We start from the raw sequence: 72,089 nt of genomic DNA, 5'->3' as shown, positions 1-72,089 counted from the left end.
ATAATAAAGTATAATTATTATGCCAAGTTTCATCGAAATCGAACTGTTAGTTTTCACGTGATGTCAGCATACAGATTACAGACAGACAGACAGACGGACAGACAAAAATTTTTTTTAATCACATATTTGGGTTTGGTATCGATCCAGTAACACCCCCTGCTATTTACTTTTTCGATATTTTCAATGTACAGAATTTACCCTTCTACAGATTTTTTTATTATATATGTATAGAGTATAGATTATATTTGCGAAAAAAATGTAGGTAGGTACCCTGATTTTTACAGCTACATTTTTTTTCTACAAAGCCTAGATGTTGAGATATTATTGAAGACTAGATTTTCGCCCGCGGCTTCGCCCGCGTTTGCAAAGGAAAACCCGCATAGTTCCCGTTCCCGTGGGATTTTCGGGATAAAAATCCTATGTGTTAATCTAAGTTACCCTCTATATGTGTGCTAAATTTCATTGTAATCGGTTCAGTAGTTTTTACGTGAAAGAGTAACAAACATCCATACATCCATACAAACTTTCGCATTTATAATATTACTAGTAGGATATAAGTGTTGTAGAGAAATTTCCTTAAAACGCATTGCTATTCTGCACATACACTTATGATTGCCCAAAGTTTGCTGCAAAAATAAAGTAAATAAGAAACATTATATTCCTAAATAAAAAAAAAGCGTTTGTCAATATGAATGAATGGTACACTCACACAACTACACACTATTCACACAAATTCACGCGCGGCTTCGGCGGGAATTGTGCAACAGAGACAACAATATTCGAGCGTATTTTGCCTTCACTTCGAATTGCAGTTGGCAGCGGCCTCCGCCGGACTCTTAAGAAATGCGTCAAAACTTTATGATCCACATCAATTATCCTTCCTTACATTACGTTTGTCATGTCTAGTAAAACAAACGCCCATTTTATTAATTACAATGACGTAGGTGGCTTTCTATGCTATAAAGCTCGATATGTATGTTTAATTTATTTTGACAGAATACGCGAAAGGGACCGATGTGGAATTTCATAAACTGAATAAAACGGTTTAATAATGTAATCTATCTTGCAAGTGATCAATCATAAGAATTATAGTTATATACGCAAGAAAAATTCATATAAAACTGTTCTTAATACTTCAGCATTTTATGAGAACATTAAAATTCAATACTCGGAATCCCAAAGGAAGCAAAATAAAAGAGAATTAAATTCGCAAAAATACTGTCCTCTCTGCACTTATATTTTTCATTCATAATAATGTTTCTGTACGAGGCTGAATGATCTCGCTCCAGGCTCGAATACTTTATATCTGTTATTGTCCTTAAAAGCATTAAGAAACCCCGGGTGAGCTGAGATTCTCATAAAGTCCTGCTACTTCAGTGCTTTGTTTCACAGTGGGTAATATTATTAAGTAGATACTTTATATTTCATGAAAATTGTTATTCATATTTTTGTATGAGATGTTTATATACTCCTTCTCTAAGAATACTCTCACTGGAAATATATTTTACCAAGTTACATTTTAGGATTACGTAGAAAAAGGGGTTAAAATAATAATGCATAATATGCTGAATGTCAGCGTCATCATCACAGAAGGCATGGACGTTTGATAATTTTCACCTAAGGCGTAAAACAAAATTATACGATCATTAAATATTTACTTTGTAATAATATTAATTAAATGTAGTTACTATTTAAAAACAAGTCTTTTGTGATGATTTACATTCTCTAAGAATATAAAGATTTTGAAAAAAAAAAAGTTAAATGCATTATTAGTTACCTAGTTCGATATAATTTAAACGTCTTGTATTTTAAAAAGTTCGGGCCTCCACTGGTGCCTTCACGAATCATTAATCATTTTTACTAATAACTACAACTAACGGGTTTTATATGCAAACTAATAAATAATATTTTTTTACAATTTCAAGGTGAAATATTGTGACGTATAGGCAATATAAAAAAAAATGAGTAGAATTATAGCTGTTACTTCTGATGTCGTCACGTTTGTTTTTAAACAAAATCCCTATGAAGGCATTTTTAAAGTTAAACTTTTATTACATCGTCTCAAACTTTTTGGTCTGTATAGCGCATGTCGCGTGACGCACGATACGTACTATAATTATCGTACAAATACGATAATTTTTAGTTAAATGTCTATAATGTGAAAAAAAGATCACTTTTACCGTGGTTTCATAAAACCACACAACATTTTTTTACAACTAGGTAGTTATGTAATTCTAACTAGGGAAAACGCGTTAAAAACTATAAAAGACCTTGTATTCTTTAAATGTTGTAGAAAATACCTACCATATTTTTTTACTCAAAACCGTGCTTACACTATAATATTGTCATATTATAATGTTATATTCCGATTAGTTTTAATCATAATAATGAGGATATAGTAATAATATAAAGTCTTTAGTATAAAATAGATTAGCGAGGATGGAAGCAGCTGGCGAAGCAACGCGTTCTACCAGAAAAAGGAGAGCAGAGATCGTAGATTATAAAGTATAGGCATATTCACTTATTTTTTATATTATATCAAAGTTTAAATATATTACTAGTAGACCCAGCGAACTAGGTATATTTTAACCACCTGAGAAAAATTCTGCATAATAAATTTAAAAAATTCCGATCATTTAGTTGCTGAAAAGCCTTCACGAGTACGTTGCGTAATTTAATTTATCCGTCGTCCAATAAAATAACCCGACGGATATTTTTAATTAACCACCTACAAGTACACTGCTTTTAGTTTGTTTAAACATCAGGAGTTGATAAAAGGGAAACGTAGTTGGTTTCACCCTGTAAAGCTTTGCATGATATTGTAAATTTTGTTGTACCTAATCATTCTTAGGAACCCTTCTCACTAAAGCGCCTTCAGGCAGTTTAATATTTTTCTTTTTGTTATAGATAACCTTATCTTAATTGTTGAACAGAAATGTTATTTAGTTACTAGTAAATTTTATTTAATTTTTTCACGTATAATTTTTAAATATTTTCCACGAAGAATGAAACACACGCTGACACATCCCGAGTCACGACAGGTCCCAGGAGCGAGGCATGTGTCACCATAATATTATTTCTCTACACAGCCGCGGCTCTGAAAAACGTTCGAACGACACCGCGACATGTGCATGCATTTTAATTAATTAATTTTGTTAAACCAATAGGTTGTAAATACTTTTGTACTACAACAATATATAATGAGCGCAAATTTTAAAAACTATATGTTATACATATATGTATATATTTTATTCAATTCATAGAATGTTATCATAGAAAGCTTCAATATATCAGATCACAGTCGCTGAAGTTCTCTCAAGGAAGTGGCGCTATAAATGCTCTGTATCAAAGACAGTTTATTCGTCAAGTGTTATTAAATATCTCCTTCAATAGACAACAACGGATATTACTGACCAAAACTGAAAAGGGATTGCAGGATGGGTCGGAAAGGGACGAATATCCGGCTCAAGTGAGAACTGAGAACAGACATTTTACGTAACATACCTACAAAGAATACTCATTTTACGAAAGGGTGAGACGATTTTTAGATCAACGTTATTTTATTATAGTAAAAAACATATTGTATATAGGTATATATATACAATAGAAAGATATAGAAAAGTTTAATAACAGAGAGTAAATTAAAAAGGGACAATGTACTTCGTTAAAGTGAACACTTCAATATTATTACGATGGTGAATATTTTGCCCGATTGTACGTTTCTATTCTCAGAAAGAATGATATATTATTTTCAGAAACCTTTTATAATAAAAGAGACTTTTATAATTCTATTCGCGTATGTAGGCTGTTATTCCGGCACCGTGGCTAATGACGTGTATGGGACATCAATCTTTACGAATGAGCGAGTAACAGGTGTGTAAAATATTTTCTTGAATTATAATAAAATAAAGAATTCGCAACACATTTTTCGCATTTGCTATTTTTGCGCGTATTTTACGTTTTGTTTATGAGACATCAAGGATGTTTTAAGGAAAATGTTAAAAATACATTTTACGTTAACAAAAAAGTCTCTAAATTTATTATATCTCTCGTAGTATAATGACTTAAATATCACATTTTAAGTATAGGTTAGGTTCCATAAAGCAATAATAATATACAATATAGGTACTTTTTTAATACATAATATTTGCTTCTGGAATTTCTTGCAACCCGCACAATTGTTTAAAAGAAAACCAGACATGTTATTGATTTTACGATGATAACTTGTAAATGTTATCGCAATATCGACACGAAGCTTAAGCTATATGTACTTACTACTTTATTATTCAAGTTACATTAAAGTTTAAGGTTATTATAACTTATCAATGCGTAGCTCAAAAATAGCAACATGTTTTTGGTATGAATTATGCAATAACGAGGACAACGAGGTATTAAACTTTTACATATTTTTAAGGTACCAATTTATGATTGCGACATACATTTTACATCTTAAATATTTACTGATTTCAATTATTAGTCTTATTACATTTTATATTATTCAATGAAACAAAGGGAATTAAAGACAAAAGCTGCTTAATTGAGATTAAGGTGCGAAAAAAATATTTGATCCTATTGTCTTTTATAGTTAGATAAGAGAAAAACTGAGCCGCAGACCTCGCTTCTACAGTCTATTATAATATAGGTTCCTGTCGATATTCAAATCAGCTGACGGAGAAATTATTTTGAAGATAAAAAGGGGCGACGCAATGTAATTACTTTTCTTTTCTCATGTCTTATTCCATTATGTTAAAATTTAAAGGCAAGAAATAACAAATATTTTTGGAGGAAAGTATAAACCATGTCAATGATAGTGAAATACGAAAGCTAAGCTAAAACTTTTTCAATAAACATATTTTGTTTTGATATTATTATTTCCTATTTATTTATATAAGTTCTGAATAAAATTTTCAACTTATTATACAACTATTAGGTAGGTTTACCTGTGGGTTTACCATCAATGCAGTATGCATTGAGTTATTGAATATTGGTTAATATAATTAATATTGATTATGTTCATCAATATTCTGCTTTGAACAAATTGAGATCAAATGTTTGATGAGCCTGCTTAGAGGCTCCTAATTACGCAACAATGCCAGTATAATTACAACAGAGATACAACTTTTTACTAACTGCTATTACTAAATACGTTTATGAGAGTACTAGCTGCTGTGCCCCGCGGTTTCACTCGCATTGCTGCGCCTCTATTGGTCTTAGGGTGGTGATATAACCTATTAAACCTTCCTCGATAAATGGACTATCTAACACCGAAAGAATATTTCAAATCGGATTAGTAGTTCCTGAGATTAGTACGTTCAAACAAACAAACTCTTCAGTTTTATAATATTAATATTGATATATAGGTATATAGTATAGATAGGTACGTAGCAACTATTTTCTAATCTGTGGTAAGTCCACACTGATCAAATGCGGGTTGTTACATGTCACGTGACGTCAAACATTCGATTGCCGACATGTCAATGTTTTTCTTCGTCGGAGCGGAGTTCATGTGGATAATGTGCAGATAGAAAACTCAATTTAATTTATGCATGCTCGATTAGTATTGATCCATCGGCTTTTTGATTGAAATAGGCCTAACAATGAGATCACTAATGCTTACGATCCAGGATATTTTTTTTTATTTATCACCTCGCCTTTATTACAGTGAAAACTCCTTTCATATAATATTATGTTGTTTATTATGGTCATAAAATAATAAACGTATTATAACAAGTTTTTCTTATTAATCATTTTACAAATAATAAGTTTTCCTATGAAGAAAATAATGATCTGCCAGGGCTCCTCCATTCCGAGGGGGTTGCGGAAGAATTCTAACAAATACCCGCGGCCTCCTCATTAAAGCCGGTAAGAATCCGACATAACCCACCGCACCTTCCCCGGGGGCCGTGGGTATCTGGAAGATTTCCCCACTATAAAAAAAAAAAAAAAAAAAAAGGGCTCCTCCATTACTTGATATGTTTTATTTGATATATTACAAGAGCCGGAGCGAAAAATGGGGTGATGAAGAAATTAGTAACAATTAACTAGCTGTGACGTTATTCGGTATTTGATTATATTTTATGGATCTCGCCTTTTCTATTATTAACTACTAGCTTCCGCCCGCGACTCCGTCCGCGCGGATGTCGGTCTTCGCGTGGATGGTTTATTTCTCCATTTTGAGTAACTCTGACAATGACATCTTATAAATATCTATTGGACCCAAATACGGCTAGGCCAAGGCTAGGCCTATAATAATACGCAACGTGACGTGTTCGCGGTTCTACAGAACAACGTCTATGGATAAAACTGAAAAATTAAGATTAATTTTTTTCTCCGTATTTTTCCAGGATAAAAAGTATCCTATTTTACGCCCAGGATAATAAGGTATAATTATACCAAGTTTCATCGAATTCGAACCGTTAGTTTTCACGTGATGCCTTCACATACAGACAGACAGACAGACAGACAGACAAAAATTTTTTTAATCACATATTTGGGTTTGGTATCGATCCAGTAACACCCCCTGCTATTTATTTTTTCAATATTTTCAATGTACAGAATTGACCCTTCTACAGATTTATTATATGTATAGATAGATGAGCATTCATAATAATTCATATGTATTGCATATTTATTGTTTATATTCATTTTAATAATAAAAAAACGGTTTTAAAACATTGAAATACAACTTTAATTTTAACAAATACATTCAGTATTCATGTATAAAAAAGTAATTACTTACAGTAATAAAATATTTTTGAGAACAGTGCCTGTGAAGGAAAATTCCAAGTCGACTTGGTCCTTTCAGGCAAAAAATTCTCTTTACATTTTTCTATAGTTAAGGAAAGTAATAAGGCAGCTGTACATTAACTCGTCTACAAAAAATACCTTCTAAACGTTAAGTCAAAATGTGCAAACGTATCAGAGTAACTTTATTTAATATTTTAGCTGTCTTACGCCAAAGTTTGGTTCTTGGTTATAAATTTTGTTTAGCGAAAATTTTACGCAAACTTCCTTTCTTGTAAATCCAAGTTATAAAGGTATTAATAATGTAATTGTTAAGTGGAACCCACTGATAATTTAATATGCCATAAATGAATGCCGTATGATAATAAGCATTCTTAAACTTCTATTTCAATTTTGCTTATTTTATTTTTTTGCGAAAAGAAAACTTAACTTTGTTATAGTTCTAGACTGATTCACCGGTATTTGATAAATTATGTTTATGTTTATGGTGCAGGTGTTTAAATTGTTTAAGATCTAAATTACTGAGGAATGTGAGATTAGGTTATTTTATAAAATTTGTTGTTGTAATAATTCAATTTTAATTTGTAAATATAGACTTCTATTTTCCATTTAAAATTATTCACATAATCTTCGGATGATTCATAATGACTATTTGAAGACTATTTGCCGCTTTTCCGTTGTTTATATAGTGGCTAATCGATCACTGCCATGTATTTATAATACAAATGGAATTTCGTTTGTTATTAAAAAACTTCAACTAGGTATAAGTAATCGAAAGTTCCTCTAAATAAAGCACCTCGGCTCGCAGGGAGTTTAATCTAACACGTATCCTCATTTACAACTTATCGAATATGTATGGGAATGGATGAGCAAAGTTGTTATCGAACATAACTCTTATTTTCACACACAGCAGAGGCTGAAATTGAAATTTAAAGTTTTGAAATTCACCTCACACCCGCATTCAATTTGAATACTTCTATTCTGCTTCTGCACATGTTTAAGGAACAACGGTGAGACAGTTATAAATTATACTGCAAAAATACCACTTTACTACCTATTCTGTTCCAATATTTTGTTGCCCTGACGAAATTATTGATTACTCTTGAATAGTTGCCAAACCATGAAACAAACCACTTCGAATAATTTTTCCTTGAACATGTTTTATAGCACCAGCGACGTTGTTGATGAGATATTTGATTTTTATAAATTTCGATGGACTATTCTGGAACTTAACCTATTTTCTTCTCACTCTAGTACTATGTGTCTTTATTTATTTTCTAATTCAGTATCCACCTGATATTTACCCAATTCGTGTTAATGATCTGCCGTCTGTCGCCTTATTAAAATATAATTAGCGCTGTTAAAGACGAAAACATAAAATAAATCAGAAAAGTTCTCAGAACAAATGGTTTTGATCTTCTCATATCGAATTCATAAATATTTGGATGCTAAATTTTCAACTCTCTTAATTATTTTATCGATAATCACAAAATAAAACGAGAAAATGTGCTTAATGAGTCTTGAGCTAGTTTTCATTTACTTGATGAAGTGAATTGTAGTATTTGTAAACATATTTATTTTAATTATTTCAGTGACAATCGCCGCTCATTAAGCTTTTGAATTAGTAGAATAAATAAATTCAATATTTCAGTTTATTTATTTTATTTACTACGTAAAACATTTATTATTTACTAATATTTAATAATGTGATAAAACAAGTAGATTTTAATATCGTAGTGTCAAAAATATTAAAAACATAGGCACTATAACCATTTCACATGTCTCATATGATAATACATGGGTAATACTCATCGAGCCACCGCCCATAAACAACACGTAAACAAAAAAGGAGGCTAATTAGAATTTACTTAGTTAAATTAATTATAACCATAGTGAAATTTTACACTTCTTTATAATAATTATTACAGTATGGTTATTTAGATACGTTTTTTTAAACTTTAATTGAATATACTTACATAGTTATATACTTGCATACGAGTACCTATGGTATGGTCCTAGTGTACGTCAGGCAAAGGAATATTTCATGGATAGGTGTTTTTGTCAAGGCAACCGCAATTCAAATTACATAAGGATCATTACCAAGAAGTAGTTGTACCGACTACTTCCGACATATAAAGGATATTCGGTCTTTATTATTATACTTGTTACATTTAGACAACAACAACACAAGCAAAAATAACTGTGAGCGGAATTTTTTGTGACGAACTGTGCGAATTCAAACTCTACAACTCTACATCTACAAGTTACCGTTCACGAAATCTACATTGTAAATATTAGTATTCTTATTTATCACGACTGCCATTCATGACGTATTTTTATTACGAATATAAACAAAATAGATAAGTTTAATACGTAATATTAGTTCGGTAATTTATGTTTATGTGAGTTAAAATATGTCATAGTACCAATAAATTATTATTTATATTTAATGTTTATTTATAAACAATAATTTCAAAGACTTTTTAAAAAACAATCTTTAAGTTAAAGAGATAAACAAGACTTACCCATTTGTTTATAGCATTATAAACCGCGAAGATAATTCCGCCATTTACGAATCACTCGGCTTTAAAATCAAGCATATTTTTTGAATTTTCAACTTTATGGAGATCATAAAAAGAGTGAACATAGCTTTATTGCTGTTTATCGCGGCTAAAGAAATTAGATTGTAACGTGCGATGTCGGCGACGATCAAGCCCGCACTGCTACGTCTGACAATCGCAAAGAACCAGGATTTTCCGACAGCAATTTTCATGTAAACGGTACTACTTTGAATTATTCATTGTCATTTTCATATTTTTTCATTTTTCATATTTCACAATTTTTTCTTCACAATTTTCACAATTTTTCAAAATTTTTCACAATTTTCATACCTATTTGTTGTTCATTCATCTTTTACAACCGACGTATCTGCGAAGTTATTGAGTTTACTTAAACACAACAATGGGTGCACCCTTCTCCTAATCTAACTAATTCCATAACTAGAGCCGAAGTCAACTTGATTCAAACATTTATCATAATAAAAGAATGGGAATGAAGTTAACATGTCTACTGAAAACCCCAAACGCGTTTCGCTTACATGATTAGAATCATAAAACATACTGGGGAGCAAGGCCCATAATACTTTATGATGTAATGACATTTCTACTTTATATCAGTTGGTTTAGTTTGTAAAGTATGGGATTGAATGATTTAGCCTAAATTAAGTTTTCATATGTCTGTGTAAAACATTTTTTCAGATAATATTATTAACAAAATATTAATTACATAATGTATTGAAATACACTTTTAATCAAAAGCAATCAAATTGTTTGCCGAAGGCAATCATTATTTAGATTTAAAATTCTATCGCTCATAGGTACAAGTAAATTACGATACCTTTCAAATGCCTGGGAGCTATCAAATAACAAGGGAATCTAATACCTTACAAAATAATGATACGTTCACAAATAAAATATAAATGGAAGACGACAATAGGTATAATTTTTTTTAAATTGCTAGTTAATATGATTCATATATTCTTGACTCTAGACCATACCATTATGAGAAGAAGATTAGGTATCTATAGATTACGGAATATAAAGTTATTAATTACAGATAATCATTTGTGCTTACCTCGACAATGATGAGAAACAACATAAATAAGAATAAAGAAAAAATGCCGTCTTATTACTTTGTAGGTACGTACATATCATATCACAAAAAATTTACATATTGTCTTTAAATAAAACAGACTGATTAATTAAACTGGAAACTAAGCGCTTCCTAAGCTCCACCGCAGGCTCTGAAATATTTTAAATTTCTTTATTTGAAGGCAAGTGATATCGCATTCTTTGAATTAATGGTTTAAAAAGGATACATTTCAGCCGATGCACGCAAAGGTTCAACGATCCTGCAAATGTCTATAAAACTGTCTACACCTACATGCAGAAAATTCTAATACCTTTCCACATTTCGATTTTTTTCCAAACGGACAAACGTACTTGTGTATCATCTGATGGACGATGGTAAGCGACCATCACTGGCTTTGTACATTAGTCATTAGCAGAGCTAGAGCAAATGTATGCCTATGTGTTGTGCTATCTGCTTTTAAGGGTAAGGTTATATGAATGTACTGGGAAGTCCATTGAAATTGACTATTCTAAGGAGAAGAATACGTGTCTCCACACACTGTAAGAAAAACAGTAACATTTACGGATGTGTTGTGTGTTAAATAAAATTCATTCCTAAAAGCTGTGGTGTTAAAAGCTTTTTTACGAGATTTTTTTTTTATTGGAATTTAATATTTATGTGTTATAAGTTATAACTAACCTACTATCGAACCCACAAAAGGTTTATCTAGGTACTAAATAATAAATAATTTCAATCTTCAATCACGTTCCATGGAGTTAGAGGGCGATTTATAAATTAGGGAAACATGCTAAAAATCTTAATATTAAATTTACCTTTACAAAAATTTAACTTCTGAGGTATAGGTATTTTAATTTTAAACGGTGCCATCATCTCTATGCATTTTGTACATAAGTAGTAAATGTAAATGTTTCATGTAAAACTGATGATGATGATAATATCTAAAATTATAATATTCGTCTTAAGTATTTGTCTTTAATTCAGACATAAATAAGGTTCATTTTTATTTAGCAGTTAGGTATTAATAATAATTATTCAAATGTTTCAATGTCAGGGAAAAAGTGATTAGATATCGCAATTTAGATAGTATAATGACGAAACAGCAAAAAAGTAATATATAGAAATTTGTCAAAATAAGGTGGGCTTTGTTGTTTTATTGCCCAATTAAAGATGGAAAATAAAGATATCAGTTAATATATTAAATTCTTGAAATAGTATCAGAAAAATGCGGTACGAGTTTATACGACTGATAACATTGCTTACCTAAATATCTTCATGACGTTTAACACTATTATTATGTTTAATCCATACTTTGGCAAAATATTTTATATTTAATCTTATTTTCAAAGAAATAACTGACAAGAAGAAAAAACGTGGGAAAATGTTAAATGATTATAGATATGACCTAAAATAACAAGATTTTGTTAATTCAGAGTAGAGTATTGAGTCGTTAATAATTTGGTCCTTATCACACAATGCACAGTGACCTTATCAGAGGTTTGATACCTACTCATAGGAATAATCAGTATATTATTTTCATCTTGACCGAGCCTTGATAAGTCGTTCATCACATTACAAACAGTAAAAATAATACGTTGATCTCATATTAATTATAAAATATAATTTAAATTATAAATTTCTTCGTTATTATATTTCATATAATAAATTTAATATTATTATGGTTTGAAATTTAAATGATGCTTAAAATATAAGCTAACACACATCAACTTGATGAAATTCGCAAAATCGCAAATTCTATTGATCAAATTGCCTCTTAGGGCGTACTTTACAAGTAACAAGTACAAACTATTATTACAGTGTTGATAATTAATATTAAAAAAAAAAAATAAGGTGTTCAATTGTTATTTTAAACTATAAATAAATATTAAAAAACATTATAATATTACATCTAGATGTTACATGGCGATTTCTCGGCGAAATTTTTGGACACTACTTCTGAATTATATGAATAATAAAATCGTAAACACCATTTTTGTTTGTACAAACAATCCCAAACCTTCAATGGACAAAATAACGATGTATTTTTATATTGCCATGGCCCATGTATTAAAATGTAGCATCAAAAAAGTAATTGTGAATAAGAATGATTCAACTCAATTTACCGAATAGATATATCTATCAATAGCGACATTTTAAAATAAGATCAATACCTATAGGTATTTCGTATTGATAAAAAATATAATAAATTCAATTTATTATTTCCCACATCACCCTCAAGTATACGCATATTGCTAATTTATAATCAATTATTAAAATTATTTTTGTAATATTTGTATGCTTCGCTTAGCCCTTGACGGTTGCCAGTAAATAAATCGGACTGAGATAAATCTTTTTAAACGTTGTAGGCGAGATTTTCCGTAAACTAAATCGAAATAGATAGTAATAAATTACCTATGATTTGTGTATTGCGATGTCAATGTTATGTTATAATATGTCGGGGACTGATAGTGACGAAAGAAAAGAAGAATAATTAAAATTTATTTATTTATTAAGTTTTAAATAGTTTTATGATAAAAAAATAACACACTCAAAGTACTTATTCTTATTCACTGTACTACTGAACTTAAACTATAATTTGATAGTATATTGTCGAATACATTACGATATATGTATTTCTTGAAACTTCTGGAACAGCTAGGTAGCAAGTATCATTTATAGGCCCATTTAGTATAATGGCTTCAATTCGCACCGTCGAAATCACGGCCATTTATTCCCCCAATAAACTTGATTGATCCTTTTGTAGAGTGATAAAATTGATAACGATAATCTGCTTCATGTGTTATTAAAGGGTATGACGTCTGACACTAATCCGCTAAATCTGTCGAACAATCCACCCTTTAATAAATTTTCCAGATGAACAACTATTATTTCCATATTTTACGCATAAAAAAGCGTTATTTATACAAAAACGCAGTCGGTAAACATAAAATATATAATAAGTCTATAAAAAGCATACCAACACCGACGCTTTTAAAAATATTCGGCAAGCATGATACATCAAGCAATTTGTTTGATCAATATTTTTAGTTTGTATGTTATCTTTGAGTGCTTTATGATATATTCTATATTATCGTAGAGCACTTGAAGATAATTGGCTATATTATATTCAATCGCTAGTACCATAAACTTTGTAAGCATTAAACTTTAATAATAGTAAATTACGATTATTTACAGTCCAATAGTGTTATATGTAGAACTGCAAATAGTAACAATTTATTCCTTTAAAATTACTTACAGTTTATTACTGTCGTCTGACAATCAATGGGCTTTATGCGTGTGAGTAATAGAGCTAACTACGCAATATTAATTTGTTTATACAATACGATTTCATTAACTATTTTTAAACTAATAGTTAGTTACTCAGACTATTGTTCAAATAAGTTTAGCTAACATAGTTACGTGCATAATTAAAAAAATCTATCTTTAATATATATAAATCTCGTGTCACAATGTTTGTCCTCAATGGACTCCTAAACCACTTAACCGATTATAATAAAATTCGCACACCATGTGCAGTTCGATCCAACTTGAGAGATAGGATAGGTTTTATCCCGGAAATCCCTCGGGATTACTATAATATCAAATATGAAGCAGTAAATTTAAATGAAACTGAAGGCATGTTACATCATACGTGTATATATAACGTTAAAGTTAGACCAACTCTTTCACACGGCGCGCACCTGTGTCCATTATATTCTCAAATGTTATAGTAAAAGTACTTTTATTGTAAACTTTTGGGAACTCTGTCACGGTCACGTAATAGGACACTTATTCGCGTATAAAATTCCTGCCTCCTTTTCTGAGAAACTGGGTGTAAAACATGGAACAAAACTTTCTCGGCATAGCTGCTTTGAATGGCATTGTTACTCCATACAGGACATTCTTATGGGAATATATGAAATATTCTTTATAGAAAATAAATAAATAAATATTTCAGGACAATTTTCACACACGGCACGATCTAATTCCATACTAAGCTTTCGCTTGTTATGGAAACCAGATGGCTGATAAACATACATTTATAATTTTAAATAAATACTTATATAGATAATTAACACCCAGACACAGAGCAAACATAATATGTTCATATTATGTTCATCACACAAATATTTGCCCCTATTTTTTATTTTTTTATAAAATAACTGCTATATTTATGAATGTTATGGGTTTCTTTGAACATACAAATACTAACTAGCCAATCTGGCTTCCATGAACTTTAAACTATAAGCCACTATCCCTTCTACTACATGTTTACATTATTCTGTATAAAATTATACATTGAATATGTTACAATTCAATGTATAATTCCATTTTATGGGATCTAAATTTTAAAATGAGCTAATATAAATTTCTTGGAATATAACATAAGGAGCATGTGATTATGAAAACACAATTAAAATAATGTTTAGATTAACTCAAATAGTACCCGAAGATTAAATATAAACATTGTTATAAGAAGCAAACAATACAACATGTGGTTTCATTCCCATATCTACTTGTATTGGCTATTGATTAATTAGGATCTCTTGTACTGTCTGTATCAAACGGTTTAACTGATACTTACCTAATAAATAAGTAACAGTAGATTTTCTATCAGCCATTTATTAAGGGTCTGGATTAAATAATTTCGTTGGAAGGCAACTTTAATGAGAAATTAGTACGAAGTAATCAATTTTATTAGGTAAAATAATATAGACTAATTTAATAATCACATTACGTCGTAATTTAGAATGCTTCATATTTTAATAGGTTTAGATTTTACACTATATAAACATTTGTGCCAAAATAATATTTTATTCATTTTAATGACTCCGGTTTATTGATATAATTATTCAGTTTTGACACAATTTTTTGAACTGCATCATATTACCACATAGTTCCTCTAGAAGCTTTTGAGCAAAATGTATTATGATTCACATTATATCGACAACTATTGAGATAAATATCCATAGTTTTATGAAACCTTCAAATAATTATTTTAAAACTAGTCAATGCCTGCGATGTCGAGATATATATATATATATATATAAATAATATCGATTATAACTTCAATATTATTTCTCTAATAAGCGTCTAATAAGCTTGGTAAATAAAAAAATTAATACGCTATGAATACAAAAACTCCGTTGTTTTTGTGAACGTCAGTTATAATATGATATAGCGCTAAACAGAATAATAGCAAATCTTAAAGGTCATAGTAAATAAACTACTCTACCAAAGTAGGAGCTCGTATAATGTTATCGAATAGAATAATGAAAGGACAAGGGTGACTACGGGGTCATCTCATCTTCAACACTAACTCAATTTGGCCTATATATTGGGAATATTCCAATGCTATGCAGGGTAATATCATAACGTAACAGTATAAACAGTTTTTCATAGAGAGATATTTATTAAGCTATTCCATAGCTTCTATCGCGGGCTTTGAACGCGGGGACCGAATCGAGAAATTCCGTAACGAAAAAACCTCACCCATAGCATGCAATAGCTTTACCGCGGCAGTCCCCGAGTGCCACACGTCGTTTTTTTTATATATCTGTGGTTACCAATAGAGTTGTATGTACATAAGAAATAGAGCCGAAAAAATATGTATTTTTTGGAGAAATAAAATCTCAGTTTAAATTAATAGGATTATTTTTTTATTTTTTTTTATTTTTATTTTTTTAGTTATTATGAATAATAACTAAAAAAATGCAGCCATGGCATCATTATTCTATTTAATCTGTAATGGCTTATCTCAGTAACAACACCTGTCTCATGTTGACATAATTCATGTTCTGGAATACCTCTTGAATTTTGTCGAGACGAAATTAGTTAAAATTACAAGCAAATAATACTTTTACATATTATTCACCATTCTTACGGAGATAAAGTCGTGGTATATACTGTCAAACATACTTTGGCAAATGGCAGCAAAGTATTCATAGGTACTACACGCAGCGAATGTACCCAAAAGTTTGAATTGTTTTTGATGCTATAAAAGAAACTGAAATTGAGTTCGAAAAAATCACGCCTTTACCCCGAAACCGTTCAGTAAAATAAAGGCTATAAGTTTTCTCAATATGTATTGCAATAAAATAAACATAAATAAATAAAAATAAATAAAAAACACTTTATTGCACACACAATACAAAACAAAATCAAACAAAAATAGTACACAAACGAAGCGGTACAAATAGGCGGCCTTATCGCTAAGAAGCGATATCTTCCAGGCAACCTTAGGATATAGGAAAAGTATGAAGAAAAATGAATAATTGGATAGTAGAAGGAGCATAGCGAGGCATTATAGAAGGTGCAAATAAAAGTAGGAAATAGATAAATAAATACAAATATTAATACATATTATATACATAGCAAATAAAGAAAAATAAAGAATAACAGGATGAAAGTAAGTAGTTAAGATAAATAAGAACGGATGAAACATTTAAACGTTAGTTGTGAAGATAATGCTGTTTGACCAAATACTTGAAAGAGCTGATAGATTGAGCTTTCCTGATGTTTAATGGGAGCGAGTTCCACAACCTTACAGCTTGCACGGTGAAGGAAGCATCGTAAAAACGGGTTTTGTGAGCGGGCATGCGAAGCGTAAGGTTGTCCAAGGAGCGTAGATCGAGTTCATGGGAGGAACCCAAGAACACGAATCTATTTTTAAGATAGGATGGGGATCTAGGGTCAAAAAGGATGTTGTAAAAATATTACAGGTTTAATGAAAACAAAAGAAGTATTATTATAATACTTATTTATTTTAAAATAATGGAATTTGAACTAAATCAGTCTTTGGCTGTACACCAGTGCACAAACAAAACACAAATGACAACATACTTTTTAAGCACTTCATTTTATTCGAATAAAAGTTCTACACGAAGATAACGAAGAGTTATTTTACTAAAAAGTATTTTTATATGTATAGTTTTATAAGTTCTTTTTATCAATGCAATAAACTTATATTATTTAAGAATGATTTAAATAAAAATTAGGTTTTTGATTGAAATAAATATTAAAATAATTAAATTAGAAGGGGAAATAAATACTGTTTGAAAACAATCAGTATTAGTACGTTTGCGAAAATCTTTTTATTAGGAATTTGTTTCCCTAATTTAATTTAATTTGATGGATCGTTCAGTCACATCATCAGAAACGTATTGGATATCTTCAAATGAACATTGTTTGAAAAATAAATTAGAACGAAACCTCTTTGAGGCATGTGAGATTCATGAGATATATTTTGATGCATGAATTTCGGAGTAAACCTTTGAAATATAATCGGTCTTTTGTAATTTAAAAGATTTTAATTTAAAAAGGCTTCTTATAGCCTTAAAATACATTTGAGATAAATTACATATGCAAATATTAAGTACGGAAATTTTATAATTTACTTATGTAAGAAAGTATCCAGAGCGTAAGAAAATTAATTTTAACACTTGAATCAGGGTTTTGTAAATGTTAAGAAATGTAGATAAATATAAGGGACATTTGTATTTTATTGCTTTATTTAAAGCCCGTTCAGCAATTTGATTGGCAGTGACTTTGAAAATGTTCAGCTTGTTTCTTTTGTGAAAAATTATTTTTCTTTTGACAGCGGTTCACGCTTTTTCCTTTTAAATGAATAATTATTTTTTTCCAGTGGAATTACATTTTTCTCACAGATTGATTGATACCTACTTCTAATTGGTATTTGTTAGATTTTTTTTAATTACAATATAAAAAGGAACAGATATCTTTATATGTTTAGAAATCTGGAATGTGGGATACCATATTATTTTATATTATGATGAATTTATGCTATGTTACCAATATTGCTAAATTGCCAACATCGGTACACGGACTCACAAAAAATATAATCTGTTAAAACGCATCACTGATATCCCTGGATTTTTTTCTCTGCTTTTATTACAAATCATTATATTAAATGAATTTTAAGTTATGATTTTCCCTCGTACTCCACTTAACGTACATGACCTGGCTTCTACCATGAGTTGACATAGTTAAATCGTCGACGTAACTACAATAGTAAACGTATATACTTAGTTCCTATTTACCGTGAATGACGTATCTATGACATATGTCAAAATTAGAACTCATGATGCAAAAATTGTATGGTTAATACAGCTAGTGTAGTATAGTTTACTAATACGTTATCTACTGTAGTATACTATTGCACCTCATGGTAGGCTTTTTAGTTCCGCTACGGCACACTAGGAGCGCTGTACGAAATTTCATACAAACCGCTTACTACAATCGCTAGCGAGTATCGTATGCGTAAACTCATGGTAGACCTACTGATGGAAGATTTCATAGAATTTCTAGACTATCTTATACATAAAAGTTTCACAATACAATTAGGGAAGGGAGAAGAAATAAGATGGCCTTAAATAACTGTGATTACAATAACCATAAATCATATGATAAACGGTATGAGTCAGTATTAGCCAACAGATTATAGAATACATATACATTTTTTGTTTCTTCAATCTTAATAAATATACACAATCAATTAGTTTACAGATATTTACAAAAACATGCCACTACAGTCTAGCTTAATGGGTCCGCTTTCAAAATAATAGATTCTAAATTAAAACTGACGGAAAACATTGAACATTGTAAATGTAAATATTTATTTTGTTTGCATCAAAAATAGCGCTGTCCGTAGTCCGTACATTCCATCGCGCCTAAAGGCAATTAACGCCTACATTGTCAGAGTAATATTGTAAGTTTATTGTTTTATGTGAAACTAACTACATTCTAAGTGTCATCGCTCTTCGCGACAATAATTTATCATACTTCTATCTACCATTATCATAAATATAACATTAATCCTCCAACTTTTAGCACATATTTTCATTATTTTCTACACAGATGTTTGTATGTAACCGAATTCTATATAGTTGATTTTGACCCCCTTTAAACGGACAGATTATTCAAACTTTGTATATAATTTCATGAGTCCTTAATTTTTTTCCTTTATAAACTAGTTATTTGTTTTATTTTAATAATTACTTATGTTGGCTAGCCTAGTATCATGATAAAGAGTCACCAAAATCCATCAGTTTGGGCTGCGGGTAAAACTAGGAAACACCGCAAATCTTAATTATATGTTACCACTTACCAGTTACCACAGATAACTAATATAATACTATATCATAATTATTACTCTCATTATCCATAATCTTCTTTGAGGAAGTTAGTAGGTAACTCTATTGAATGTTGTGAACGTTATCAAATTTCGACTTGCATAAAATTCTCGTAATTTCTGTTAAGTAATAAGATTAACGTTCACAAATTGATTTTATTATCCAAACAATGTGAAAATGAAAATTTGATTTGATAATAACAGATAAGTATAGTATAACGATGGAATTGACACATATTTAGAGTAACAATAAGGTAAAATCAACATTGTATCAGCGATCAAAAGTGTTTTATCTATACTAATATTATAAAGCTGAAGAGTTTGTTTGTTTGTTTGAACGCGCTAATCTCGGGAACTACTGGTCCGATTTGAAAAATTCTTTCGGTGTTAGATAGCCCATTTATCGAGGAAGGTTATATTATATCATCAGGTTACGACCAACAGGGGTGGAGCCACGGGGGTGAAACCACGCGGAGAAGCTAGTATTAATATAAAAACTAAGCCACATCTTAGATGTTATCATAGCTTTATTTTTTAGATGGAGAAAAATATCTCGACACGTTCATCTAAAGTGATTATTCATTCAGAAATATATGAAATTGTGCAAAGCATTTGATGTAAATTTATGAAATGGGCACTCGTAACCCAAATTGTCTGTAATAATCTGAAGATAGCTATCTCCCCTATTTTTACTGTTCATTTACGAACCGATGTGAAATGTCTTATACTGAAATTATTGTCTGAATGGAATTTACAAGTTAAATAGTAAATACAATATTAGGTATTTGGTTAATCAAAAAATAGATCTTGTTAAAAAGTTTGGAATATAGAATAGAATATTATGGTCTTGACCAAATCTTAGGAAGTAAATTGATACAATTACTTTAAACTTTTGATACTTTTTATTATTTCAATGCACCACATATTAGTCAGAGTGTTTAAATTGTAGAGCAAAATTAAAATGTAATTTTTACAAATAAAAAGGAATGCTCTTGCACAATTGCACATTCCCTATACATCTTATTCAAGATTTGGAAGTTGTACAACTGCAAATAAAAAAAATATTTCAATTGTGAGAGCCACTATTTACGTCGCGGTCGCTAAAAATTAATTTTCATATCAATAGCATGAATCAAAATATGTATATGAATCAAGACAATGTCAACACTGTTGTAAAATTCATTTGTACTTATTCAATTGAAAACAAAAAAATAATGAAAATAAATCTACAAACGTTATGATTTCTCGTTCCAGCCCACTGCAGGACATAGGCCTCCCCCAAAGATTTCCAAAACGACCGATCACCAGCGGCCTGACTCCAGCGGCTCCCCGCCACTTTGATCAGGTCGTCTGTCCACCTCGTTGAAGGCCGTCCCACACTGCGACGTCCTGTACGTTATGATTTGATTATGTTACCACCACGTTATGATTTAAAAACTACATATTGACGTTGCGAACCTTTTGCGAACACCATTTTACATCTTTAAAGCTGAAGAGTTTGTTTGTTTGTTTGAACGCGCTAATTTCAGGAACTACCGATTGAAAAATTCTTTTTATTCCCATTTATTTAGGAAGGCTATAGGCTATTTATATACACGCTATGACCAACAGGAGCGGAGAACCACTGAAGAATTTTTCTATGCGTGATCTCCTATTACTACGCGGGAAAAGCTGCGGGCGGAAAGCTAGTACTAATATATAAGGTAACTAGCTTACCGACCGCGGCTTCGCCCGCTTTCTCTAAAACGATTTGAGATTTAAACTATCCTATCTCTCAAGTTGGATCGAATTGCACATGGTGTGCGAATTTTATTATAATCGGTTAAGTGGTTTAGGAGTCCATTGAGGACAAACATTGTGACACGAGATTTATATATATTAAAGATTAAGAATATAATAGTTTCCCAATTAAAAAAGGTGTAATGATTCCGATTTTTGACAAGTATTTTATTGAATTTATATTTTTTTTTGTTTTGTATGGCATTCAAATGCTTTATAAATTTATAAGTATTTTATTGTTAATTCAATAGGATCTTCTTTGAAAGATAATCAACAAATAAAACTTCAAGTTAAATAACATTGTGTTTAACACAAGGTTTAACAATCAAAATAACAATTTTATTCTTCGTCAACGACGACCATTATGTTAACTCTTCTGTCAACTCATTATCCCAGAAAGGCCTGAGTCATTATTATTTATGCCTTAGACTTGAAGTACCCTGAATCTACTTACTTTTGGATAGACATGACAATACACTTTTTTTATTTGTCCTAATTTTTTCATAGACTATCCCAGTATATATTGTGCTATTACTTACTATTCATTAATTAACTTATGGTATATAGATAGCTAAAAAAAAGATTCATATATAATAAACTAGCTTTCTACCCGCAGCTTCGCCCGCGCAGTCAAAGAAAAACCCGCATAGTTCCCGTTCCCGTGGGATTGCCGGGATAAAACCTATCCTATTTCCCGGGGTAAAAAGTAGCCTATGTCCTTTCTAGGATATCAAAATATCTCTATACCAAATTTCATGCAAATTGCTTCAGTAGTTAAGGCGTGATTGAGTAACAAACAGACAGACAGAGTTACTTTCGCATTTATAATATTAAGTATGGATAATAACAAACGTCTGGGAAAATTGATAGTTCCATTTCGGCTATGAAATTGTCAAATAACACACTGAAAGCATTCGGATAATATGACATTGGGTAATGAATATAGTAATAATAGTGGGCTAGCTAAATTTATTGTATTACAATGGCGACCGACTGCCGACGTGTATAGGGTTAAACGTAATTAACTTAGGTGTCATAAATCATTTCTAAATGGGTTGAAAATTAGTCACTTCCACTTAACAACTATTCGAATTTCGTACCCAGTCTTGTGAGACAAATTAACTATTAAAGTATCATATAGACATTACACTAAGATTATTTTAGTATTTGTTTTAGTTTGTTTTACGAATTTTTATGTAAACCAATCTTCATAATGAGATTTATAATTTTAATTCAATATTAAAAATATTAGGTTCTACCACGTTCTACCCTTAATATGAACTTGAGATCGTCTACTTGCCTAGTTCTTACAAAATTTAATTACGCTGAAGTCATGTTTGGCCCCAGGTTGAAACGTGGAGCTAAAAAGTTGATACAAAGTGTGCAACACGCTCGTGCCCGTATTCTCTGGAATGTTCCCCACGGGCATATGTGTAACGTAATATATATAATATAGCTAAAGAGTTTAAAGCGGAAAGTAGGTGAGGTCTGCCCTCTTCAATCACTTCTTTTCAGGGTATTTTTCAAACATGGAAATGAATTCGAAAAAATTATACGGAGCTCGTTCATCGCTCTGGAAAATTGTATTTCCTGGAAGATAAGAGTACAGGAACTAGTTCCATCTAAAAAATGAAACTATCAATATTTAAAAGTTATATTTAAATCTCCTGCTAAACTCCCATTTATGTTTGATTCAACTCGTTAGTGTATTCAGTATTGCATTCATGTTAATTTAAACTTACTACTTCCTAACAAGCCTTTTAATTAAATTACTGCATCCAAAAGACTAAAGCTGCCGTGAAATATTACGCTACAACGAGCTGTCCCTGAAAGCATTGCAGCTACGCGGTGCTTATACCATTTTATTTCAGAGTTATTTTAAATTAATATTTTTAATTAATTAACACATTATTTTTAAAATCGAAACGTGAAAAATGACAAATTTGTAAGCCAAAAATATAACTTAACTCTTCTAAATGTCAGAAAGCCGTTAGAGGACCATTCTAGGATATGAGATAAAAAGATAATTTTATTTGCCGGCTATGGTATAATTATTGTACAAATTGATCAGATGTTTTCCTCGGACAAGTTGTACAAACATATACGACGTGAGATAAGAAAACAGCTAGTTATTTCGTTCCCCGTCGCGATGATTGACAAAATTATTTGGTTTTTCTCCTTCTTATTTGAATTGTTTGCTAGAAAATATAAAAACGATATAAACGATTGTCTTTTATTTAAGTGCCTATTAAGTTAAGAAAATAGTATGGGAAAATTTTAAAACCTTTTATCATAGAATATATTTAATTTTTTATGTATGTTTTTAATTCAGTATTAATTTTATATTATAATTGTTTTATTCAATTAGTTATTAGCTGTATAGTTATATAGGTAGTCGTTAGAATACCTGAAATACCTACTCAGTAAGAAATAAGACAAATGGAAATGCAATACGATCCGACTTACTGATTAAAAGTCATCTCTAAAGCCTCTTACAGTTCCTTCGTAATGAAGTCGAAGAGGATTGCAATCTGTTAAAGATTCTATATTTTGTTACCAACGAAATTAAGCCGTTTTTTTTCTAAATAACAATGTATATGAACGATCTTAATGTATCGGTACCTAGTAGTATAAGAAAGGTTATTAAAGGTAACACATATTATGATTTATCACAAATGATGAAAATAATGAGTATTTGAAGATAATCCGAAGGTACACTACAAAATTTTCAAAATTATTTTCAATCATCTAATATTATTATCTCTAGGGATTATTTCGGGATCCATCCAGATTTCCATTGTGAAAAAAACTCACGTTTGAAAAAAAAGCAGTGTTATTTTATGAGACAATTAAGGCTTGAACCCCTTCAATGTCCTTTTTCTAAGTTAGGATTGCCTACCAAGTAATTATACTTTGCTTATTATAAACATACATATAAACAACTCTATTGATAAATCATACACACAAAATCTTACCCATACGTACATTTTAACGTATTGAAATATGAAACAATGCCATCTATGACAGGGTGATAAAACTACAATATAGGTACATTTAGAACTGAACCCTTCATATAATTCTGAAATATTGCCATCATTCCAGCTGTAATAAATCAAAAGTCACTTGGTATTGAATTGTATTTCCAAGATTCAGAAGACCTTTTATTGAAACTAAAGTAAAAAGTCAAACTCGATAAAAGACATTTCATTATATGGAATCATTAACAAAGCTCTAAGAAGATTTGACATTCATTTTGCGATAAGAAATATGGTTTTCATCTCTACAATAATATTTCATCGTCTCTGTTAAAAGCTCTATATTAATGTTTATCATAGAAGCGTGAAGTGAGTTAGATAAATATAAATTCCGTTTGATGAATTTAATCAAATATATGTTGAGATTCTATATTAGGACGAATCTAATATGATCCTATATATGTATTTACATATTGTGATTGCTTTGATGCATAAGAGAACTAACCATCTCTCAGATTATAAAATCAGTTTAATAATTATGATAATATTATTCAGCAAAAATAGTTTTGTTTGTTTGGTTAAACGCGGTAATGTCAGGAAACTGGTTTGAATTATTTTGTAGTTTGAAGCCGCGGGCGGAAAGCTTCATTTTATGCTAATTTAAATTAATATCACTAATTAATTTTAGTGTAATGTAGTCGACATGATCCACACAGCATCGTCGAGTAGTTTGAGCTTTTAAAAATCATACTATGACGGATAGGTAAGTACATGTCGTCTAACACAGTTTTTTTAATAATGTGAAAGCATATTCCTTTTGAGGGTGAAGTTGTGTGGGTCAGCCAGCTAATGTATTTGTTTAAGTAGCGCCTTTTATAATCATGCTATATAAAACTGGACTTTATTGAATACGCCCGCGCTACAAATAAAGTAAGATAGATATATATTTGCTTCCGACGTATAAGAATCCTGAATATAGCGATTCTGAAACATTTTGTGTAAGAATAAAGTATGAACTAAGGTTTGTACTGTCATCTTTTTGTTATTTAATAGTTATTCGAAAAATAAATATAGCTAATGTATGACTTTAATCACAATTAAGCGATATACTTCACACAATATGCAGGTTAACATAATATGCAATACCTACTAGCTTTCCGCTCGCGGCCTCGCCCGCGTTTTCAAAGAAACGGGATTTTCAGGATAAAACCTATCCTATGTGTTATCCATGTTACTTTCTATATGTTTGCTAAATTTCATTGTAATTGGTTCAGTAGTATTTGCGTCAAAGAGTAACAAACACACACATACACATCCATCCTCACAAACTTTCGCATTTATAATATTATTAAGTCGGATAGGGTATTAGTAGGATAGGATAGCATTAAGTAGGTAATTGTCTTTTATTAATCATAAAAAGGACCATTGCATTGTATGAAACGATATATAGTATAAATACAACCATAGTATGCATTGCTATCTCCGTTTTGGAATATCTTCCACATGTACATTCATAATACAACTTTTATGGCTTTCCGTATCACAGCGATCGTTTTATTTGTTCATGAACTCTAAAGCACAAAGATAACGTGTTTATTACTTTTCTATCTAGACTATAACGATTCTTTATTTACAGAACAGAACCAAAAACTTGAATGCCAAAAGATGTTTACAGCCTTGACGTTTGAATATTATGTGTCTCTTGTGTGTCCTTATGTGCCACTGGTGTGTACATATTTCTAGGAAAATAGGAGTCTTATAAATAATTAACTAACTCTGATATCGTTTAAAAATTATTATTCCTATTATTTCAGAAAAAAATGTCGTCGTCGTTTCAGCCGTGGGACGTCTACGGCTCCTCTGCTGGACAAAGGCTTCCCTCAAGGATTTCCAGTACGAGCGGTCACCGGCAGCCTGCATGCAGCGGCTCCCTGCTACTCAAACCAGATCGTCTGTCCATCTTGTGGGAGGTCGTCCCACGCTTCGTCGCCTAGTACGTGGCCTCCATTCCAGAACCTTAAAAAAAATGTGGTACACAATTAATTATAATAAAAAAAACATCATTCAACTGAATATGTAATTCTAATAAATTCAAAAATATCCGTATTCAACGTTAACCCACTTAGTATCATTATGATAACCATAAAATGTAAAAGCAAATGACACGACTCTTCCGCTCAGGGTCGCTGAATAACTGAACAGATCTGTAATCCAGAATACGTTAGTACATCAAAGGGGTTTAAACGGACTCCTTTGTAAAACCGAACCATTTCAAGTAAAGCCTCTTGCAAATACATTTAATACATGGATCTGAAACTTGAGACGGACAACATCCGTATAAATTCCTACCTATTTGCGTTATGAAAGGTCCATTTGTCTAGGGCCTAGGCCTTCATCACAGGCCTTCATTCATAATATCTGAATATTCGTCATGGAATATAATGGAATAATATATTTTTTCACTAACTTGGTTCTTGGCTTCAATTTTGTGGCAGTTTGACTTTGCCAATTTAATTTTCCTTTGCTGCTATACCTACCTCTTGAGAGGACTAATTATGTACATAAAAGTTATTTTACTTCACAAAGTTCCGAAACATTATTTCTTACCAAAATGTTTTTAATTGCAGAGTTTAAAACGCTATTAGATTCCATAAAGATTTATAAAGGGTCCTAAATTATTCAGTAGCTCTATTTAAGAAATTTGCTTACATTATTATGTTACTATCTGTTTTGAAATTTATATGATAGCCTAATCGATGATTAGTACCTACTGTCTTTATTAAAAAAATATTTACCCAAGAACTAATGACCCTATTTATAGGTCACTAGGAATGGGGTTCCTAGCGACCTATAAATTGAACAAAAAATATGCCAATTATATTTTATAACGTCAAGATACTTTACGATAAGAGCTGAATTTCAAACATCAATTATGTTAGAAATTATTATTAGTATATATAGAAAAGTCAAAAGAATATTCCTTTGCAAGTAAAAAATATTTCAGAAAGCGATAAAATTTTAAGTCATTTAGGTTGAATTGTGTCAACGCCACTTAACATAAAACGGGAACAAGCATCGATTAAAAAAAAAATCCAAATGCGAGTTTGACTGGCGCTCCAAGGGTTTCATACAAATTGAATAGAGGAGCAAATTCAATTTTGCCCTCATTAACTTTTCTCACTATAAAATGGCATATACACAGTGTTCACACACTACAAATAACACTTAAAAATAAGTGACCTTTTTTAACTTTACTGCAAATTTCGGGACTTCGGATTAGGAATTTAGGGCTTGTTGTCCCTCCCCACCCAAAATCTATAATCAATTTATTTCCCACCTTGCAATAAATTGTCATACAGCCAATCCACGATCACAAAGAGATAATATTTTATGCATACGATATATCATATAGGATTGTTCTCCCTATTAATGATTAGCCAGCTCTGTTAAACATCCCGCCCATGTCCCTATTCTACCCCTCTACATTACCCAAAAATTCCACTTAACAGTAAATAAACCGTATTTTTCATCCAATCCTTACTAACATCACTATATCTCATCTATCTATGTAGATAACGAACTAGCACGATTATGTGTCAAGCCTAATTTCCTTTCACCACAAAGCTTTTCGGCCAATTTCAGCGCACACCTCAAAACCACCGGCCCCAATTTGTAATTTTACTGATTACTTCGCATGAGTGTATTGTGTATGCATGACATTGTCTATACAGTGATGATTCGCGAATTTTGGCTATCAAAGCGATCGATAACTTTTGAATTAGGGAACTTGTTTGCGGACCGTTGCCGAACTTGTTATCTATGTTCTAGTGGTCAGTTTGTGGTAGGTACCTATAATACAGCTACGTATAATGCAATTTTGTTGTACTTACGGAATCTATGCATTAAATTTTGTTGTATCATAATATGATTTTTTTATTATATGTTAACCATATTAAGGGGGGTTAGGCGGTCAGCGAAAATTCAGCTATTCGGGCCTGAGGTAAGCGGTGAGGGAGTCCGCGTTTAGTATGGAATCAACGTGCTCGAAACTAAAAATCGTAAGCGCCATTCACATTTTTATCAAATAGTGAATGAGAATATTTAGTATTTTCTAAATCTAAAACAGACATCGAGAAGGTACATACCTATGTATTTGTGATTTTATACGAATTATTATCGTAAAATACGTTTGTAATGAGCATTTATATGATATTTTAGAGGTAACTTCAGGATTTTTTTTATCGATCAAAATTTTTCCAATCGTGTTTTGGAAACAGTCATCCCATCACACATACGTTCTGTAATACATATTAGAAATTTCAGTGTGAAAAAACTTCAATATTTTCAATTATAGCTCATAGAAAACAGTCCATTTTGCCGTTTTCACCTACTAAGGGCCCTTAATAATAAATTGCAATATGTAGGTATTATACAAATTATCGTCTTTAAAATATGAATGGCAAATTAATTGCTTTCATAATCAAGAACAGAAATTGAAATCTGAAATAAGGGCGTGAGTATACGGAAAACGTAATTAAGATCGATTCTTCCAATTAATTACTTACAGGGACGGGCTTACTACAAATGATATATTAAAGAAGATTTGTGAGCCGAATACCGATACGCACACGGTTAATCTCCTTTTTACATTTAATCACGATCGCTAATAAGGTAAATCTTTCGGTACCTATATTAATCATTTTTTAATTTTCGTTAAACCTCAAAACGTTAAATAAAACGAAAAAACAAATAAAACTTTTGCGGAACTGTCTCAGACACTTTTAATGAACGTTTCTCTTACGTTTCTAATAAAAATTAATGATTTTATTGACAAACATTTTCTGAACTAACCTTGACCTAGATGAAAGTATATCTGGATAAAAAATCATTCCTCTTCACTTTCCTTCTGATCAGTAGAGAGTAATTTTAAAACTACTTCGCTTAAAACTAAACTGGTGAAAATGATTATATTAATTTTAAATTTGAATATGCATTAACGATACGAATAAACAAACATACACATTATTTAACTGCACCTTTCTAGTTTGCATAGTGGAATATAATGTAGGTAATAATATGCAAGCATTTAAATAACAAATAATGTAGGTAATCATAAGAAAATACTACAGTACTACATAAAAACATTAAAACAACAAACACATAATTCATTTATTCCTTGAAACGAACGTAGCCTCGTAAGTCTCGTAACCAATACATTATAATATTATTATAAGTTATCACGTCTCATCTCATCTGTGCAATGTAGCCAATGGACGTAACAAATTATACAATTTGATTCTAGTTAAGATTTTTGAAATAGCTATTCGTGTTTCTCATGTAACATCGAATGTATGTAAACATTTAACTATTAAAAAAATGAATTAATATATTTATAATCTTTATTGCATCCAAAACATAAAATACAAAATTCACACACACAGACAGGACATTTGATGCAAAGGGCTTTATTGCTTCAAGCAATTTCTTCCAACCCGAATATTTTTTATGTTTATTTGTATTGCAAAATCAGACTTTTTAATTAATATTTAAAAGGCTTTTTACACTTCATTAAATCAGAACGAACGAAAAGTTTAACAAATATATCGAAATGCCGTTTTGTATATAATTCTGATCATACTAGAACAAATTTCAAAGTTAGAGATAAAATAAATTATATCAACTTTTACAATAACACAGATTACAGAGTTTTAATTGCTTCGCCTACTAATGTTTTATATCGAAAGCGATCAGAAATAACTTTGTTAAATATTTGGATGTTGTTAATTGTATTGAATGAAACAATTAATCAATATACTAAATAGAGATCAAAATAATTTAGATTGTAAATATTTACTTTCGCTTTATTTCGCTATCCCATTGCTTCTTCTTCCAACAGCTTTGAATGTTGTTAAACTGTTGAATAAAATAATTATTATTAAATACTAGCTGCTAGCGGTTTCACCCCCGTGGCTCCACCCCTGTTGGTCGTAGCGTGATGATAGTCGTAGTGCCTATAACCTTCCTCGATAAATGGGCTAGCTAACACCGAAAGAATTTTTCAAATCGGACCAGTAGTTCCCGAGATTAGCGCGTTCAAACAAACAAACAAACAAACAAACTTTTCAGCTTTATAATATTAGTATAGACGTATAGATACTAAGTAGACTTCATCACAAATATCACTTTACGTTGCAAATATGACTTTCTTTCGCTAAGCAATCTATTCATTATCCTATAAGTTCAACTGCACTCACAAATACCTACTACACAATAAAGAACCTGAGCGAGGATTTGGCCATAATTCATGACGTGTCAAGTGCGGGCGGGTGCGGGAACTTTTTCTACTTCAAGCTCTAATACTTGACAAATCCATGGCCGTATCTTATTATGTTTTAAATTGCAATTTGGGAATCTGTTTTTATTGTTACATTGACAGATTTTCAACATGTATATTATAAAAAGGTGTCTATTTGTTGTTCCTAATATTATCTACTAATTTAATATGTCTGTTTCGAATCTACAGCTTTCCATCGTTATGCAAACAATTAAATACGATGCCTCTTAGTGTCATTACATCTTTGTTTATCTTAGTATGAAACAATATTGCAATATTCAAAGGCTACACTAGAGGTCCCTTCGTCAGCGTTTCGGACTTCGGTCCTTCGTTGTAATGTCCATTATATTTCCATAACACTGCCTTCTGGGAAACTCAGTACATAAATCGATTATGGTCAGCGCATGTTTAATTAATTGGGATTCACATTAAGCTCTGAGAACTAGGTTAAATAAAGCCTCGTCATGAATTCCATTCAATCGCAAGTAACCTCTTAACATATTATTCAGATTCATTCATACATACAAACATTCCCAGCCCATTTAACTCTGTTAATATAATTATATTGAAAAATAATAATACCCAGTTATAAATAGGTCCACAACATCAATAATTAAAAACAAGCACTAACGAAAAGATTAAAGAAAATCCATCAATTAATGTAGGGACCTAATGAATAATGAACAAACATAAGGTTGAAGGTATACTCTAATTAAGTAATTGTCATCAACCATCACTCAAATCATAGCATCACAATAATATCGTCACTTAAACATCCATACTAATTTTATAAATGCGAAAGTAACTCTGTCTGTCTGTCTGTCTATTACTCAATCACGCCTAAACTACTGAACCAATTTGCATGAAATTTGGTATGGAGATATTTTGATACCCGAGAAAGGACATAGGCTATCTTTTATTGCGAAATATGTACCACGGGCGAAGCCGGGGCGGACCACTAGTATTCTATAAATATTTTAAACCCTTTTTCACACTTGACATTGGTAAATAAATTATTGTTAGGAACTACAACAAGATAAAGGTAACGGTAATAAAAATAGATAACTTTATCTGTGAAGCTATATCCTCCTGAAAGATAGGAAGTAAATAAAATTCTGTTCGGTTCGTGAACTTATCAACCTTGTGTTTATAATATATTTTGTGTTTCAATAGTTTTTTCAATTATTATTAATTAAAAATTTACAACGATAGTAAGTACATAATTAAATATTGTTTTAAAATTTTCAACTTTAATATTTAATTGGTCGTAAGTATAATATTATATTTAAACAAAAATTTTACAATTTATATTAATAATAATTTAACACACAATTTTGTTTTGGATACTTCCAATCAATTCCGATGATAAAAGAATGTTTATCCTATATTATTAATTTTATTAGAGAAACATGTTTTCTTTGTTACAATAAAGAGATCTCTTTCATTTATGTATGTACAAAAGAAAATCGGGTTAATTACATAACTTATAACTCAAGAATGGCTAGACAGATTTTAATGTCTTTTGATATGTTGGATTTTCCTCCCATGGATTAGAATTTTGCGACTAGGTATTCGATTTTTCCTCTTATAATAATAATCTTATAATAATCGCTTAATTTGTTGTGAGTAGTAGTTGATAGGCGAGTCGTGTTTCAGCGCGAACACGCTTATATTGGACAAAAGAAATTAAACGTGATATGATTAAAAGCAAACACAAACCATCGATTTTGTGTGGGCGAGGCTTTCATGACCTAATTTTATCAAGTAAGTGGTAACTCCCTACAGGTAAATTTAAAATAACTACATTTCATTCACATCGAGATAAGGAAACTTTCCTCAGAAAAGTAAACAACGGTCCACCAAGTTGTGGCTTCGATTACTACTTGAATAAGTGGAGTTTACAACTAACTTTACTAGGTATAAAAAAAATCGGTCAATTGCGAGTCGAACTGGTGACACTAACGTTTCCGTACAAATAAGCGTTAATAGAAAACAAATAACAAGCAACTTCAAAGGGAAAATAATTTACTCAGTACTCACCCGTCCATTTTAGCTTATATTTACTCCAAAATATCTTTAAAAATCTATACATATAATAAAATCGTAGGAAAGTCAAAACTGTACATTGAATATTTTTTTAAAAGAATACCTGGGCCGTGATCTATAATCGATATAGAAGCCAAAAACATAGTTTTTAGAATTTTTGTCTGTTTGTCTGTTTGTCTGTTTGTCTGTTTGTCTGTTTGTCTGTATGTTTGTCCGAGCTAATCTCGAAAAGTACTGCATAGATTTACTTCAAATTTTGTATGAATATTACTAACAGGACGGGTGAGGCTATAGGCTACATATTATTAAGCTATCACCTACGGGGGAGGAGCTGTGAACCTTTATTTTTCTTACGTATTCCGTGTATTACGACAGCGTACAATCTAAAGACTCATGTTTAAATGTTGGTTTCGAGTAAGCCATGCTATTATCTAGCTTTACAAAATAAAAACTATGTCATTTACGTAATTTGGGCAGAGAAACAGTTTAATGAATTTAGTAGTATAAAGACAAATTAGAAACAGCGCCATCTATTAAATGTTATAAAAATCAAATCAATTTACACGTTAACTATTGGAAATTAATAATCAAATGACGCATATATAAATGTTGTTTGACAATATCTAGATTGACACTATAAAAAATTATGCCATTTAAGTAACTTGGGAAGAGAAACATAGCTTAAAGAATGTAAGTTGTATAATGTTAATTTTGTAACAGCGCCATCTATGAGATTTCGTAAAAATCAAATCAATTTACATGTTAACACTACTGAACACTATGTTAAAAATTAATAATTTAAATATAATTATGTTATTTATTTATTTAACTCTTTAACCCATATCTTCCGTTCCCTATAAGATATATTTCGTGTAAATAATAAACTACATTTTTTTTAAAGTGAGGGTAGATGTTTATTATTTTATGTAAAAATAGACACCATTATCTACAGTTAATCTAATGATTGTGTTCCAAAGAGTATAATAATATATTGTTGTGTTCATTAGTTACAATTTTAAAAATCTTCGTGTTTTATAAATTTACTAGCTTACCGCCCGCGGCTTCGTCCGCTTTGTCTAAAACCCAATAAATTATGTACTAAAACCTTCCTCTTGAATTAGTCTATCTATTAAAAAAACCGCATCAAAATCTGTTGCGAAGTTTTAAAGATTTAAGCATACAAAGGGACATAGGGACACAGAAAGCGACTTTTTTTATACTATGTAGTGATATTTATAAAGCAATTGAATGCCATAAAACAAAAAATAACAAATGCAATCTTCGTGTTTTGTGAATTTTCACCATCATGCGTTCCCACAAAAGGTAAGTTGTTGTTGTTTGTTGGTAAGTTGTTAAATGAAATGAAATGAATGCTTCTTTTATTATTTTGAGGTGCATTGGGAACAGAAGTTTTTGATAAAATTTTATTTGTAAGTAGCTTTTTTATAGATTTACAGTTAACTTTTGATTTTTTTATTTACAGATTCAATGCTAATAAAATTATATCGCCTTTGGAAGACGATTTCTGCTGATATTTTTACTACACCACTTGAAAATTGATGATTTGATGATAAAGACAGTAGCAGCGAGGATTAAGTGGAAATTAGTAATCATCCGCTTCGTCAATTTTTGACTGAAGTTAATGTCCAACGTCCAATGGTTCAATCATTGGAAGTATCTCGGGAAATTTTGGAGGATATTTTTCAGGAAGGAGAGGAGGGGCAGCCAACCACATATCAAACTACTACGTTTTAGTACCGAAAAAAATGTTATTGCCAAATGAAACGTAAATTTTGTACTCACAACTTTACAAGTAATGTTTTAAGTTATCAGATAACCGCAAAGTCAAAATTTTATTTTTATTTTGACTTTGCGGTTATCTGATTATAATATTTATCGTTATGGCTATCGACGTACCGACCGTACTGGGATCAGAGTAGGTACATGATATACAGTTCATCATCCAGGATTGCTTAGAGCATTTTCACACTGAAAAAGAAGTTTTCTTTGAATCGTAGTTGCTTCATTTATTTATTTTTAATCATTTTACATAATATGTTTTATATTTTATAAATATATCATTTTCATTATTTAAGTAGATAAAATTAATTATGTAACGGTTTTATAAGAAAACACATTATATTTGTTAGGCGACGGTGATTTCTTCCAGGCAAAAGATATTCATCAGCTCAATAAAATTGAACAGTATGTTGTTAGTTATTCTTTAGATTCACAATTGTAATGAGCATTTCCGCATGCAAGTTGTATCGTAGTTTGGATATATCATAGTTTTTACATATTAAAGTTCCAACAAAACCCTCAAATTTTTTAGTAGAGTTGAGCAAGATAATTTGAAAAATGTGCCGTGTTAAGTATTATAGAATTATAGAAAAGGTTAGTACGTTGGTAATTATTATTTCTTCTTCATTTACATGTTGTTAGTAAAAATAAACTTTAACTTACAGTCAAAGTAGTCAAAGTATATTTTAACTAATACTACTTAATATCTATTATACTTATGTTCAGTATTTATCTGTATTATTATTGCTTGACAATTAATATATTTTCATGTCGTATACCAAATTATAAACATAAGTTTAATGTGTAATTAGCTGGATTTATTTTTACACACTCACAGACTTAGGTATATTTTATGTTAAATGATAAAAGAGTGTTAATATGTAGTGTAAACCATAATACATTTTTTCACAATTAAAAACTTTACTTACTCAATATGAAGACCGTTTGACAAATGATAGGGTGCATCATAATAAGATGAACATGAGCATAAGCAATGACTAGAGTAGGGACGCGAATATTATAATTATATTTTAAGATACAAGGTCAAGTTTACCATTTGATAGGATCCCTTTTGCCTGAAGGCCAACCTAAGTTTGTTTAAATATATTTTGTATTCGACTACAACGAATAGTGGAATACAAGAAATCAATATTTCTCAAATTTAAAACTGAACTCATTTCACAATTTTAGAACAGGTTAATTCGTATGTATGCAGTTTTAAATCGACATTAGAAGCTTTTCCTCAAGATGGTGATATCGGCACTCAGGAACTCCCTGGACGTGTTATAACGCGCAGGCCACAGTATTACAATTTTTCCTACAGTAGGGCGACGAATGTATTTTCACATAGCAACGGAGGGGAACTCGCGGGGGGTCAAGTGACGCGGGCCACGTACCACAAACATGCTTAGTTTGTGGTATCGAGCGCGAAAGATAGTCATCGTGTTTTTAGTAAAGTTACTATGTAAACTAACGTAATTTAATACTTAGGTACATATTCTATAATGGTGTGCTCAAACTGTTATTCTACATTTAATTTAGATTATTATTTGATACTAAGTAATGTAGAATTTAAACCACATTCATGTTTTCTTCAGATTTTAAGATTTTCTTATCAGAGTGTTCAATTTTAATGTAGTTAAATTTTATAAGAGACAATAGGTAATTAAGAAAATTTTAAAATAAAGTGTCACGTATTTTTTTTAAACGACGAATGACGAAAAACGACCTAATCGCGGACGAAGTCGCGGGCAACAGCTAGTAATTTAATAAAACAATCAAACAGACACTTTAAAAATTATGATTGTCGAGTATTTTAACAGTTAATTGAATACCTATTTGTTAAGTATTCCCGATACATTATATTTTACGTAATTTTAGATTTTAAATACAATCCCTCATGCTATAATTTGTGCGTCATTTTAACAAAATTTCCACGGAAAAAAAGGAAGGAATGTTTTTCTAAAGAAATGGATAAACAAAAGCTATGCTTTTATAAGAATACCCGTGAGTATGCAGGTAGGTATAATAATAATACACGGCGAGCCTTGGATGCTTGAATATTTTTTTCATAATAAATTGTATTAATATACAAATGGAAACTTTTGTAAGTGCTTTCAATAATAAGGAAAATGAAGCTTTCAATAACTTGAACAAACTACCGTTAACGAGTTCAGATTCTCTACACTTCATTTTATTTTCCATTATAAAGAGATTGTATGATGAAATTCTGCTAATTAATATTATCTACTGTTCCAAAATGAAATCCCAAGGGTTGTTTCGGTTTTAATTGTTTTTTCAGCAATTAAACTTTCTGGTAAATTTTCCGTTCTATTTCAATGTTTATAAAACAATGTAAAAATAATGCGAGTATATATTAAATAAATTTTCCAAATCCAGGATAATCATAATCTTTCCTAGGAATAAACATTTTCCTACAAAAAATGATTTCATGTCTTCAATTCCTATTTTTCTGAATAGCTCCCATACATTAAGCGATGGTTTACGACTTCCTTCTATCCAATATGTCACTAATAAAACGAATGGTGGCTATTTTATTAGCGATCGTTATTTCGTCTTCATTGTTGATGCCGACACCTACGAAACCTGTTTAGGGCGCGTCGGAGAAACTCAATTACGTTTTTGACACATGATTAACGGTGAAATAGGCTTATTTTTATATTACGTACGAAAATAAATTAGCATTAATTATTCTTTACACAAAAACGTTAATCTGAATTTTATATAGAGTAATACAGAATCAGGGTAGAATGAATAATAAATATAGGTTTCAGTGAAATAATTTTTAACAGGTTTGCCATAAATCTTGAAATAAGCTTTACTTTTTATTTAGAAGTTGCAAGAACAACAAATGTCTCTTGTTTATCCTTTTTACCAGAACATGAAATGCCACATTCGTATCTCGGATAATACTTAAAAATACATATGTATTTTAATTTAGTCAAGTAAATATTATCAGCTTTGATTCATTTAAAAAGAACGGACCGTAGACAAAGCAACAATTACAAAACGATAACGAAGTTAGAAATCGCAAAAATGTATGGGATTGACATACGCCGCGTTAGATCACGTGGTCTATCTAATGTCAATCCCATACATTTTTGCGATTTCTAACTTCGTTATCGTTTTGTAATTGTTACTTTGTCTAAGGCCCCAGTATTATTTTAAAATGTATGTCTGGAACAGATTGATTTTTATGTAAGTAAACATATATTTTTTTTATTATTTAATTATTTATTGCACCCACAAATGAAACAGAGACACATAGAGAATAGATAACTAAGAGGAAAGTATGTACAAATATACATCTACTCTAGGAAAATTGTTATTTAATAATATACAGGTAAATTTCTTCGACGCTCTTCATTGAATGAAATTTCGATCATATCCTATACATAAAATTTTGTATCTTCTGTAATAATGTTTTCCTGTTTCATAAACGTTTTTGTATTATCGCAGGTAGGTAATGAAATACCGTCAATTCTTGGAAAACATAAATATGTCTCTGCATAATACACTCAGACTTAATTTGAGGAATTCGTGTCTTTAATGTTCATGTAAACATACAACCTTTGTAACTTACCAGCATAGAACATGAATTTTTCATTTAACATAAAAAGACATTTACGCAAAATCAACAAAAAACTTACTTCGAGTAGCCATTACGCTTACGAAGCCAAACTTCTTCATTAGGAATCGTATATAAAAGTTACTGAATTATTCTGTAAACATTTACTTTGAAAATGTTGAAATAAGAATACGGTTAAATGTTATTTTTTTGTTCTGTATGTCCAATTAACGCATTAATTTTTTACTATACCTACCGCAATCGTATTTTTTATGACAATTTACCACACTTTATGAGTGAAGTCCGTAGCATTGTTTTATGGAGATTAAACTGTTAACTTCTTTATAACAAGATTAATCTCCATAAAACAATCCAAGCGTCCAATGATAATTTCACAGGAGCCTATAGAAGTATCTAATGGTTATCATTTGCATAAGCTCTAGAAAAAGCCTGTACAGGGCGGAAAAATAAGCTTGTGGCACACCCCGGACACTCCATACAAAATTATCGTTTTGACAGTCACACTGTAGAGACTGCAAATGTGTGTGTGCAACGCTTTATGGTTGGCACATTTTTGACTAGCGTAAAAAAAATTCGCGTCTTTCTGATGAAATACATCCGTAAACAGCACAATATCTAACCATTTTCTACGAAAAACGATAATCACAAATCCAAAATAATAAAATTACTTTAAGTCAATTTGATTAATGTTGTCAATCTTCGTTGCGTATCGTCCCTGTAGAAAAATATGGACCATTTTATGTCTGATCGTGCGGGGTGAGGTAAGTGTTTAATTTTGGCGGGAGGCGGAGAGTGTCCGTTCTGTAGCGTTTAGCTACTATTATGTATTCTGTGCTTGTGGTATATTGTTGCTTTTTGTGTATGTGCTTGTGCTATTTGTTTTTCAGTTGATTTTAAAAAAGGTTTCATACTACGTGACATAAATTCTGAGTTAATCTATATACCTATATAAAAATGAAACCCTTTTTCTAACCCGTTTTCCTTGGTCACGGCATCACGCGTGAACGGGTGGACCGATTTCGATAATTCTTTTTTTATAATATTCCTTGAAGTACGAGGATGGTTCTTATGGAAAGAAAACATAAACATGTGCCACGGGCAAAGCCGGGGCGGACCGCTTGTATATAAAAAAAGATGTTTGAATTTCTGATTTAATATCAGATTTTTTTTATCCCAAAATGTAGAGCATTGAATTTGGTAACACCCAACATTATACTTTCTGATAAGACTTTGAATTCCACTCACGTTCATTTAATTCCAGATAGCCAATGATACTTCATTGGCTATCTGTCTAATATATAAAATAAAATATTTGTGAAGAAAAAGGGTATTTGTAGCATAATGCTCCCAAATGTATAAAACACAAAAGTATAAAATCAATCACACAATCTAGTATAGAGGTAGATCATGCTTTACAGTCAATGTTTATGGTCCTATATTAACTTATTACGATACTTCATATACTACAAGCTACGTCATATATTATAATTCACAATATGTCATTCGTTTATTATTATTTGTAAATAAACCATGTCTCGGTATCTTTGGGGTATAATCCAAATTCTAAATGAACCATCGAGCGATTTATTGGATATATTTAAATGTCGTTCAAACACACAAAAAGCAGAAAAATGCGTGTCTAATAATCAAATATCAGGAGACGTTATTTTGAAGGAGGATAAAAGCGTTCAAGTTATCTATTTTGATCCTGATGAATTTCACCTCGATCACGACCGGCGAAAGAGAATTGAAGTGCAATCGAAACTCGTACAAGTTAATAGATCACGTTCGAAACATCGGCAAGTTTGTAGCCGATTTGATAACCCTCTAAATGATATAGCGAATAAAAACACCAGCGCAATCAATATATCGATACCTGAGTGCGATATTGGGACTAACACCTCATTCATTCGTTCTAAAATGAACGCAGAAACAGAACCAATGCACTTTAACGTTTGTCCTAGACACCGAGAGGTTTTTAAGGTTCTAGAAAAGTGGCCACATGTGAAGATGAATATTAAAAAATCTGCTCATCCTCTCGAAAATATTTGGACGAAAATAAAAGAAAATCTTAGTAGACTTCAAATTCAGAAAATTAACAGTATTCCTGATTATTATCAGTCTGATAAACATATTCTTATATTATATAAACGTGTTATAGTAAAATCATAATATTTACTCCTCAAAAGTGATTTTATTTTATTTGCTCAATCTATTCAAATCAGCAACATCTCTACTATTTAGTATAATATTATCCTACATAAGTAAATAAGAAGGTTTTTGTACACCTTAAGGTTACTTACGCCGTACGATATTCGTAAAAGGCCCAAAGTGAACTTTGTTATTCCTTAATTCAATAAAAGAGAAACAAAACACTCCATTCATTTTGTCCAGCAATTTTCCGCGGCTTATTTATACCTAATGAATGAAGAAAGGTAGGTTAATTTAACGTTAAATAAATAAAAGGTAACAGAAGACTTTTGTGGAACTCTGAAGATGAAAGAAAATATTATATAGGTTTCTTTTGGTTCACCGTAACATGATTATTCTTTGTGAAAATTATTTCAAGTCTAACAAACATGTTATGAAAATTTGTTACTTATTACCTGTATTAAAGTTGAAAAGATACTTGAATAATGTATACTTAACATATTATGGAAAAATATAATGAATTCCATGACATGTATTTATTAATATCGCTCCAATTATAAAAATATCGATTATTGCCAGCAAATTGTAAACCACAAATTTATGTGCCAATTTTACGACAGTCTGCATGATATTTATTATTCCAGGTGTGAAATGTAAAAAATATAGGGCTTATAGGTCAGAATAAATGGATTAACATGAATCCACAAATCATCATAACACCCTACGGCGTAGGCTACACCACACAAGCTTTTTGAATGAATTTATGATATCATCTATCACCAAACAAATTCACAAAACCAACACTCCTTATTTATTATTTACGTTGACAGGAGCTCTAAAATTAATGCTCAGTGCAAAATGAGAACAATTGGCTCTCATTAACGAGTTTATGCCGCTCGATGTCTCCGTTACATTCTACATTAATAAGTTAAGCCTCTAAACTTTTCATTGTCTCTAAGAGTCAAGTTGTGACTGCTCCTATTTGTTTTTCCTCAATACTTATAATGTGGGAACATTCTTTACAAATTGTTTGGATAAAGTTACATTGCAAAGTTACCTGTAGATGTTCTTTAAATAAATAAATATAAATAACTTTTATGTTTTAAGGTTCCTCAATTCAGAAATACATCCTTCTATTACTTGCCTATACAGGTAAATTTTTTAACACGATGTTTAATATACACAGTGGTAAAAATCGGCATGAAAATTTAATGATCACTCAAAAGAGTCGAGAGATTTTTCAACGAAGGTCATCGGAGCGTAGTCCACTCACTTAAATATTCAACGGCCAAACCTAGCATTACCGTTTTTCTGCAAATAAGCAAAAACGTCGTTTCGTAATACTATAGTACTAACTTTCTTTAGATGTTCGTCGACATAAATAATAGTACTTCTACAAGAGTTTACTACAGCTACTAAATATTCTACAGTAGAACTTTCGTTGTAATGTAGATCGTGTCCATATTTTATTGAAGTGAAATTAAATGTTATTATTATTTTAATTATTATGAATGTACATGTATTTAATTTTAATTTAACATGATTATAAGAACTGAATATGATCGATCGATTTTTATAAAAAATAAAGTTTTTACCCTTATTTGAAACGAAAGAATGCCTTTAGGAAAGAGAATACCAAGTCCATAAATATTAAATACAATATGAAACGTAAAACTACGACTCAAGTCAAATTGTCTGTGAGAAAGTCGTGCATGTCGTTGGAAAACTCGGGAGACAACAAGTACCAATAAACTTTCTACGTGGGCTTTATGAACATATTATGGCGATATTACAACTTCTCTAAATTGTCAGTTGAAAACTGAAAAGACAAAATAATAAAGGAGTAAACTCTACTAAAAAGAGCCTCAAACTTCACATGAAAAAATTTGAACTATCATTGATACGTTTTTTCCCCGAAACAGCTTGCATACCCGACCTGTTTTTAAAGCTTGATTATCTCCACTGAAACACAAATTAAATGGCAAGTGCCAATTATGATCAATAATATATTTATGACATTTGAAGTAAAATATATTTAAGGAAATGTAACTTAAATGTTGAAAATTGATTTTCAATTTAGGTTAAATCTCAATATGGACTCCATGATGAACAGGCATTTAGTTTCTCAAAAAACTCTTATTCCGCTGTATATTTTCTTTAACTTACGGTATTTATAAAAAACACTCAACCCGCTAACCAAATAAACAAACCACGAAGCTGCTTCGATCTTAAATTAGATATTTTTTTTATTTATAGAACATGATAGTAAAGTAAATGTTATTCGACGTCCACTCAAATAGAAAAAGTCAATTTATTTGGCATTCATGTACACATAAACCTGGGACTGTTTAATGAAATGGAATGAAACGAGATCAGTCATTTTTATAAACAAAATCTCACATGTCGGAGTAGCTTTAGAGTCCCAGAATAAAAGCAAATACATTGAAAATGCTTTCACGAGTTCTTTCAAATCTATGTGAATACAAATACTTAAATACTATAGGATTCAAGTACTTGTATTCATGGAATGCCGAATGAGTCATGTGGATATAAAACCTGATACAATATTGTATCATATATAACGTTATTCGCTATTTATCTAGAGCTGCCATAGCTAATATTGCAGATAACGTCTACACGAGATGCTTGGGTTTTGTTTACATACTTTGTCACTTTTATTACAATTCGATACAAAGGGGAACTCCGCGACTTTATTATTTGAAGTGAGGAAAGACATGTTATATTTTCAAGGGAGACACAATAAGGATGGAATATGAAGATGGAAAGGAAACAAAAAACTTCAAGACAATATGAATTAATAATAGCCGGAATGATGTTATTTACAACGTTTCATATAATTTATTCCCAATAATACAATATTACGTTATAGCTATACAAAACAATATATATTTATTATTTATTTCATTTCGTATTAAGTCAAAAATAATGCAAAAGTAAATCTTTAAACTTTTACTTACAAATATTTTATTGGTCTAAGTCTAAATCCCTAGTTACTGCTAAGTAGGTACGTACACATATTCATATCGTTACATTGTGTGAATGAGTTTTATTAAGGTTTAATTGTTTAATTTATTATAATTCAATATATTATTTCAATGAAAAAATACAAAACATATATATATTACAAACTAGCAACTGTATTGGGATGGAAGATATCTTTCTCTTGCCGTAGACCCTCGTAGCGAATGCTCAGCTCAATGCCGAGATGACCATTAATTCATCATCTATAATTAATTATTATCTACCACTATTAAGGATTGTTATGTACAATGATATCATTAAAATATGTTTCAAATATTGAGAATACGGACTAATAAAAAAAAATATTTTTTTTACATTTCGTACCAGAAGCAATTTTATAAATATTCTAGTAACAAATAACTTTACGAATAACATTAATAACAGACCTTTGATGACTGGGTCTGTAAACGTTTTGCAAATAATCTGAAATTATAAAGCGGCTCCGTGGTAAACGCCAAACGGTGGTCCCTTCAAATTTTCATTGTGAAAATTGTTCTCTCCTTTGGTGAAAATATAAAGAATGGGTAATCACTGAAGTTTTATACAATACGTACAATACATATCAAATGTGTACAAAATAATTTATTCGTATTTATTAATTGATAAATGATTTTTCTTTTTTTTTACCATCATAAATATCATGAAATTTAAAATGTATGTACAATCTACTCATTTCACTACAATGTCTCATGTTTGCAATGTAATAACGTTACTTACAAGTTAGAGTTACGTTACATCTATTCTAACACAATTTTACACTTTTACATTAAAATTATTTCCTCACGCTGTAATGGAGTTATTAAAATTATACAAGGGTCTTGTATACGCAAAGGAAACTCTTAAAAGCAGGTTTAATGAAAAATTTACGTCAACATTCTCGCGTGTTTCCAATTAGACTTGTTAAGATTTCAACATACGTCTAAATTAGAATAAAAGGTCAGAATTTAATGTGATAAAGATGTGATTTTGATATGGTATTATGTTTTTGTGGGATCACGCGTCGGCGCGAATTGGGAAAGCTCGCAATTAGAAAAACACATTTGCAGAGACATTATACCCCTGAAAATGTTCAAGGTCGCATACCACGAGGTAACCCACTGGCTCTGTTATCCACTATTATATAAAGAAAAATCCTAAGAATTTATGTAATTTACTTATTTTTGAGTACTTATCAAATTGAATATAACATAATATTTTAGATATTTATCCAATAGATATTTTGTAAAACTAGTTAGTGTAGATTAGATGTCTTACCATTACATATAATTGAGAATTCACAAAGCCGAAGTGGTAATTGTAAATATATTATATTAACTACCTATCTGTGAATATAAATATTCGTTCTACAAATAATTATTTTCACGGGTCGGATCAGTTTCATTCTTGTGACGCATTTGAGCCATTTATTTTTATCGAAAAATATTATAAAGGTGAACGAAAACGTCTTTACGAATTCAAAGTAGCGGAAATTAAATCCTTAACAAAGCAAATTGAATGACAATAAATTATATTCCTATATTCTTGTTTTCATTTTCATTTGTTTTTATATTCTGGATATGTTATATCAAAGAGATCCCTTTTTCTTTACATAAAAAATCATGTATCTTTTCTCATACGACGTAAGTACCTAAGGATTTTTTTAAAGCGTTTATCTATATGTTACTATACGAAGTAACACACTAATAATGAGTTCGTTAAGATTGCAAAGTTTTCGTCTGGGTCGTTCTTACGCAATGTCGAACTTAAGAAAACTTAGGTTTTTAAACACAAAAGAATATAAATAGTAAAGCCAATCGCATCTACACTTATAGACAACTTACTTTTACAAAGGTTTAGTCAACATATTTACATTTTATTTTACGTAAAAAGCGAAACAATAGCAAATGTAATATTCTTATTATGTACGACTAAGAGCAATTTTTTAAATTCTTATTATATTACATGACATGATTGCTTCAAAAACAGACATCGTGTCTTTCATATTTCAATTAGATTTTATTGATCATTTTTTTAATTATGTTTGTTATAGGATATTGACCAACAAATTTCCATTCCCAGACTCCCATCGGGTGCATTTACACACTCGTGCAACGAGCAAGTTGATGAGCGAAACAAATAAAAACACGCATATTAAAACAGTGCACTCGCTATTCACTTTGACATTCGCGTATTCGTTTCCAGGTGTGATCAAAGGGAAGACGAATGTGGGAATAGTGGTTTGTGACAACACTCGTATACGAATGTTTCGTCGAATGAGAAATGTGTAAATGCACTATTAGGTATTACGTTTGTGAAGCGTTGGCCCTTGCTTTTATTGAGGGTAGAGCCAACAGTCTAGTGGCGCCCTTTGGTCCATTGAGTCATACAATTTTTTTACTCACCAAATTTTTCAATAATACTGATTTCTGCTTTAACATTCATGTTTAATCAACGACTAGATGCTATATTTTACGTTATTCGTTTGTACTTTGTACGCTCCAAATGACCACTCCACTCGCACTTGGCACTCCAATTTCCAAAGGCTGTTTTACTCGAGATAACAAGAGAATCTCGAGTAACACATACCTACATAGAGCTCCTAAAAGTATATAGAAGTAATAAAATATTGCAGTGTTATGAAAACAGACAGAGTCCAATAAATTCGATTGCTGTGGCGGGCTCGTGGCTACAGAAAGACGTGCTCCCATTCTAATATTACTATTTCTTCGGTTTAAGTTAAATATTGTACTAATGAAGAGATCCACTTACATTGTATACGAACCCCCAAAACAGATACATAATTACTTCTAAAATTAATGATTTGGGTCAACATAACCATCAACTGTCATTGAATACGTAAATTACATACCTCGATCTTAAGCGACTTTCATAATTGAAACACTTAACCTCGACGGCCCACCCCTGATGAATACCAAGTAAAACTTTTAATTGTCAGTTGATCGTTATTCTGTTTAACATAAAGGATTTTTACTAATACTTATTTTTACATAAACCTGAAGAATTAGTAGATAACACGTCTTCAATATATTTTTTCGTACAAAAATGTCACTTTCAACAATCACGCCGACCTCCGTATACAAATTGCAACTAGGTATGCAGACCAACAAACATGAACATAAATAATAATTATCAATAAATTATAAATATACATCCATTGACTTCTTACGAAATATATTTTATAATAGATTTTTTACTGAATTTAGAAACATTACTTACAAAGGAATTAAATGACGTCAATTATTAGATATAAATACATACTTTACTTCTCATTTCTTACCTGGTAATAATCAAAGTAAAATTTTTTTTAAAAATAACAAAATTTTCTTAGCCCCCAATAGAATACGGATCAATTCGTTTTCTTTTTATATTTCCCATATACACACACAGCCCTATTAATTTGTTTTAATAGATGAAAAATACACAAATATTAAACTTAACATTGTACATCCGTACCCTGGCAAACAATTGGCCCAATTTACCGATTGCCTATAACTAATTTTATTTTGTGTATAAATAATTGCTCGTTAAGTATGACGGCGACTCATAAAGATAATATTATTAAATAACTAACTTTTACATGTTATGAGTAAGCACCATTCATTAAACCTTGTTAATTAAAATGTTCGTCGCGTTATTCGTAGCTAATTAAATTATTCAAGAACATTTTATTACAATACGTACATACTACACATCAATAATATTATGCGGCACATTTAAGATGAAGAGAACGAACCTCATTTTCATAGAAATGGATATATGAGCTGGATTCGTGTTTATGTAGTCAATCGAGAACTTTATGCAAATGGAATTCAATGAGAGATGTGTTTCATACGAAAGTGGCTTACTTAAACTGAGATGACTAGAATAATCGTTCAATTTGGAACCCTTTAGGGAAATGGTGTATAATTATATTATACGCTCGCAGCTAAAGTGGCTGCGTTGCGCTGACGCTACGCTTTCACGGTGGACGTCGTAGTGAGCGGTTCCCTCTCCGTCCGCGCCGGGATGGACAGGACCTTCCTCGCGAGGCGCGTGAATGTGGATCGGAACTGGCGACTCATGCTACAGTACAGCACGAAGTTCACTGCTGACCCCACGAGAGCCATTAGGTCCATCACTTCGCCTGTTAACAATAACAATGTGTTATTAAATTTATAAGCTTACTATCGCCGATCGATGCACTTTATTTAAAATAAGTATGAAAAAAATATTTAATTCCGCATTACTAGATATTATAAAAAAAACACAAAATAAATTTTCCTAATAGAAAAAAAGTACCATATGGCACATAAATTCTATTAAATTTACGTAAACATAATTTACGACTGTTATCCATCAAATATTCGGCAAACTTGTGACAATCCTTAAATTTCCAAGAACGCAAAATGCTTAGTACATATTATATAACCTAGGTAGGTAGGTATACAGAATAGTTTAATGAAAGATCAACAACTTTGTTGACTGATATTATTGTCTGTTTTATTAGGTAGCAGCTTTGTAGATTACATGATTAGTCGATTATTGACATTTCAAATCAAGCTTATAATTCCTTTATTGTTGCAAGGATCCTATCGTCCTTGCATATCTATTGTATATCTATGAGCAGAAAACATTCAATATTTAATATGTACATTATTATCAGCTGTATTGGTCCAATACTTTTAATCCGTAATTAGACTATCGCCAAAAGATACACATTGCATAAATATTCTTTAGTTATTTTTATATATTTAGATGGGTAATATAGTATTTTCAATTAGAACAACGAAACTTACTACGTAAGGAAATTGCCAATCAAGTTGCGCTTTACTAATTTTAATCGAATCAAGTTGCGCATTACTAAGTACTGTAACTCTATAAATTAAAACTACAGGGGCCGTAGACAAAGTAACAATTAAAAAACGATAACGAAGTTAGAAAAGGCAAAAATGTATGGGATTGACCTTGGGATTGACATACGCCGCGTTAGATCACGTGGTCTATCTAATGTCAATCCCATACATTTTTGCGATTTCTAACTTCGTTATCGTTTTGTAATTGTCTTTGTCTAAAGCCCCAGGATCATATTACTAGAATTGAAGAAATTAAATCCACTTCAGATCTCTACGCTCTAGCCTCTACTACGCTAATTTTTATTAATTCTTTATTGTTTTTTAATTTGTAATAGAAGCAATACTTATCCATAATTCAATATTTATGCATTTATTTCTTTAAATTATATTAATTGGCTTTATGTATTTATCATTAACTGCTACATATCTCTTGTTTGTATAAGCTGTTGGTGCTCCAAGTAAAATAAATAATAATAATATGTATTTATATAGAGAATATATTATATCCGTAGTATAATTAAATAATATAAATTTTTATCTCTTCAGTACTTAATATTTTTCAAAATAAAAATAAAGGTACATACTATTTTACAATCAGCAATATTGCGATCCTGTTTCATATTGAATTTGATATTATAAATGGATATATGACTCGGACACAACGATTTATTATGCAAATCCCAAAATTGGCATCGCGTCTGTACAATGTACAGGTCAAATAAAATATTTTTTGCAGTATATTACTGTTTTTACAACATTCCTATAACATAGTGTAATTTTCAAACATAAAGTATCCATAAATTATATAAATCTTACGATTATTAAATTTATATTCAAGATTTTTCTAGAAGATTTTTATATCTTAATAAATGCCAATACATATTATTATTCTTGGAGAAAAAGTTAAAAGAATTTGTATTTTTTGCAGAATTTATGAATGAGAAAGAACCCATGTTCACTGAAAGTGACGACGCGAAAAAATTTCGGAAGTTTTATAGATTGATAGCGTAGCTAATTTGATTCTTATAAAGAAAAATACACCCACACATTCCTTAAAAGCTATCTTTGCTAGACTTATTTAGTACATAAACCTTGGAATTGTACCTACCAAGTGTTCCTTGGTAGGTACAATTCCATTTAATAACCTCTATTTATTTTATTGAAACTTTATTTTACTACCTCGGCTTGATTTTTGTGTTAAAACCAAGATAAAACTGTGACATAGTTAACTATCGGCTAACTATGCCCAAAAAAAAGGATTGCAACAGTATTTTCCCGAGTCATATATGGATGTATCAATTAATTTTGCTTATTTAACTAGAACAATATTTTCTAATAAAATCACGAATCGAATTTATTTCATTAAATATCCATTACTAATTCTTACTTTTAAAACCTTAGGTATAAAAACAAAAATAAAAATAAATATTTATTTACTGACTGCTCCCACCTCCCTCTAAGGCATTGAAATATTCATAAAACTTAACAAAACACACATATTATAACCGTTTCGAACCATTACGTGGATCGCTATATTTTTGTACTAATGTACATTTATAACTCTTAGATTATAAGTGTTATCTGACGACGTGTCTACGACCAAATACTCGTAAACTTTATCGAATTCAATCAAGACTTTGGGGGATTTCGGTGACTTTTATGACATCATTGGCTTATGATAGGCATTAAATTGACTTTACTTCTTAAATAAACGTTAATGGTCTTTATTAATTTTGATATTTTGATGGGATCGTATCTATTCAAAGACGACAATAGGCTTTATAATCGTTATAAACTGAATATAAAAGGTCACGGACATTTCCACTACCTAAAAGTAATAAATGAATAATAATGTATTTAGCAATTTTATTTAGCTAAATCAAAACAGTTAAAACCAATTTCAAAAACACATCTATAATTCCTTCGTCCTTTTTATAGGAACGTCCGCGTCGGTTAGAAATGAGGATGATTAAATTCTTTTTTTTTACATTTTGAGCTAATCATAGCTTTTAATTTAAGCCATCGGGCTTTGAGTTTGAATTGTAATTTGTTCCAGTATTTAAATTTAACAAACATAATATAATTGAACAATAAAACGTGTAAAAGTTTTATAAGCTATACATAAATGATAAAATAATCAGATATATCTACAAGAACCGCTAAGCTACTGTAAAATGCTGGCGTATTTTCTGGAAACTTGTTTTTACGATGTAAAAACCTAATTTGAGCCAAATTTTTATGTTCAACCAACACGATATTTCACATGTCAACGACATAATAGACATTTCTCCTTTCAAGTTATTCCATCAGAAGTCGTGAAGAAGCTCTTTAATGCTTTATTATTTGTTGATAATATATTGAGAGATATTTTATTTATTTATTTCTATGTTAATGTATCTTTTGATAGATCTTTTTTCAGTTTTTTAGTTGAACGCTTTTATCGTGAAATTGAATTTTTGATAGTGACACAAATTATCTTTCTTCATTTATTTAGATAAATGTGGTTTGAGGATTATCTAAATCCTTCTAATCATGCCAAGGAATTACAGGATACTTCACGAATGTAGTAGCCTCTTTTTGACTCGTTAAATTCTCAATATCTCGTCAAAAGTGATATAAAATTAAAAATGTACAACTAACTAACCTTGTGTAGTCAGTTGAAATCTCAAAGCAGTCGACAATCAAGGGACGTTGAATTCGTCTTTCTAGGAATTTATACGAGTGTATAATTGAGCTCAGAGATATTTCAAATACGAAAATTTTACAGCAGTCTTTGACGTGGCAAATTTATTTAAAATTGTTATAGCATAAATTCCAATTTGGATTTGTTTCAAATATGATATAAAAATAAATAGACATTTAGTAGAGAAAATTTTTAAATGGATATTTGTTATTATCTTCACATTCGAGTATATCACCACTCTGCCAGTTTTTACACTTCATAGCTCGATTCAAATAATCATTAAACCCACTGACACGTGCCAGTATTTTCTAAACTGCGAGATAGGTACAGTTCCTCGCAAACATTTGAAACCGCGAACAAACAACGCATACACGGCACGCTACTCTGTTCACTGTTGGGATTTATCTTCCAGTTACCAAGTATAACAGATGACCAAATCATTATTTATCGTATATCGGCAGCTAGCTCTTTGGCTCCAATGAGCAATTAAGTACAAACATCAAAAATCGATCGATGCACAAAAATATCTATCCCTAATCCTAAACTCTCTAACTTCGTACCGTAATATCTAGACACGCGGCAGCGTGTCAAGCCGAGTTCAAGCGAAGAGAACTGGCGAGCAGCTGACGTGTGTATATTTACACGAACCATTTCGAGCCACTTTTCACCCCCTTATAACTCGAAAACTATTTAAGTTAAATAAACCAAATTTGGTACATATCAAGAGGACCTCAAGATAAACAAGAACCTTAAATTTCATAAATACAGATTAAACAGTTGCGTAGATATTAATATCCAAAAATCGCAATTTTTAAGACTGACTGACTTATAGACATATACAAAACCTAACCCACTTCCAGATGACCTAGAAAGTTCAAATTTTGTAATCAGCTAGGTAATAGTGAGTGTACAAAGGAAAAAATCAGAAAATACTGAATTTATCTGTATTTAATTTTTTTTTCAATGACATTAATTTTGTTTGTATGGAAAAATGGAAAAGTTTAAAAAAATAGAAAATAGTATATTCACCTTACTAGTCTTAAAAAATAGATCAAAACTAATCAGTGGCCGAAAAAAATTTTGAAATCCATCAATAAATGACTGAGATATAGATTATTGAAGTTTCCATATTTTACGACGAAACATCTGTAGATTCGAAGCGCCTCTGACATCACACTCACTCGCGCTAGTATCGCTAGGGCGGATTACTTCGATTGCATGATTTCTTTATTCAAAACTGTTATTAAACGTAAAATAAAATAAAATTGTAATAAAAATATTGCTCATACATTTAAAAATAATATATAATTTTACATATTCACATTTATTTATTCTTTATTTATGAGTGTTTACTGTTTAGTTTAGTTTTAATTTCAGTGTAAATAAATAAATAAAATCTTAATTTTACTTTAAACATGGTATTCAATGGTGAATGGTGATACAATTATATTAATAAAGCACAAACATGTTCAGCCAATACAAGCATGCAAAAATAATTACCATAAATGGTGTAATGGAAGAAGGCTTCGTCGAAGGTCGAAATGATTTAATTTGCGTAATATTAATATGAGTGAAACATCTTTAGGCGCGTTTAGAGTAAAATTTTAAGATCGCGTCATGGCAATACCGTAACGTCATGGAGTAAGGCGACGATTCTTCTACAACGATCTTTGCATCTTGGTAATAGTGTGTGTACAAATTCACGCTGGATATTTAGAAAATCATGTAAGTAATCTTTTAAACAGAAAACGAGTTTAAAAAATTGCAGATAATGACGGGGCAATGTGCACTGATATTCATAAAATATAAGAAAATATATAAAATAATACTAAACAAACCATACAGAGAAACCGCAAGAAAAAATAAAAAAATGGTATATAAAAATTATTATATTCATAAAGTAAATCAAATTTGCAGAGTAATTTTCTGTACAAAAAGTAATGATATCCCACCAAAAACATAAATGTAAAATTTGGAGCCGAGTTCAATCGTTGACTTAATTTGCCAAAAAAAGAAATGAGATCTAAATGTGTGCCAAGTTCTGCAGACAGTCCAGAAATTTATTTACAAAGATGTATTAAGTTCTTAGGTTGACTGAAAACTCAATTGTTTTATTTTCCCTTAGAGAACAATGTTTATTCCAAAATATAACTTTTTAAATTTGAATAATATAATTATTTTCACAAAGCAAACAACTAATGACCTATTGAACCCCATAATTTAATGAGGCTAGTTTTTAGAACCTCACAAAATATAAACAGTATGTAAAACTAGCCTCATCAAATTATGGGGTTCAATAGGTCATTAGTTGTTTGCTTTGTGAAAATAATTATATTATTCAAATTTAAAAAGTTATATTTTGGAATAAACATTGTTCTCTAAGGGAAAATAAAACAATTGAGTTTTCAGTCAACCTAAGAACTTAATACATCTTTGTAAATAAATTTCTGGACTGTCTGCAGAACTTGGCACACATTTAGATCTCATTTCTTTTTTGGCAAATTAAGTCAACGATTGAACTCGGCTCCAAATTTTACATTTATGTTTTTGGTGGGATTGTTATACTTACCAAATGCATAATAGCATATTTCAAAGAATTGTGGCGCGATCGCTGTGAGGAGACCAAAAAGGGCCTGCGGGAGCTCTGTAGCCAGGAACAGGCCGAGCAGCGCTACCAGCATGCGAGTCGTGCGGTCTGTCCGACCACCTCCTCCCTTCTTGTTGTCTTCATTCAAACGAGTTTTCTCACCCTAAAAAATGACATTATTATTATGTAAAATATCTAACTACAAATAATACTTCAATAAAGCCCTTGTAACTTTAAAGCAACATGTGGTATTATAATTATCTATACTAATATTATAAAGCTGAAGAGTTTGTTTGTTTGTTTGACCGCGCTAATCTCGGGAACTACTGGTCCGATTTGAAAAATTATTTCGGTATTATTCATCATTCATTCATCGAGAAAGGCTATAGAGTATATATCATCATGCTACGACCAACAGGAGTCGAGCTACGGGGGTGAAACCGCGCGGAGCAGCTAGTTATTCAATATAATTGATTGAAAACTATCATTAGTCTAGGCTAATGATTATAGTTTAATTATAATAACCCGAATTACTTTTTCACTGAGGGCCAACAAAATAAGTTGTGTGATATTTCTTCATCGTCTTCTTCAAAGATTGTATTGAGATCACGCTGGAGATTAACATCATATACGTCTCAAGGACCCATGTAAACACATGCTAAGCCATTAAAGCCGTCTAACATTTCCTGTAAAAGCCTTTATTGTTTTATGTTACACATTGTTATATTATTAAGTACCCATTAATCCCAAACGGTTATAGACCGATTTCAAAGTAATGGAGAGGCGACTATACAATCCATACAATATATTTGAAAGCGTGAAACGTTTGCTACCTACGGGCTATATTCCGTGTTGAAAGGAATAAATATCATTTGATACGTACGGTACATTAAACGTATTCTTATTTAGCATGTAAATGCTTTATGCTGACACACGTACAATAGTCAGCAAGCAATTTGCATCGATGTGTGTTGCTTAATGCCTATTTATACTTGAGAGCTTTTTGAATGGTCGATAAATACCTATACATAGTAGGAATCCAATGCAGAAGAAATGTAAAATGTGAAAGTTTATAAGGAGCCAGATAAAAATTATAACCTTCTCTTTTTTTACCGTTCGTTTTTACTACCTACGCATACGTTAAGAACCTACGTTTCCCTTTACCCCATATCTTAAATCAACATTATAAACATTATAACCTATGTATAATACAGGTATTACAAAATATTTATGTAAGAACATAAATATTAAATACCTCTACATAATAACGTAAGGCTGAACAACGTTTGCCGGGTCAGTGAGTAAAACATTTTTTATGGTGAGTCTTAATTATTACAATCTAGCATAATATATATACCAACTTTGAATGAACATTTTATATTGCATCTACGTTATTTGCTCTCGTGAATACATTGACTCTCAAGGATTACATATTCACAGGAACAGATAGTGTTTTACAGGGATATTATCTATATTAAAAATGTCACAAAGAAACCCCCAAAAAATAACCGTCCATAAATCTTTTCACGCAAGCACTTTTCTTATCAATATTACATCCATATCTATAATCTCAAATTAAATGTTGGTCGTAAATTACAAGTGACTTTTATTCACTACATAAAATGTTTTTATCTGTCCAAAACGAATAACAAAATGTATTATTGTGCCGAAAACAATTAAAAATAAATATATGTATTACCTCACTTGAAGGAATCGCCGATTTCTTTAATAACTTCTGTCTTCTTCTATCACTTGACTTCATTTTTAATATCAAACAAACACTTAAAATTGATAACACTATACACGGTATGAGTTTTATAAATACACTGTAAATCCAAAATATCGCTGTTAGTAATTCTTTGCTATTTGTCATTGTTAGAGCATACATTGGCTCTTTTACTTCCGATGCATTAGACGACATGGTTTCGTTGATGGTAACATTAGTCTTTGCACTCGTCCGGGGCACCTCTTGTATGTTCATTGCAAAATAAATTGGAAGACATGCTATTGGGCACACTGCATATGCCACAGCTATAGCGATACTGGTATTTCGTTTATTACATAGAGTTCTGTTCTTTTGAGGAAACTTTATCGCTATAAACCTCCAAACTGCGAGCGTTATAGTCAACCATATAGATATCGTGTGGAACGTTTGGCTGAATATTGAGTGAAAATATACAAATACCGCCCAAGCGTATGAGTTTCTATTCAATTCTGTGCCAATTTTAATGTAGATATGCAGGGCAAAGGGTATATAATCCAGCATAACTAAGAGATCAGCGACGGCGAGAGCTGTCAGTATGGAATTTGTTGAAGAAGCCATCTCTTTTCTGCTCAATACAGCGATGTTCACAGAGTTTGCAATGGAGCCGAGGATGCAAATAACTAACGCTATGTAGCCATGGATCTTCACGTAAACGCGCTGAAAATCAAGCCCTCCTGGCAAGCAATAAGCTACGCTATCGCTCTCTAAACCAGACATATCTACTCCTTTTGTCTTGGTAAACAATATTTAATTTGGTATTCTTCCATAATCTGTCATTTTCTGAAAATAAAACGAAAATTTAATGTCTGTTAAATAATTGAATCAACATTCAAAAAATACATTTTAAGAATTCTTGGATCGTAAGTTATTATACTCGTCTAACTAGGGATCACGATCGATTTATTAACATTATGTTACATCATTTCAGTATATTTTGGAACAGAGCTAAAACTTATTTTAACTTTGTCCTAGTTTTCCCCTTATTCGAAATTATTCCTTATTTATCGTATCATAAATCTTACTACTGGGTAAAGTTTGTATCGTAACCATCCGTATTGCATAATTTTCCAGCATATTTAAGGCGATGTAAATATTTTAATAGATAAAAAATGTAAAACAGACTTTTATTATAAAGTTCAATGTCGTAAATAATCGCAGTGGAGTCAATTATGTAGTTTCAGATTAAAGTACCTGTCTCAAAGCCCTCGAGAGACTATGCAGTTCAAAACTACAAACTATGTTCCTCTAAAGCAGTCTACAGAAGTCGGTTATAGGAAGCTATTATACCTTTAAGTGTTCTTTAAGTTTACCAATATTGAGATATTCTCACGAAAATGCGCAATTTATTTTTACAAATATGTAAAGAAAATTTACTTATATATTTTTATTAGTTCATATACAATAAAAGCTTTAATTTATAAAAATAATAAGAAAAGGGGTTAAAAAATCAGCTTTTAATATTTTATTATTGAGTGAGACTGTTCTGGATAAATCTCCATAATGGCTAGACTGTTGTTTTACAGAAGTGTTGATAATATCTTCCGATGCTAGAGATTGAGTAATCAGATTTGTTTGAAAATTCTCATAAAATACGGAAGAAATCGCGTGCATTACCAAGATGAAAAATAAAAATAGAGCTCGCTCTGAATTCATATTATACTCGGTTTCTTCTTTAAATTAAATCGCTTTTGCTGTGCATAAAAGTATCAGCGAATGTAACTCGTCACAAATAGAATATAAGAAAAGTCGTGGTGCGATATTTTCTACCCGTCAGCAATATTTTCTCGTAGCAAATAATTTTAGCGTGTGCTTTTGACGGTTGTGCTATCTACCGTTTCCTGGAAATATATTGAATAAACGACCACGTATACTAATTTGTTTTGTCAAAATTTAGGTATATTTGTTCAAAAAATATTTTTGATCATAAAATTCGGACGCTTATTTCAGTGAAAACTACTCAATCACTGTTTGTAGAGAATTCTTAATATTTCTTGAAGGTTACTTTACTATTTTAAACAAAGGGATACAAAAGAATGGCTCAACTTCTGATCGCGAAATCATGAATTAATTATTACTTGCTTCTTGTAAGTTCGCTTATTCAAAATTTATTTTTTTGCCGCTTCTGGATATTGATTAATAAGAGTAATAAGTAAAGTAAAAACTGACTGACCTTGAATCTTAATTTATTCTTAAGATTTTGCTAATGTCGACAACTTTGGTTGGGTCACTTTAAGCGATAAATGTATATATATATTGTATAATTTAATAACCATTTAGTATTTCACACTAAACAGAAAACCGTTTTGCACTGTACATTAAAATAATGCGGATTAAATGAAGTGTAACAACCAGCTACAAAGTTATTTCAAGTTTGTCTGTCTGCAAATCCAATATTTAGATTTTTTGACTGAAGACAGTCTCAGACGCATAGATCAGAGGCTAAAAATTTCATGTGTAATGTTTATAAGACAAGAATAAACTGAATAAATCTCACAGTGCATTGAATTATCGATTCGGAAAATATACAGTCAGTAGGTAGTAGATAGATTAGTTCTAGCTTTCTTTTTATTTCCTTTACTTTTGTTTATATTAATCTCTGATTAAACTAAACGTTTTAACAAATATTTAATTAAGATGTTTGACTTCAATTTATGACTATAAACATTCCCTCGAAATGTCACTATGCATTATGTAAAACCTACCTACCTATTTTTCATGGTACCTACCTATTGTTTTCTATTTTGAATAATAATTTTAATGTACCATTTTTCCCTAAGAGACTAATTTAGAAATACTGTATAGAAATTTCGTCGATTGAATCGCAATAAAATATAAAATTACATAGGCATGCGGATAGTGTTTGATAATCTCGTATCAAAAACAAACTCAATATTTGTCCGTGCTCTATATTGTATCTGGAATTCCGCAACACAATTGATGATGAGCATCCTCTCGGGGTTCACTATTTCTCGACACGAAGTGTATTCCACTGAAAAATATTCATAAAGAACATTTTTTACGTGCACTTCAAAGAAATGAGTACGTAACATAATGAATGCTGATATTCCGCAGTGATTCAGCCTATAGCCTACATTTGCTTTAATTAATTAGATTTTTGACTGAAAACAATTTGTTAATGAGTTAGTTGAATTGAAGAAACAACTGATCCGTACTCTACTTAGAAAATGATGTGTATGAATTACAAGATCACAAAACAAATAAATTTATAGCAACGTGTCGCCGCGGTCGGACCCACACTGGACGTGCGAGACGCAAGAATATAAACATGTATCTTAAATATTTTACCACTTATATTCAGTTAAGGTGCAATAATGAATCGTGTAATTTTAACCTAATTCTTGTAAGATCGTATAACTTCCACAGCTAAAACAATAACGTGCAACAAACATCAACAACTACATAACTTCTCTTGCGGTATCAAGTTAAGAGTTCACGTATATAGGCATCACATTTTCACTATCTAATGACTTCAAGTTAATTTCCCTTTCACAATGATATGTTTAATCCTCATAAAAGAACCCTGATTTAGAGTTTAAAGTGTATCACATATACAAAATGGCAATAGTTTAAAACTTCCCATTTCATAATATTGCGAAGCGTTCTCACAACCGAGTAAATACAAATTCAAAGGAGTTTTGTCGAAATTAGTTCACCAAAAACTATTTTAATTTGATCGGATTAACTTTATAAATTATACTTAACATATTATGTTCATTATAGGTAATAATAATGCTACAACAATGTGAATCTCAGAAAAAAATTACAGCCCGATTTTGTTATTTATCTATTATTATAAACAATGATTCTGTATCAGAGGTAGATTTCCAATAATAGGGGAATACGGGCAGATAAAATCTGAGTAAAATAGTTCTTCGTTAGACCTTTAATATATTCCAATCACGTGTCACGGAGTCCGTAAATACGTAGTCAACCGGCGGAACTATCCTCGAACACTATCGAGATTGGATTGGGATCGAGTATAGCGGTGCTTCACATTCATAACTATTTTCGATAGTCCTAATACTATAACTGTTCTGAATCTAATTAAACCGTTCCCTGGATATTAGGAAGTGAGATTAGGATTGGATATAATAGATGGATAAATATGTCGATTTCGCGAATCGACATATTTAATAATAGATTATATAAAAATAGATGTACTTCTGATGTTTGAATGAAAAAGGCGTATTTAAATGATGTCACAACAAGTATACAATACGTAAGTTCAAAGTTAAAACCTACGTGTTTTATAAATAAATGTACATTATATTTATTATTCCATTTATTATTGATTCCGATTGTATCGCGCGAAGAGGTGGGCACAAATAATTAATTGGTTTGTAGGAAATTTTCAATTACTTGTAATTCCTCTATTGAGACACTGCTGAAATAACAAATTTATCTCTCTCTTTCTTAAATATCCGGTATCAAATGTGTACATAAAATATGTAACATTATAAGAATAAACAAATGTAAACATAATTTAATTTGTAAAATATATTGACATGACATTAAATTTTATTATGTTTTTAAAAGATTAAACAAGTTAAATCATTTTTCAAATACCATTATGCTAATTGATGTAATAAAAAAAATAAATTAACGTTTAAGCGTTAGGGTACACTTCGTAGAGTGGGCTACGAAGGTCTACGAAGTAATTAATTATATTACAAAAATTAAGTGGACACAAATCACTTTATCTGTCATAATCAGAGATCTGAGACATTTAAATGTACTTTCTTTTGTTTTTGACGAAACGAATTTATAAAATATTTCAATTACTATTTAAACGAAAAATTGAATTTGCTATGTTTACGTCTTTTTCTTCTATTTTAATTATATTTTTATAACACGTAGAAAATAATATCCATGTTTATAAAAGAAAGTCCAGTTAGTTACACCACTTATAGAACGGAATGAACGGATTTTAATGTTTACACCTAGATTAGTCACAAAAAGTATCCATTCGGGCTGAGCCAGTACGATCAGATCAGATACTACTTAATTAAATAGATTTAGTTTATGAAATGTCACAAGTAGGTACAACAACAAATAACTAGGTACTGTAGGTAGATATTATTCCGTTTTCTGTTTGAAAGTCATTTGTGGGAATTCAAACGATGCTAATTGAAGGAAATTGTATTGTGAGAAACTATTTAATTACTTAACCGTTTCAAGGAAAACATTTCACAATGCAAACAATACACATGCGATAAGGCTTTCTTATGCAAGGACATTTTAGAATATTTACACATTTCAATGTTTTTTTTTTATTCGATTGCGATTTACGAATTAAAAATATATACAAAAACATAAAAAAACACCATGAAATCTAAATGATTATTTAAGATTGCCAAAAATAAACACGTTTTTGAAAATAAACAAATACCTCTATAGTTGATTTTCTTGATTTTTCAATAGTCAACATTTCGGTTGATGATTGATAACATCTAAGTAATATTAAATAATGTTTAGGAAAATTCATATTCAAATGTTATGATATTTAGATGATGCATCCTTGCATAAAACAATTTGTAATCAAACTAGGAACGAAGTTACTCTTTCTTGGTATCACGTACCTAGTTAATAATATATATTTTTTTTTTGCTATGCATATAAAATAAAAATTGACTTACCTAATTTTATTGAGATCAGTTTTAGTTATTTGTTTCTTTTTTGTAATTGCATCAAGAATACAAAAAGTTCGTATTCTTTCTTTTAATCAGAAACGTGAGGGTTCTGAGACAGATTAAACGGATAAAATTGCAAGAGAATAACAATTCATCAAGATATTCATGCGGACAACAGCAGCGTGGATGGACTATGAAATTATTTGGGCGTTTATCGCGACGACTAGTGGCGCCGAGAGGGCGGCGTGCGGCGTGCTAACCCAGAGCCGCTCTCATTGTAACTGCTGCAGACGAAGAATCGGCTACACTTGTTGTGAACATCGTACAATTGAAACTTGTCGAACGCTTGCGGTTCACGAAACAATCGCTCCGTTTCAGACCCTTCGTAACCCTCGTAACACTTCAGTTATTCCAAACTTATACCGAGATACCTTTTCTGCTTAGACCTACAATAATATTGACCTACATTAACACGGCACATTTAAAATCTACACACGGTTTAACAACATTCAACGGCACACAAATATCGTATTTACGATTCAAATCTTGTATTTGTTCAAAAGATAAGACCTAAAATAATTATTGTATGTAGGTATTGCTGTGGATTTTTTTTAATTGCATCACATTAAATCTACTGCACACGATACTGCAAAATTTATTGCTTCTATACGTTCAAGAGATTTAAAGCGGTTAAATTAGAGTTGTGAATCACTCTCTGTCCTGTAAGCTTTAATGAGATTTATTTTGAGAAAAAGCAATAAAGTGAAATACCTTTCTTTAGAAAGGTTTGTATCTAAATTTACTTTCTAATCTACCAAATCAATTTGTAAGGTTACAAAACGGAAAAATTTACCCTCATGTACATCTTATAGATACCTATTTTTTATAAAGCAATCTGTTCAATTACCGACTTTGCGTTTCAACAAAACACATGTTATGGATATCACCTACGAGATATATTTTTGAAAGCCTCATAACCATCATACACCATTCTAAGGTTTTCGATTTCGTAATTTTTCTCGTAACTATACACAAATTATACAAGAGAATATTAATGATGCTTACTTTACAAAACTAAAACAATGTAAACATTACTAGAGTGAAAGTTTAACTTACGTAAATCTGGTTATATAATTTATTAATATTAGGTTAGTGAGAAAGATTCATACGCAACAAATGTAGAGCTTTTAACTCTTTTGCACGCCTCATAAGCGAAGCGTTGAGGTGGGTACTACTGTCACTTCGCGCAAAACATCTGATTTTTCAAACTTAAAATGTCTTTATGTGTCGTACATTGCACTTGTAAGATAATACATACACACACATATTAAGAAAAAACACTATTTTTAACATTCATGATATTTTTTATGTCATTTTTGTTATTTAAACTAGTTAAAAAACAGTTTAAAAAAGTTCTGCCTTGGACGACCGTGTGTCTGTATGTGCGGAGGATTTTCTTGTTAACACGATAGCGACCGAAATACTTTACTAATCGAGTCTTTTTTTTTTCTCTTACGCTTGAGTATGCTCAGGAATAGAACCCTTTCATTTTTCAGGGTCTGATTTGATGTGGTTTAATTGTTATTAAATAAAAAAAAAAAAATATCGACTGTTCTCCATAATTTTAGTATATCTATATAACTATTATATTCTTTATTTTATTTTATTTTTTTTATATTTATAGTGTACTCAAAATTCACCATTATAAACTCGATTCTTTATACTATAAGCCAAGGTTTAAAAAAATAAGTTGGTAGTCAGTCCCTTAAACCTGCGCAGTTTCACATCTAGGTGGGGCCACAAGAAAAATAGCTCAATTATTACGGTACCGCTTTCTTTACTTTTCCAACTGTTTTATTTTATTTCTTTTTTATATTTATAGTGTACTCTTTATAAATAATCAATTTTATTGTAAAGGATGAGATTATGAGGCGTGCACTTTTGGATTTTCCAAACTATTTTAATCTTATTTTTACTCTACAATTTATACTTTATAATTTATTTACCTATGTCCATTGCTTACCTGAGGTTGTATGTAGATACACATACATTGTTTAAATTTTATAATAATATACAAACTAATATATTCATTTATGTAAGATATTCATAAGTAAAAGCCTGTAAATTTAATGTATAATGTTTGAACGAATGTATAACTACTCTTTTTTATTCCAGCCAGTAATTGCCAACCACGTAAGCTCTCAAACCAGTAAAGCTAATAAGGGACTAGTGAAACAATTAATTAAGTAGTTCCTAAAAGGGATTCAAGGCCGCATTGGACCTGCGATAGTCTCTTCGTTGCTTAGTTAATTACTTTCCCATACTAATGAAATTTCAATTACACTTTTTCTTTCTTTACCACACTTATGTAGTAATTAACAAGTTATAAGTGATAAAACTAATATGTTCTTACTAAAGCTTGAGATATCGACATGCAAGTGTAATTAAAATATTCGCACTTTATTTAGTACCTATTAGCCAGCCCCTTTTTTTTTTCAAGTGAGGAAATCTTCTACCAACTAACTCCACCGTGCACCAACGCGCTGCTTTAGACGGGATGCGGGAACACTATTGCAACCTTTCGCATGTCCCGCCCAGCAGTTGCCCGTTTCCAGGCCCTCCACCAGTTGCCTGTTTCCAGGCTCTCCGCCACATTGCCCAGCCCGAGGCGACGCAAGCTGGCAAGTACCTATTAGCCAGCCCCAGGTCAACTCATTTAATTAATTTTGAAATATGTGGCTTACAATTCGTACCTTAGTATATTTGTACCAATTCATCATATTTCTTAGATGTCAATAAATACGAAAATATATGTATAGATTATATTATATACACTTCATAGAAAACAGTGATTACATTGAATTACCATCAATAAGAACTCTATAGTATACGGAAAGAGAAACCTAACTGACCAATATCGACAATTGGATCCATTATATGTATTTATAGACTAACGAAAACAACTGTGTATGGGATTTCAAGGTTATTTTTTAAACTCGGTATAGGTAACTAGAATTTTTAAAGGGTCACTTATTTTTTTAAGCTGCTGTTAATGTAGCAATCCATTAATTTGTTTTAAATCGAACGGTTCGGAATCGGTTGCTATGTTTTTCGTTCCAAACTTAGTTTCTTACTTGTACTAAAGTTGTTGATAAGTAAACAGAAATCTTTCCTAACTTTAACTTGAGAACGATTTTACTGTTTTCTTCAGATCATTCGTCTTTCTTTTTAACGTGTACTAATTGTTTGAAAAGGGCTTCCTACGAAATGAAAAATTGAGGAAATTGCACAAAAAATGAAAATTTCTGAGAACTTTACCGGCAAGCTTACACCCTTCGCTTCGCGCTATGGACGTTTAAAAAAGAAAAAAAAATCACGTCATAAACGAATAGTGCAATTATATATTTAGTTCAAATATCATTCACTTTTTATTTCATGAATTGAATTAAAGTTCATACGATAACCACGTCGATCCATGATTTTTATATTTTATTTTTAAGACATTCCTCGTATGTTATTATTATTATAGGGATACATATCCTAGTCAATAGTAATGGCACAGACTAATAATAATATACTACGTATACAGTAATGGTAAGCTACATCATTTATAACTCCAGAACTTTGATTTGTATCAACCTATAAATATTAGAACTGAAGTTCCCAAAATCAGTCAAGTTTTCAATTCGCTGTAGGTAGGTATCTACATTATTAAAGTTGTTGCATTTTTCATGAGATCCGAAGTGATATCAGAGTTAACGCAAAATTAAACCTTATAGTTTATAAAATTTCTTTAAAAATATGTATAAATGTTATACAAGTTTGAATCTTAATATTTTGTGCTCTAATTTTAACTTTGAACGTGACAAAGAAAGATGAAGTACGTGAGCTTACTAGAAATTAGCCTATTCCATGATTATCCATGCGTTAAATCTCGCCTCACGGACGAATATCTCAAAAATTATTTTCTGTTCAATATTTTATATTTTGAGAAATCATTAGCATTATTTTTTGAACAGTTTTTAAACAAACGTTTCTATAGTGGATATTATCTAATATGAACTTGGATTTATTTTAAAATAATAAATGAATTTATCATATTCGGCAATGTCATCAGTTTATGTTCAGTATTTATGACGTTGTGTGTATGATTATAACAATTTTAACTGCTGACGCTGCCGATTTATATGCGTCCGTTTCCCTAGTTTGCTGAAATAGCATCATAAAAATAATTATGTCTATCTATTTTCTTCAAAACGATGTTATTCACTAAAAATGTTTTCCTGATAAAAGAATGCTATATAAAAATATGCAAAGCACGTGCATTTCCTTTGGATATGATGTTCAGTTATCTCAAAGATAAACGACGACTTACGAATAAAATTCTCCGCGGAATGGAATGGTATTTACTTAAATGTTACTACGTGCCAGATTCATGTTTTATGTGCCACTATACCTCTATTTTTGCATGAACAAAATCACAAAATCATTTGAAATATTAGAAGTAATTTTATTATGTTCCTACATTACATCATGTTATTAGCACATAATATACCTTTTAAATTTTATACGTTAGATAGAAGAATAGAATAAAGATCTGAGAAAATTACAATTCTTTTGTATTTTCACATACTGGGCTTAGAATTAGTCCTGTGCGAAATTCTACAAGAAAAAACTTCAAATAGCTTGTACTCGGGTAGGTAGGTAATACTATCTATGTATTTCTAATTTTTTTTTAACCAAAGGTAATCCATGATTATTTCTGTTGAAATATGGTTGAAATCTTCCGCACTGCTGTCACGGGCAGGCTATCAAGGGAATCGAACTTCATTGACTATGTAGGAGCTTATTTCACACCTGTATTGCATCGAAATTTATTGGATAATCACCTTATATCTATACTTATTACTTAATATTATAAAGCTGAAGAGTTTGTGTTTGTTTTCTTGAACGCGCTAATCTCATGAACTATACTGGTCCGATTTGAAAAGTTCTTTCGGTGTTAGATAACCCGTTTATTGAGGAAGGCTACCTATATATCATCACGATAAGACCAACAAGTAGTGGAACACTGCGGGTAACACCGCAGGACACAGCTAGATTAAGATATTTCTTATTATACTTACTTCAAATTAAGTTCATTCACTCAAATATCTAATATTCACTTCTTTTTCACTTTTTTCAGCTAAGTTCTACAGAAGTCAGAACTAAATTTTTTCTCTTGAAAATTACAATTTCTCAAAAGTATTGAATATAATACTGTAATAGGAGTTTGTAGATGTTAAGTACCTATTTCGCTTAATTCTTCAAAACTTCGTCAATCTTTCTATCCCTTAATACCTACATACTACTCATATAATAGGTAATATATTATAAACTTGCGCGTCTTCGTGGTAAAGTATCCATCTCTCACTAGATATAACCATCTTCATTATAATATTATTATAGCTGTATTAAATTTCAGAGAAAGAAACTAAGGAAAAGCATATTTTTTTATTTATTTTCTTTACATACCTAGTGCATAATTTTACTTTCGATTCGATAATTTTTTTACCAGTTTTTGAAAAAAAGAAAGGAATCACCTTTGAGATAATAAATTATTGCGCATAGAACAACGCTCTCTGCGTTGTTCTAACAATTATTATTTACTAGCTTCCGCCCGCGACTCCGTCCGCGCGGATGTCGGTCTTCGCGTGGATGGTTTATTTCTCCATTTTGAGACCTCTGACAATAACATCTTATAAATATCTATTGGACCCAATTCCCAAATACGGTTAGGCTTATAATAATACGCAACGTGTGTTCGCGGTTCTACGGAACAACGTCTATGGATAAAACTGAAAAATTAAGATTAATTTTTTTCTACGTATTTTTCCAGGGTAAAAAGTATCCTATTTTACGCCCAGGATAATAAGGTATAATTATACCAAGTTTCATCGAAATCGAACCGCTAGTTTTCACGTGATGCCTTCACATACAGACAGACAGACAAAAATTTTTTTAATCACATATTTGGGTTTGGTATCGATCCAGTAACACCCCCTGGTATTTATTTTTTCAATATTTTCAATGTACAGAATTGACCCTTCTACAGATTTATTATATGTATAGATAACAATTATTTATAGGAACCAATTTAAGTTCTCCGTAGTTATATACTTATATATTAGTTATATATTATTTATAAAATATAAATAACAAACTTACATAGTTAACTAGGTACCTATAATAAAGTAAAAATTTATATATGTACCTATATTATAGATGGAAAAAATCTACCGGCAATCTCTTTTGTTTTCCAATTATTATTTCATTGCAACATCACCATTTTGTTTTTCTTTTCTCAACTCAAAGTAGTTTTAAAGGATCTTGAAATTTCCATAGCTTACTGACCCTCGAAAGCTTTAAGCCTGTTCCATAAGGGGATTCTAAACAGATTTGAAATAAAATGGTTGCCACTTTGTTGGTCACGTTTTTAAATTAGTTTCTTTTAAAAAGAATAATGAATCCTTATATTTTTAAACAAGTAGAAATTTTACGATTTAGCAAATTTATTTGAAGTACAATATTGGGGAAATATTGAAATACATACATCTTATCTTATATTACATAGGTACTTATTACATACTATAGGTATAACCGTGAAAGCTTATGAGGACGGATGGATTTATTTTTCTTCCTCTTTCACGCGAAAACAACCTGAACGGATTTTGAGGATACTTATTGGCAGTAATGTGTGTATAATGTGTATAATGTACCAGAAGAAGACATAAGTTATAGACATAATTGCTTTTGCCCGGCGATACGACCGTAGTTGAAGTTGGGCGGCACACCTAGTCCGCTTCCCCTTACACTTAAGAAAAAATAAATTATTGTTATTGTTTTATTAGTGTCTCAAAATATATATGAAATAACTCATTAGCTATAAACTGGTACATATTTATTTCAATAACCTAAAGCAAAGCATGTATTCACCCCGCCTTGCATGTACATATAAATGATTTGAACTTCCTATTTCATCTTGCTCATTTTCCTCAACTTTCTTAATATAAAGTTATTATTACAAAACTTATCTGTGCCCTTAAATCTTATAATATAATCATTTAACCTCAATTCAAAAGCGTGAATCTACATAAGGTTTGGCTCTTTACAGCGAATTACTTGATCTGTGAAATTAGTGTCATTAACTTAATCTACATTTTATGGATTGAACCTCAAGAAAGCCCTTTCCGTGTAGCCAAAAGAGCCTGTTTACAAAGCCGCTTAATGAAAGTTTGATTAGAAAATTAACTTTTTACCCATAGAGCTGCATTGAAATTTAATATCGTTTCGATTTACCCAAGAAGCTTATATCTAATACACTGGAGATTTCGGTATGAACATTGACGTGTAACAAGAAAATATTGCCCAGTTCATGTTTTTTATCACTTTCACACCTAACTTGGTATTGCCACTGTTAAAACGAAGTTTTCCCAAGGCTACTATGTATGCTGTAATATTCTGTGCAAAAGGTTAGTTTTTGTACATGAGTTTGTTGATAAATTGCCAACAACGTCATTCAGAAGCATTGTTGGATGAGACAATTATTATTTATGCTAAATAAAATAAGTATCTGGACCAATTATTAAAAAGCGATACTCCCTGATTATGGGTAGTTACCATAATAAAATTGTAGCAACTCTCACTTTGACAATATGGCATAAGTGTCAAAAAAATTGCGTCGCTTCGAATATTTAAGTTAATATTGTTGCTTATTGCACGGCTCATAAGCGAAGCGTTGAGGTGGGTACTACTGTCACTTCGCGCAAAACATCTGATTTTTCAAACTTAAAATGTCTTTATGTATCATACATTGCACTTGTAAGATAATACATACACACACATATTAAGAAAAAACACTATTTTTAACATTCATGATATTTTTGATGTCATTTTTGTTATTTAAACTAGTTAAAAAACAGTTTAAAAAAGTTCTGTCTTGGACGTCCGTGTGTCTGTATGTGCGGAGGATTTTCTTGTTAACACGATAGCGACCGAAATACTTTACTAATCGAGTCTTTTTTTTTCTCTTACGCTTGAGTATGCTCAGGAATAGAACCCTTTCATTTTTCAGGGTCTGATTCGATGTGGTTTAATTGTTATTAAATAAACAAAAAAAAAATATCGACTGTTCTCCATAATTTTAGTATATCTATATATATTCTTTATTTCTTTTTTTTTATTTTTTTTTTTTATATTTATAGTGTACTCAAAATTCACCATTATAAACTCGATTCTTTATACTATAAGCCAAGGTTTAAAAAAATAAGTTGGTAGTCAGTCCCTTAAACCTGCGCAGTTTCACATCTAGGTGGGAAAGAAAAATAGCTCAATTATTACGGTACCGCTTTCTTTACTTTTCCAACTGTTTTATTTTATTTCTTTTTTATATTTATAGTGTACTCTTTATAAATAATCAATTTTATTGTAAAGGATGAGATTATGAGGCGTGCACTTTTGGATTTTCCAAACTATTTAATGAATATTTTCCGAATATAAAGAATGCATTGTATTGTGCAAAATTGCAGAAGTGTTTGGACACCAAATTCTGGCATAGAATTTCACAGGCAAGTGTATATTTACGTTATTTACAATATTCCTCAATACTCTTGCATTTACCTGTTTAGAATCATTTCAATGGCAAAAATTGTAAAATTTTGCATCATTTTAGAAAGCATTCATGTTATTTTCCTAATACTTTATCATTTTTCAACAAGTTTTCAATAAACAAAATTAACAAGTAAGGTAACCATGATGACGAGTTTTTATGGATAGTGAAGAGAATATATTGTAATAACAATATTATGATGAAATTTAGAACACCATTTTCAAGATTTTTACTAGTAATGAAACAACACTCGACATCGGTATTGCACTCACATGTAGTTATAAGATTGTTCGTTTTTACATTGAAATTTATACTTTTTTAACTTACCTCATATTTTTTTGTTTTACGTATTTCAGCTTTCCAAAAAGTAAAATAAAAAGAAATATATGTGCCCATGTGTTGTTTCATTACTAGTAACAATCTTTAAAATGGTGTTCTAAATTTTCATCATAATATTGTTATTACCTTAGATTACAAAATAAAAGACAGATGGAGCGTTGCCGAACTAAACCGAATAATTTATCGTCATTTTCAATAAAGCTATGTGTGCTGTCATTTCACCGCTGCACTGTACGTACACGGTGCTTCTGTGTGCGTGTAATGTTGCCAGATATTGATAAATTTCCCAAATTTTTCCCCGACTACGGAAAAAAGAGGGTTATGTTTTTCGAGTTTATGTATGTATGTATAATATTTCTTTGACACGCCCTGCAGTATAAACGTTGGACCGATTTTGAGTGGTGAGGTTTCATTGCAATGATCTGAATTATTATGTTAGTGGCGGTAGTGACGCAGGCTATATACATAAATGATAAGTCAAGTTTTAATTTTTATTTAAATTCTTTTATTACATAAAGTACCTGCCTACTAAAGTTATATATGGACAAAATAATTGTATTCAATTTTTTATTAAATAAATTACATAAAAAAAGTTTCAATATTAACTATAATAATTATATTATTTTTTATTTTTCATAATATATGAATACGAATAGCGGTAGTTTTTAGTCGAGAATACGGGACATTTTATTTTCATCATATCCATCATGGAGTTCACATAAATTAAATCGCTAGCGAAAACGACTATGACGTTTTTAAGCTTTATAAAAGTAACAAAATAATGTATTATGCTTATTAAAATAATCTAATAATTATCATGAACCTTTAGTGCACTATACAAATAATCACATTCACGATCGAAAAATCCAACAGCATTACCCTGAAGATCTTTTAACCATTTTACCGTTTTACCAATAAAAATGGCAAATTCATTTTCAAAATACTGGCAACATACGTTGAAGTTTTGTATTCCTTCATATCTGTAAAATTATTATTCGTATTAAAGAAATAAATCAGCCAAATAATCTACAGAAAACCTGTGAAACGATGTTTTATCTTTTTTTTTTGTTTTCGGGAACAAATTTTACAGCGTTTTATTATCACAAGACGGCATTTTTTTACTAAAATTGCAAACCCTTTTTGACGTATTGCATGACACTATATGCGCTATAGCACTGGTGCAGCGACGTATTTGTTTTTGATTTCGTATTTTCTTTGACAAGGGCGACGGGCGGTTGTCATGCTCCATCTGTACTTTATTTTGTAATCTAAGGTTATTACAATATATTCTCTTCGCTATCCATAAAAACTCGTCATCATGGTTACCTTACTTGTTAAATCTGTTTATTGAAAACTTGTTGAAAAATGATAAAGTATTAGGGAAATAACAAATTTAACATGACTGCTTACTAAAATGATGCTAAATTAGACAATTTTTGCCATTGAAATGATTCTAAACAGGTAAATGCAGGAGTATTGAGGAATATTGTAAATAACGTAAATATACACTTGCCTATGAAATTCTATGCCAGAATTTGGTGTCCAAACACTTCTGCAATTTTGCACAATACAATGCATTCTTTATATTCGGAAAATATTCATTAAATAAGCAACAATATTAACTTAAATATTCGAAGCGACGCAATTTTTTTGACACACATGCCATATTGACAAAGTGAGAGTTGCTACAATTTTATTATGGTGACTACCCATAATCAGGGAGTATCGCTTTTTAATAATTGGTTCAGATACTTAGTTTATTTAGCATAAATAATAATTGTCTCATCCAACAATGCTTCTGAATGACGTTGTTGGCAATTTATCAACAAACTCATGTACAAAAACTAACCTTTTGCACAGAATATTACAGCATACATAGTAGCCTTGGGAAAACTTCGTATTAACAGTAGCAATACCAAGTTAGGTGTGAAAGTGATAAAAAACATGAACTGGGCAATATTTTCTTGTTACACGTCAATGTTCATACCGAAATCTCCAGTGTATTAGATATAAGCTTCTTGGATTTACCTAACACTAATGGCAATGTTATAATATGACGTAGCTAATTACTTGAAATTGTGTGGCTCAGAGCAATAAACCTATAGAGTACTTGTATCGAGCGTATACAATTTACATATATTTGTTTCTCTCTATCTAAAGAAAACGTCGTATGAAAGAATGAGATAGCTATAGACTACAAGCTACGTTTCAACATAGTCATGGCACCATTTTTACTATAGGTACGTATTTATATAGATAGAAGGTGATAGTGATGGGATGTGATTCAATCGATAAAATCGTGGAT

General features: G+C 30.7%; 2 protein-coding genes across 4 annotated transcripts in view; both read right to left on the bottom strand.

Annotated features, from left to right (window-relative positions):
* The window catches only part of LOC123691226 (G-protein coupled receptor dmsr-1-like), a 23,318-nt gene extending 13,865 nt beyond the window's left edge, over nucleotides 1-9,453 (bottom strand). For both annotated transcript variants that reach the window (XR_006751368.1, XM_045635522.1), the window contains exon 1: nucleotides 9,270-9,453. The gene's annotated coding sequence lies outside the window, so the exon portion shown is untranslated. The remainder of the gene's footprint in view (nucleotides 1-9,269) is intronic.
* A 33,366-nt stretch (nucleotides 9,454-42,819) lies between these two features.
* Nucleotides 42,820-61,085, bottom strand: LOC123691305 (G-protein coupled receptor dmsr-1-like). Of its 2 annotated transcripts, XR_006751374.1 has the most exons (5): nucleotides 60,805-61,085; nucleotides 55,082-55,927; nucleotides 53,365-53,545; nucleotides 45,748-47,403; nucleotides 42,820-42,829 (listed from the first exon to the last, which is right to left on the bottom strand). XR_006751374.1 is itself a non-coding variant. In XM_045635631.1 (4 exons), exons 2-4 carry the CDS (start codon nucleotides 55,862-55,864, stop codon nucleotides 47,231-47,233), a joined length of 1,137 nt encoding a protein of 378 aa, XP_045491587.1. In that variant the 5' UTR covers nucleotides 55,865-55,927; nucleotides 60,805-61,085; the 3' UTR covers nucleotides 43,050-47,230. The 2 variants fall into 2 exon arrangements, 1 of the variants encoding a protein (XP_045491587.1); XM_045635631.1 differs by lacking the exon at nucleotides 42,820-42,829 and having other exon boundaries at nucleotides 43,050-47,403.
* Between the last annotated feature and the right edge of the window lie 11,004 nt (nucleotides 61,086-72,089).

Source organism: Colias croceus, chromosome 4 (assembly GCF_905220415.1).
Source record: "Colias croceus chromosome 4, ilColCroc2.1".
Lineage (NCBI taxonomy): Eukaryota > Metazoa > Arthropoda > Insecta > Lepidoptera > Pieridae > Colias > Colias croceus.
Note: the sequence above shows the minus strand (reverse complement) of the source record. Positions and strands in the feature narration are given on the sequence as shown.

What these genes read in the sequence shown, in the direction of transcription:
- LOC123691305 (XM_045635631.1), bottom strand. Translation starts at nt 55,864, where the DNA reads ATGTCTGGTTTAGAGAGCGATAGCGTAGCTTATTGCTTGCCAGGAGGG. An exon ending in CGGCGATTCCTTCAAGTGAG is followed by an intron (nt 53,546 to 55,081) that starts GTAATACATATA and finishes GTCATTTTTTAG; the next exon opens with GGTGAGAAAACTCGTTTGAA. An exon ending in AATATGCTATTATGCATTTG is followed by an intron (nt 47,404 to 53,364) that starts GTAAGTATAACA and finishes TATTGTTAACAG; the next exon opens with GCGAAGTGATGGACCTAATG.